The sequence below is a fragment of the Armigeres subalbatus genome, chromosome 3 (assembly GCF_024139115.2).
Source record: "Armigeres subalbatus isolate Guangzhou_Male chromosome 3, GZ_Asu_2, whole genome shotgun sequence".
In the NCBI taxonomy this organism is placed as follows: Eukaryota; Metazoa; Arthropoda; class Insecta; order Diptera; family Culicidae; genus Armigeres; species Armigeres subalbatus.
Window position 1 is genome coordinate 256,514,192 of NC_085141.1, and position 72,089 is coordinate 256,586,280.

General features: G+C 40.2%; 1 protein-coding gene and 1 pseudogene across 1 annotated transcript; one reads left to right on the forward strand and one right to left on the reverse strand.

Moving 5' to 3' along the window:
* Positions 1–8,801: 8,801 nt before the first annotated feature.
* Positions 8,802–9,456, forward strand: LOC134222423 (uncharacterized; annotated as a pseudogene).
* Positions 9,457–28,024: 18,568 nt separating this feature from the next.
* Positions 28,025–52,412, reverse strand: LOC134223735 (V-type proton ATPase 116 kDa subunit a 1-like). Its single transcript, XM_062702928.1, has 7 exons — positions 52,156–52,412; positions 51,796–52,089; positions 51,521–51,727; positions 30,038–30,120; positions 28,478–29,922; positions 28,246–28,417; positions 28,025–28,186 (listed from the first exon to the last, which is right to left on the reverse strand). The coding sequence occupies exons 1-7, from the start codon at positions 52,270–52,272 to the stop codon at positions 28,090–28,092; spliced, it is 2,415 nt and encodes an 804-aa protein (XP_062558912.1). The 5' UTR covers positions 52,273–52,412; the 3' UTR covers positions 28,025–28,089.
* Positions 52,413–72,089: the final 19,677 nt, after the last annotated feature.

The following is a 72,089-nucleotide window of genomic DNA, read 5'->3' on the forward strand; positions in this document are numbered from 1 at the left end:
GAGTTTGAACCATCCCATTTAATTAAAAGGGCTAATATGTTTTGGTGTTCATAAAATTTTTTATTTGTTCATAGAAATTCTAAATTATTTAAGGAAATTTTACATTTATTTATTGCTTCTACTATGAAAGCAATCATTGGCAATTACTTATTTTGAGCGGAAAATTTTAAAAAATTTCAGTAGGAGTTTTTATTTTAGTTTTAGCATCCCATCCCAATATAGCAGTTTGTGCAACAAGTTGCAAAAAGATGATTTTTTCAGCACGAGTTGTATCTAACGAGGCGTGCCGAGTTTGATAAATACTACGAGTGTTGAAAAATTCGAGTTTTGCAACGAGTTGCACACGCTATTTTTTGCAATGACGAAAAATGGACTTATATTAAATAGATCTGTACCAAAATTGTACAATTTACCTTACTCCACATAATCATAAATTATATTGCTGCAGAGAACAATCAGATTCCATGTTCAGAAAAATATATAAAGCTCTTTTAGTGGAATGTATTCAACCGTCTAAGACGAATTAAGTACTCTCCATTTAATTCCACCAATTAATTTTCGTTATCTTTGCAGATACGTATTTCGACCACAACTGTGTGGTCGTCTTCAGTGTCTCGTACTTCACTCGAGTCGAGCTAGGTAGGCAACTGTAGACGACCACACAGTTGTGGTCGAAATACGTATCTGCAAAGATATCGAAAATTAATTGGTGGAATTAAATGGAGAGTACTTAATTCGTCTTAGACGGTTGAGATTCCATGTTACCGTGCCGTATTGCATAGTTCGATAAGCCGTGGAGCGATAGATGTACTCGCTATGGACATTTTAGATGTTATGTCCATCAAACTATTTCATTTATTACGCGATGCAGAGAATACACTATTTGAACACTTACCCAAGCTAATTCAGTAAAATGTAGTCATGTAACTACTGTTCTGATGTTGGTTTTTCATTATAGCACCCAAATGAGTGCTATAATGAATATTATGCAACCCATTTGAGTTGCATAATGTTCATTAAGGTCACTCCTGACGGAATCCAAGTTCCAAAGTGCTCGCGTTTTCGGGGGCACACCACTCGATTCAGAGGCGCCGCACAACTGTCATTTTTGTTGATTTAGCTTTGCTGTGTCGCAGCATGCGTGAAATAATAAAAATGACAGTTGTGCGTTGCTTCCGTATCGAGTGGTGTGGCCCCGAAAACGCGAGCACTTTTAAACTTGGATTCCGTCAGGAGTGACCTTAAGAACTTCCTTCCGCAAAGAGAAAAGAACCGCACAGCACGAAAGCACGATGCGGTCTGGGTTTAAATGTTAATTCTACTTAACCGCCCAATATGGTCGTTTGGCCGTTTACCATCTGAGCTACTGTTGAAACAGTATATGAGACTATCCATTTATAATCAACGATTGTTCGACAATTCCCCGAAAACCAATTCCCCGAATGTAACAATTCCCTGAATGCAATTTCCCTGAATGTAACAATTTCCCGAATGTAACATTTCCCCGAATGGAACAATTCCCCGAAAATAAAATACCTCTTGCAAACACATCTTTGCAATCGACTGTATGCGTCCGAAAAAAAAGCAGCGTTCAAAGATACATTCAAGAGTGTCCTATTGGAGATTATCAGCTGAATAGCCTTTGGTAGTATTTGTAGTTTTTATTTATTTATCATCAGACTAAGGCCGGAGTGGCCTGTGCTGCACATAAAAGACTTCTCCATTCAGCTCGGTTCATGGCTGCACTTCGCCAACCACGCAGTCTGCGGAGGGTCCGCAAGTCGTCCTCCACCTGATCGATCCACCTTGCCCGCTGTGCACCTCGCCTTCTTGTTCCCGTCGGATCGTTGTCGAGAACCATTTTCACCGGATTACTGTCCGACATTCTGGCTACGTGCCCGACCCACCGCAGTCTTCCGATTTTCGCGGTGTGAACGATGGATGGTTCTCCCAACAGCTGATGCAACTCGTGGTTCATTCGCCTCCTCCACGTACCGTCCGCCATCTGCAACCCACCATAGATGGTACGCAACACTTTCCTTTCGAAAACTCCCAGTGCGCGTTGGTCCTCCACGAGCATCGTCCAGGTCTCGTGTCCGTAGAGAACTACCGGTCTTATAAGCGTTTTGTAGATAGTCAGTTTGGTACGGCGGCGAACTCTATTCGATCGGAGCGTCTTGCGGAGTCAAAGTACGTACGATTTCCAGCCACTATGCGTCTCCGAATTTCTCTGCTGGTATCGTTATCGGCGGTCACCAGTGAGCCCAAGTACACGAATTCTTCAACCACCTCGATTTCGTCACCACCGATACAAACTCGTGGTGGGTGGCTCACATTGACCTCTCTTGAGCCTCTTCCTATCATGTACTTCGTCTTCGACGTGTTGATGACTAGTCCAATCCGTTTAGCTTCGCTTTTAAGTCTGATGTAGGCTTCCTCCATCCTCTCAAAGTTACGTGCCATGATATCAATGTCGTCGGCGAAACCAAATAACTGGACGGACTTCGTGAAAATCGTACCACTCGTGTCAATCCCTGCCCTTCGTATTACTCCCTCCAAAGCGATGTTGAATAGCAAACACGAAAGACCATCACCTTGCCGTAACCCTCTACGGGTTTTGAAGGGACTCGAGAATGCCCCTGAAACTCGAACTACGCACATCACCTGATCCATCGTCGCCTTGATCAACCGTATCAGTTTATGCGGAAATCCGTTTTCGTGCATTAGCTGCCATAGCTGGTCCCGATCGATTGTATCATATGCGGCTTTGAAGTCGATAAATAGATGATGTGTGGGCACGTTGTATTCGCGGCATTTCTGCAACACCTGACGTATGGCGAACACCTGGTCTGTGGTAGAGCGTTCACCCATAAATCCCGCCTGGTACTGCCCCACGAACTCTCTTGCAATTGGTGTTAGTCGACGGCATAGAATTTGGGAGAGTACCTTGTAGGCGGCGTTCAGCAATGTGATTGCGCGGTAGTTGCTACAATCCAGCTTATCGCCCTTTTTGTAGATGGGACACACGACACCTTCCATCCACTCCTGCGGCAGAACCTCATCCTCCCAAACCTTGGTAATCACCCAGTGCAGCGCTCTAGCCAGTGCTTCACCACCGTGTTTAAACAGCTCTCCTGGTAGTTGGTCAACTCCAGGGGCTTTGTTGTTTTTCAGCCGGCCGATCTCCTCCTGGATTTCTTGGAGATTCGGAGCCGGAAGTCGCATGTCCTGCGCGCGTGCTCCTAGGTTCGTTACCATACCGCCACCGTTGTCTGCCATATCGCCATTTAGGTGCTCTTCGTAGTATTTGTAGTTCTTGATCCCCCAAGATGTGTTGTTGAATTATAAAGATATCAGAGTAAGCATTGCCTTCACGCTACGCCAAACCAGACATGACGTCAAATACCCAGATGAGCAGCTGAAATACCTCAAACCTAAATCCCAACCCCGTCCATCACCAAATTACGCAATCTAACCTTGAGTCGCCACGAGTATCTTGATCTTTGTCCCTTTCCCTTACTAACTGTTGATAATAAGATGATATCGATTGTAAATATCATTAAGAGTCTCGGCTCCGTTAAGTGTTATACACGCCTGAGCCTGTCAAATAAATACAATAGATAAAAAAATCAGAAGGGTTATGTACAAGACACAACCGCCTAACGTAAACTACGTAAGGCAGTTTTGTTCATTGAGGATTGTAGTGCCATCATGCATGAATATTTTTAGAAAATTCATTTGATTACTTAGGTATGTCACTGATTTCGAACAGAACTAGCGTATCTTAAGATATGAAACTTGTTGGATACGACAATTGTTTAAAAATTTACTATGAAAACCCAAATTTATACCTCAGTGGTAATGATGCCTTTCTTGGATCCGAATTGCCTACATTTGGGTTTTGAAGCATTTGATGAAATATTTCAATAGAAAAAGCCCTAGGGGAGCATCCTCTTTTCCGTTTGCAACATTTATTATTCAGAAACATTCCAATCATAGGCATATCTTGTTTTTCGTGCATCACTAGAAATCATAAAATGTCGTCAAATCCCATCAGAATCATGGCCCAGCGATTCGCTCATGATTCGAATCGCAATTTGCATCATTGCATGATATTTACGTGTTCTTCATTGTTGAATGCATTGAACTAACTGTTTTTCGTCTAAAACAATGGCTAATAATTGCATTTATAAACAAAAATTTCACTTAAATTTTGAGAATTTTCAAAACATGCTTTAACAAATACGAGCAGTTTTTTTTAATTTTTTTTAACATTTTAAAATTTATTTTTTACTAGCAACCCGACGAACTTTGTTTCGTCTAAAATTGGTTTATTCTCTGATTAGTTCTCAAATTATGCAGAAATTTTTAGTTCATTTGTATGGGAGCCCCTCTTTCCAGAAGGGGGAGGCGTTGCAAACCATCATAGAAACATATCTTCCCTTCCAAAACCTCCACACGCCAGATTTGGTTCCATTTGCTTTATCTTGAGTTTTGATGATATTGGTGTTTCATTTGTATAGGAGCCAGGTTTCAAAGAGGAGAGGGGTCTTGAACCATCTTAAGAACCTTCTCCGGCCCCAAAAACCTCTGCATTCAAATTTTCACGCCGATCTGTTCAGTAGTTTCGGAGTCTATAAGGTTCAGACAGACAGAAATTCATTTTTATGTATATAGAAGAAGAAGAAGAAGAAGATATGTACCACTAAACAACTGTATTGGGATGGGATGCTAACACTAAAAATACAAAATAAGAAATTGCCAATAAAGAAATCATAGTATAAGCATAAATAATTAAATAAATAAAAAAAATCCTTAAATAGTTTTAAATTTCTATGAACAAAAAAAGAATTCTACAAACACCAACAAAATATTAGCCCTTTTAAACGTAAATATTGTATCCCGCATAATCATGAACTTCAATAGACCGCATCTGTTATGATTAAGTGTTATTGTATAGCGATGGTTCCGCTAATAGTAGTTGATTAGATTGTACGACAATTCGGCTCCTTGTGCACATTGTATCCGTTGTACTTCCTACACAAGACATTCATGCAACTGGCAGGTACCGGGAAGCTTTCGATAACTGTGGAAATGCCTGAATTAATCAGAGAATTAAACAATTTTAGGCGAAACGAAGTTTGTCGGGTCTGCTAGTATTAAATATTTGTCAAGTTCATCCAGACATCTATCAAACTGATTAGAAATCGACATGAAAATCAGGTTGACTTGACCAATATTTGTGATTATGACAAACAGTGTACTGAATACATACTCAAAAAAAAACAGTCTTAGACATTTCTTGTAGGTTATAAATGTCGAGTCGAGATGCTTATTGAGTAGAAATCTGCAGGGCGGAAATATGCCAGTAGTGGGATATGATTAAAACTTGTGTGTTATCAATAATAAAGCTATTCAGTAAATAAATAGTCCCATTGTCCTGGTTAGAATAACTCTTGGAACTCTAGGTTATTACCGTCAACGGATTGCAATCATGTCATACAAACCACCTAATTGCAGCTATTTTGCCTTCAGCCATGGTCATCAATCTATGCTCACCACAGCTCAAACGATTGGAAGTTCCATGTCAGCTCATATGACAACCTACCATTTTCGCTCAAACACACAGAACTATCCACTGGTCCGAACCTTTCCGAACGTCGAATTCACTGAAGAAGAATCAAAACAAAATCCAGAGACCAGTCCAGGCAAATAGTGAAAGCGGAGAAGGTGAAACTGTGAACGGAATTGAAATACCGCCCGGGTCCCTGGAGGCGACTTTCTTCCGCTTGAATCAAACACGACTCGTGCTAGGTCTCCTCAAATTCAATGGCCGTGCACGAAAGTCTTTTGTTTGTGCTCGCCGAAAAATATTCGCAGAGAAAAAAAGTCCAATCGAAGCACCAACAACGCAGTGCTGTGCCATAGCCAGGTCCGGCTTCGCGTATATTGTCTCTGCATTTTTTCACCATTATGCAACAACAAAATTTCAACATTTTTTGTTCGAAATTCACTTTTTAATAGAGCAACGTTAACGTGTGTAACACTTAAGGAGTCATGTTTTTTTTATATGTACAACCGATATCATCTAATTATTTACAGTAAGTAAAAGCGGGACCTAGTTCAGCGTACTCCTGGTGATTTGAGGTTAGTTTAACAATGCGATGGACGGGGCTTAGGATGTGGGCTCAGCTAATTTCAGCTGCTCATCCCGGCATTATGACGTGGCGTCTTCTTGCTGCATATATGGTTTGATGCATGTTCGGGATATCCAGCACTACGGAGCTCCATGGTACAGAGACAAAGTGGAAAAAAATTGGAAAAATAAAAAAACAGGTTTACATGTCAGTAAAATACAAGAAACTATGGATCCAATAGTTGCAGCTGTTACTGGAGGAGTCATTTTCCGAGCAGTACAAAACTACGTGATCGATGTAGTCGTAACCGTCTTTACCTCTGAACCACGCTCTCGCCGAAACTTTAAGAACTACGAAAAACAGCCACTGTTCAATTTTGTTGTGTATCCAATTCCTTTGCCAACTTTGAAGAGTACTCTGACTCGTTATTCGAGCTTTGCCCACCATAAACTTCACCTTTCTGTGCGTCCACTTTTGCTAGCAAGTCCTCATTGCTATAGATTGCCTTTTCATTTCTATAAATTGAGCAGCGAGATGAAACCCCAAACAAAGGTAATCTTGAATGATATATAGATCAAAACACGCATCTGCTCTCTTATGTTCGTGAGAAAGTAGGCAAGATGCGTGCTCAACAGATTTCATATACTGTAGTGCCTGAATGAACTAAGACTATCTTAGAAGATAAAATAATGGTCTACGAGGTGATCGGAAAATCCTCAAAGCGTTAAATTCTGCCATCTTAGCAGTACTCTGGTGAGTATTCCTTAAATACATAGCAAGTTTCAAGGACAGATCGTATTCAATGGAGCTGTCTTTGCTGAAGTGAGCTCAAGGTGGATCACAGCATGGAAGACAATTATCTGAAGATAGGGGAACTGTTCCGTTTTCCATCTCACTGATCTTATATTCATCCCATCGCGAAACAGATAAACACACAAAAATAAACAAATCAAATTCCTTTTCATTGCTTCGTTTTTGATGGGATGAAGTGCTGAACAGTTCCCCTATATATGTAGTCGAGATAACCTTTCAAAAATCTTTGAATCAGATGTCATGAAAAGTAAATACTCAACATGATATTACAAAGGTTGGATTGGAAAGTTCTTCCCCGATGATCGTACTGGAGACTAAATTCGGTCCTGGACCCACCCAAACGTCCGGCACACTCGTTCGGCCTTTATTTGCAATGTAAGCATTGTATATGTCGCACTGTTTCCTCTTTTCCGTCCTTCTGTTAGCCCACGTAGTACCCAAAGATTTCTGAATAGCTGAAGGGTTTTTTCGCACTCCTATCGATTAGATTCGCCCTTCCTGCTCTCTGCTGGTCTTGCTAGGGTTGCGTTGGGCCGATTGAGTTTTTGTCCGTCCGGGCGGCTGCTGCGCTGGGCAGACATTCGATTGCGTTTTTCCCCCCGTCTTCAAATCTCGTTTTCCACTTTGGCAAAACGAGAAACACATCGCATTGTCCTTTCCGCTTGACAGTGGCAGTTGATTGGAGGAAAGGGTCCGATTATTTTCACCTCACTCATCATAACAACAAAGAACGGGCCTTGACCGGGGGGGACATTCCGAGCCAGCTTTTTGTTCCGCATTTTCGGTCTATGGGGTTAATAAGATTACGGTCGTTCTTGAATGCTTCGGAATGGATTGGGAGAAAGGAAAAAAAGTTCGGTGGTAGTCGTAAAAGTTTAGCTGCACCTGAAAGCATTTGGTACCTCGAAAGAGGAAATCAAACAAAAAATGGTAGGAATATGAGGGGCATCTTGTAAGAAATATCAACATTATTGGACCGCGAAATATTGTAAATTTAAGTCATATCTTATGAAATACAGTAGATGGTTGACAGCTTGAATCTCTTTCAAAATTTCAAAAAACGTTCCATAAATTTCCAATATCTATATTTTTGCTTGTATGATTTCCTAGAAGTGAGCCAGCCCAGGGCTGCAAACATCTCTATTAAAGATATAAAAAATTGTATGATTTTATTGGTATGTATTTTTATTCAAAGTTGTAGGTAGATCATAGGGCCTTCTTTCATGGATCATAAAACACAGCAATGACATCGTTTGGCAGTTGCCAGCACGATTGAAAAAAATCAAAGCAGTTTGATTTTGATTTGAGTTGTGGGCGGAGTTGAGGTCGGCAAAACATGCCACAGCGTTTGTAGCGAAGTTCAATAAACCCCCAAATTTTAATGATTGGTGAACAAGTTAGCGCTACGGTCGTTCTAAAGTGCCTGCATTATAAAAGTGACGAAATACTCCTACCTTTAAGAACCTTGTGCTCGATGGGAACAACTGATTTGACAGCAAGCCAGCCGGATGACACACAGCTATGCTTCTGGCTTCAGCATAAAATTCACGTTATTATTTTACTGTGGGCGTTATTTTCTAATACAATATTGTTACCAAATATTCAAATTTGTTTTGCACCGTACTAACCATATTGTGTTGAATGACGGTCTTATTACAATTAAATTGAAAATCGAACACATTTTTCACGGCACGGAATGCGTGGTACATAACGATAATAGTAATAAATTCATTCAAACCGCTTAACAACAATTACTCCATCACCGAAAATTGGTCCTGAAATGATGTTTTTGTTTACTAATTTTGAATTGTCAGTGGGGCTCATCGCGCGCTAACCCCAGAGATGTTCAGTTGACAGCCACTTCTCGCGCGCGACAGACGTCTTTCCGCACAATTCATATATCTAGTCTATTGCATTGATTTATTCGTGTCGTTCTTGTTCCGAAAAATTGCATTCGGCACGAGATGTCACACAGAAGGAACACTCTCGTCGTGGATTTCAGTGTCCTGCCAAAGCGACCGCCGTTGGACCAGGTCAAGGAGTTTCTCGAGGAAGATATAAAGATTGACATGGCAGGTGTTAAAACTATCCAGTTACACAACCTCAAAACTGCGTGTATATTGAGATGCAAGATTCCGGCGTAGCCCCACGACTACAAAAACAACACCATCTCAAACACTCGGTTGAACATCTCGGTATACATTACTATATACCAGTTTACGTTGATGGTCCCGCTACCACCATCAGGATCCACGATCTCCCGCCGCGAATGGTCAATAAAATCATATCCGATCATATTGAGCAATATGGCAAAGTCATCTCTATCCACAACGAAGTATGGGAAAATTTCTTCCCAGGAGTGCCGAATGGTGTGAGAGTAGTACGTATTAGGCTGGAGAAAGCAATACCATCACACATCGTAGTGGACAATCATACGACACTTGTGACCTACCGCAAAGAAGCTAACAAAATTGAACGATGTCGACACACAGACCAACAGTGCTAAAAACATTACTCCAGTGGCAGTCTCAACTGGAGCCAGCGAGGCCTATAATAACGACAACGATGACGGTAACAATGGCCAACAAAGTATAGATAACTTGATAAGAGAAATCGAAAACGAAATCGCAGAGAAGAGACGGCTGTCAACGAGTACGAGTGAAACAAGCAGCAGCGTAGGGCATGACGTAAAACGTTCGTGTAATGAGAGATGCCAATCACATAAGGAAGTGCAAAACGGAGAAGAAAATTGTTGCGAACATTACTTTGATTCTGATTGGAAAGTCTACAATACCAGATCAAGAAAAAAAAGATTTTGTATTTATTATATTATAGATGTAAATTTCGGACATGAATGCACTTTAGAGTGTAAAATGTCAAAAATAAACAAACAAACAAACCCAGAGATGTTAGCCACCATTTTTTCCCTTTGGATAGATAGGCGATTTGGAGGCAGCAGGGACCATGTCCAAGGACTTGACCCCTCCCCAGCTGTCTGCGAGTCAGGGGGTTCTGCCTAGGAGGTGGTGGGGTTAACAGGGGGCTCTGTTAATTCCCTCCCAAAAACCACAAGCATCCGCAAGCAGACCCTATCAAGCGACCGTGTGCCGCTTAAAGCACACAAGCCCCTAACCCCGAATCCCAAGGTGTCAGGCGACCCGTGCCGAGGGGATGAATGACCTGGGGGTGAAATAATTAGCCAGGTAGTTAACGGAGCCTGTGGAGGTTCCACAGAGTGAGGGCTGCTTCGGCGGCAAGTGGGTGGCAGCGGGTGGTACCCGCACACCCCAAAGTGGTGCAAGTGCAAGGGAGATGACTTTTCTCGGGATCTCCTCAGCAAATTATTGGAGAATTCTTTGCCGTTTTTTTATTTCCTCGGCCGATTCTCTTAAAATTCCTTGGCAAATTAATTACTTTGGCGAATTCTTTGAAATTTTCTTCACCAATTCATTGGCAAATTCTTCGAAATTCCCTCGACCGACTTTTTGGAAATTCCTTGGCTTATACTTAATAATTTCTTTGGCAAATCCTTCGAAATTTCAGCCAATTCTTTGTGAATCAGCAAATTATTCGACAATTCTTCGGCAAATTATTTTTAATTTCCTCAGCAGATTCGAAATTACTTCGATAAATTCTTCAGGATTTCCTCGGCATTTTTCAGATTTTCGTCGGCCAATTCTTTAGAATTTCTTTGGCATTTTTTTGGGATTTCCTCGGCAAATTTTTCGGTGCAAAAAATGCGAAAATTCCTCGGCCTATTCTTCAATAATTCTGCGGCAATTTATCAATACAAATTCTTCGAAGCTTCATCGGCAAATTCTTCGGAAAGTCCTTGGCGCATTCGTCGACAATTCCTCCGGCAATTCATCGCAATTTTCGGTAAATTTTCCAGAATTTTTTTTCAAAATTTCCCTAGCATTTTTTTTTAAATTCCCGCGGCAAATTTTTCGAAGATTTCCCGGCTGTTTTTTTTTTATTTTCGTCGGAAAATTTCTTGAAGATTGCCTAGGCCATTCTTTGTAAATTCTTCGACGAATTCTTTGAAATTTTCTTGGCCAATTCTTCGGCAAGTTCTTTAAAATTTCCTCTGCAAATTCTTGAAAAATTCCCTGACAAGTTCTTCCAAACTTTTTCGACAAGTTCTTCAGAATTTCTTCGTCGATTTCCGATTACGCAATTTTTCTATTTAATTTAATTTTCCGATTTTTCGAAATTCCCTCGGCAAATTCTTCCAAACTTTTTTGACAAGTTCTTCGTAATTTCCTCAGAATTACTTGGGCGATTTCCTCGGCAAATTCTTCGGGATTTACTCAGCAAATTCTTAGAAATTTCATCGGCAAATTCTATGAAATTTTTCTCGGAAAGTTATTTGAAATTTCCTCGGCAGTTTTTCAAATTGTTCTGAATTTTCTTGGCAAATTCTTATGAATTTATTCGGCAAAATCTTCGGAATTTCCTCGCCAATTCTTTATAAAATATTCGATATTTCCTCGGCATTTTCTTAAAAAAACTCCGGCAAATTCTTCCAAACTTTTTCGACAAATTCTTCGGAATTTCCTCGACTAATTCTTCGGGATTATTTCAGCAAACCATTCAACTTTTTTTGGCAATTTCTTCGGTATTTCCTCGTTAACTCTCATTCTTTGGAATCCCAATTTTTGGGATTCGACAAATTATTTTAATTTTCTCGGCCGCTTCTTCGAAACTTCATCGGCAATTTCTTCAGAATTCCGTTGGCCAATTCTTTAGAACTTTTTTGGCATTTTTTTGTGATTTTCCCGGAAAATTTTTTTCAAATTCATACAACAATTGCTTCGAAAATTAGGAAAAAAAAGCACTCATTCTATAGAGTCGATCTTGCTCCGATGTCCGGCATCGAAGCTGTCGCATGTCAGGCGACTATTCGAGGAAAAGACCTCAGTATCGCCTCGATATATCTTCCTCCAAACACCGCGATATCTCGTAGAGATTTCTCGCACATCTACTCGGTTATGCCCCAGCCACGGTTGCTCCTGGGAGATTTTAACTCCCACGGAACAGGCTAGGGGGAACTGTACGACGATAATCATTCAACAATGGTATACAACCTCTGCGATGACTTCAATATGTCAATTTTGAATACAGAAGAAGTTACACGAGTAGCTCCTCCAGCAAGAGATAGCCGTCTAGATCTTTCCATTTGTTCGAACTCATAATCGTTGGACTGTACTTGGAAGGTGGTCCAAGATCCCCATTGGAAATCAAAACTTCGATCGGCAAATGATCACTACCATGGGCCATGGCAAGGCAAAGTTCCCGCTCCAACTGATGGGTAAGACAATCACTCATAGCATGTCTTCTAAATACCTCAGGGTCTTGTTCGACTCGAAATGCACTTTCGGGAAGCACATTGTGTATCTGACACAAACTGTATGCGATCAATAACGGGAACATGGTGGGGAGTGCACCCAGAAGATCTTACTACGCTGTACCGAACAACCATTCTGTCGGTTCTCCTGACTGAATCCAAGTTTCAAAGTGCTCGCGTTTTCGGGGGCACACCACTCGGTACGGAGGCGGCAGACAACTGTCATTTTTGTTGATTCAGCTCTTTGCTGCGTCGCAGCATGCGTGAAAAAATAAAAATGACAAAAGTGCGTTGCTTCCAAGGTTGCTTCCGTATCGAGTGGTGTGCCCCCGAAAACGCGAGCACTTCAAAACTTGGATTCTGTCAGGAGTGACCTTAAATGCACATCTTTTCAGAGTGGGGCTCTGTGTTTGTGGAGCAGATTATCAGGATATCGATCATGTTGTGTGGGCATGCGAGGAGCATCGTGGCCCCAGATCTGCACTAACTAAACATCTCCGGGTCCGAGGAAAACAACCGAAGCCTATTAGGGAAGTGTTAGCGGGCTTAAACCTCGAATACATGTCCACCTTGTCCACCAATTTTTGAAAGTTGCTGATGTAAAATTGTAATAATTGTCCGCCCATCCCCTAGTTTGTCGTACCTCTTCACGAATGTCTTCCTCTTGTTGTCAATTTCAATGTCCGTGGTTAATCCCTTCCGTATGTCTTCCTCTCGTTGTTATCTCCCAAGAAAATTGTTTTTCCCGTTACAGATATTAAAAATCGCCAAGAATGTTAACATTGTGAACATCAGCATCGTAAATACTTAATCACCCTAAATTCCCTTCCTTTCCTACTGTATTATTGTATTCCCTAACCTCGACCAAACCGCGAGTCTTTCAGTTTCGTAAAACTAACATTATTCTTATACAATCATGAAAAATTGTATTAAAACATGATTTCGGTTCCGTAACGCTACACGGCAAATGAGCCTTCCAAATAAACGATAGTTTAAAAAAAAATAGTTGAAAAGCAGGCCAAATTCCAGTTGGAATGTAGAGCCATAGAAGAAGAAGAAGAAGAAGATTTGCATTACCTGGGTCAACTACCTGCATCTAAATACTACGCTGAGGTACATTATGCCTCATCAATCAACCTAATAAAACATGTTGTGCTTATAATATGTCGCATATAGAATGCACCTTTCACATCTAAGTGTCTCTCTGGTCCGTATGGACAGCTTGAGGTGAGTCCCAAGAATTATGCCAACAATGTTCGAGTGCGGCAGGCGTTTGAAAGTTATTTCGTAGCTCTAAATTATGAATGCTTCAATTCCCAGTTTCCACTCCAGCTAACCTTATTGTACTGTCTCCGGTGAAATGCGAAGCCTTGGCTTTAATCGTCACATTGACAGCCCCATGTTATCCTTACCAGCCTCAGCGAAAGGACTCGTCGTATTCAAGCGTGTGGCCACCATTCTATCAAACTGGACGGAACAAAAGAATCCACCTCTTGCCAGTGGCTGCAATGCTGAAACTGAAAAACTGTGTATGTACTGCCTTTTTGCTGTGTGGATAGCCACCACAACAAGCACAGTGCTTTGCTCATTCGCTATTTATGGTGAAGCCAGGCAAAAGGGTCTATTTTGGAGTATACTTGCTGTGACAGAAATAAGTCATCATGCCATTCACTTTGATCTGGACAGACTTAAATGTGATAGGTACGTGGAAGACGATTCGCAGAAGGTTGGTTGCATACGGACCTGCAGGACCATATCAAGATTGCAGGCTGCAACAATGTCTTTCAGTGTGGGAAAACATCACATAATGCAATGTCTTTAACTCGTGCGATACGGAAATGTTCCAGTTGTTGACTTGAAAGGTGCATGGCAATAGTAAGAAACGTATGTTGCAAGATTTTATGTATAACGTTTATATGTAGAACGACTGATTGATGACCATCAGTAAAAATAGATTAGAGGCAAATCACATGCAATATCTACCCCGAAACCTACATTGGCATGCTTCGCAGCACATTGAACCATGGGGCAATAAATCAGCATCTTAGACACCCGACTTGGCTATGTGTCATATGCTGCTCTAATCAGACGCCTACTGAACGAGGGCGCACTCGACAATAACACCGCTATGGCGGAGCTTGATTTTAACTGCTGGCTTAGCCACACATGACTTCCCACAGAGCCTGTCGGCTCGATTCTAATCAAATTTAATCTCTCAGTCTGTCACATCCTGGACAATTTTAACTTTTACCATGCCATGCTTCAGACTTTGGGATATGTATGTATTATGTTCTGCCTTTAACTTTCCGAGACTCGCATCGTTGTAAAAAGTACAACACCTTCAAAAAAAGCACGCTTGTCGTTCACTGTGTGACTAATCCAGGACCAAGCGAGTTCCGGAAGGTTAATATTCGCAACGTAGCTTCTGAGTAAGTAGGGGAATGATCAATTGAGACTGTAATTATTCAATTCAATTCTGTAATATAATGGAAAGTGCTTCATCTACCAGACTAAAAGTAGTCCACATGCACTTTTAATGCATTTTTGAAGTCAGGGTCATTACGAATTCCAGTTGACATCTGTGATGTGAACATAATTTCTAAACAGGCGATATCCCTCGTTGCAAATTTAATTTGAAACTAATTTTCCTCTCTCATCCCCTCAACACGCACTGCAGTTCCGCGGCACGGGCAGCCCTAATAAACAACTTGTTATTGATGGAATTTATTCTGACAGTTTGATTAGTATGTTTACGACCGGGCAACTGACGCGTGATTGCTTGTTTACCAGCGAGAGCCATTTATTCGCTTCATTAATAATTTGGATCAGTGATTTCAATCATGTTCGACGAGTATTTTCCATTTTGCTTACAGGTTCAAATTGTAGCAATTGAAGAACGTAATATTGTACTTCAGCTAAATCAAATGTATCGTTTCGAAATTCACTTCACAACACAAGAAGGTTGCTGGACATGACAAAAAGTTTGGAAAAGCGGGCATCGAACGGCTACCTTCTACCAAAGCTGTGGCACTACCAACGAGCTTCACAGTTTTGGACAAGATGCACCCAACGTGTGATTGGGTGGCAGCCAATCAACGCAAGGATGTGCAAGCTGAGGATAAAAGGCCGTTTCTTCAACTAAAGCATCATCAATGTGCACTGCCCACACGAAGGGAGACCCGACGACGAGAAAGAAGCGTTCTATGCACAGCTGGAGCAGACGTCAAAATCGTCATCGGCGACATGAATGCTCAGGTATGCAGTAAGGAAATGCATAGACCGGTCATAGGACCGCATAGTCTTCGTACTGTATCGAACAAGAACGGCAAACGATCCACAAAGTTTGCAGCCTCTCTTGGAATGGTAGTCCGAAGCACTTTCTTCCCCCGCAAGAATATCTACAAGGCCACATGGTAATCACCTAATCTTGAAACGGAAAACCTAATCGACCCCGTTCTAATCGACGGTAAATTCTTCTCCGACAACACGAACGTACGCACTTGCCACAGTGCGAATACTGAATCCGACCAGTACATCGTTGCAGTATGTCTACGATCAAAACTCTCGACGGTGTACAACACGCGTCAGAGTCGTTCGCCGTGGCCTAACATTATTCGGCGGCTACAAGACGGTAGACTAGCCCAAGACTACTCGCAGCAGCTGGAAGTGGCACTCCCAACGGAAAAGCAGCTAGGCGCAGTTTATTTTGAAGATGGTTGGAGGGAAATTCAATCCGCCATTGTAAACACCGCAACCGCTGCCCTAAGCACGGTGCCCCGGATCAAAGAAACGACTGGTATGACGGTGAATGTGAGCAGTTAGTGGAAGAGAAGAATGCAGCATGGGCGAGATTGCTTCAACACTGCACGAGGGCGAATGAGGTACGATACAAACGGGTGCGGAACAGACACACTCGATATTCTGAGGAAAAAGCGCCAGCAGGAAGATCGAGACCGTGAAGAGACGAAACAACTGTACCGCGTAAATAACGATCGAAAGTTCTATGAGAGGTTAAACCATTCACGTAAGGGCCCCGTGCCACAGTCCGATATCTGTAAGGACATAAACGGGAACCTTCGTACGAACGAGCCTGGGGTGATCCAAAGGAGGCGGCAGCACTACGAAGATCACCTGAATGGCGATGTGGCAGACAACGGGCGGTATGGTAATGAACCTGGGAGCACATGCGCAGGTCATACGTCTTCCGACTCTGAATCCCCAGGAAATCCAGAAGGAGATCGGTCGGCTGAAAAACAACAAAGCCCCTGCAGTTGACCAACTATTAATACGGTGAGGCACTGACTGGCTAAAGCGCTGCACTGGGTAATTACCAAAGTTTGGGAGGATGAGGTTCTGTCGCATGAGTAGATGGAAGATGTCGTGTACCTACAAAAAGAGCGATAATATGTGATTTGGCCAAATAGGTCATTTGACGTCTTACTTCTCACTTATCAACCATCATTTCTAAATTATCACTGCAAAAAGTGAGGAATGTGAAGTTAGAAATGATGAGGTAGAAGAGAGGCGTCTCCTTCTTACTTCGCTCTTCTCACTTTTCACAGTGAGAAGTGATAAATAAGAGATAAGGATTGAGAAGTGGAAAGTAAGTGATGCGAAGTGTGAAGTGAGACGTCTCACTAGTCACTTCGCGCTTCTCACTTTTCACAGTGAGAACTTCATTTAACTTCATTGGCATTACATCCCCCACTGAGACATTGCCGCCTCGCAGCTTAGTGTTCATTAAGCACTTCCACAGTTATTACCAGCGAGGTTTCTAAGCCAAGTTACCATTTCTGCATTCGTATATCATGAGGCTAACACGATGATACTTTTATGCCCAGGGAAGTCGAGACAATTTCCAATCCGAAAGTTGCCTAGACCGGCACCGGAAATCGAACCCAGCCACCCTTAGCATGCTCTTGCTTTGTATCCGCGCATCTTACCCGACAGTGAGAAGTGTCTTACTTCTTATTCTCAATCTCATTTCGTACTTCTCCCTTTTCGCAGTGATTCACTTTCCACTATGAAATTTGAGAAGCGCAAAAGCGAGTTCTCACACTTGCTCCTTTTTCACTTCTCACTTTTCCCGGTAGCCCTTTTTGCCAAATGACCAATAAGGCCAAACAGCGTTTTCGAAAACCACCTATTCGACAAAAAGACTATTTCGGCCAAATGGTCTATTCGGTAAAATGAAATTTTCGACCAAATACCCCTTTCTGCTGAACGACCCTTTCAGCCAAATGATCTATTCGGCTATATGACCCTTTTGACCAAATAACTTTCAGTATTTATTCCGTAGTTTCCTAAGTTCTCGGTTAAATTTTTTACCGAATAGAATCAGTAAAAAGTATTGCGGGGCTGGTCCCAAACAGCCCCAAACACAATGCAGCGGAACGGCGACGAAAACGGCAAAAAAATGCCGTCTCCGTCGCCTTTCCGCTGACATTGTGTTTGAGACTTAAGGAGCTTGTGGGCTACACGGCCATGCAATTGGCTGCGTCAGTCGTCTGGCCGCATTTGCGTGCTGTGGATTGTGGGTTCGATTCTCGCCCAGGTAAGGAGAAAACTTTTCGTGAAACTTTAAATTCTTCACTGTGTGTTGTATAAATATAGGGGAACGTGGGGGAGACTTGATCCCCGGGAAGACTTGATCACCCCACGAGCAGCACACATATAGCACGGGTCCGCGACGTTAGGCATAAGTACGTTAAGCATAAGGACGTTAGGCATAAGTACGTAAGGCATAATGGACACTAGGCATAACGGACGATAGGCATAATGTACTTTAGGCATATTGGACGTTTAGCATAGTTCTGCCTTCTTTATGTCATAGGCTGTTCTTTGGGTCATTTTATGCCTAACGTCCTATATGTACATTATGCCTATTGTCCGTTATGCCTAACGTCCATTATGCCTAACGTACTTATGCCTAACGGAGTATACCCATATAGCACAAAATTTGCTGTGACCCATCCAGCTTTTTATTATAGCTACGGGTCAACTATGGTAATGCAGTTTGACACATGCTGTGTACGGATTTTATAGTATTTGCCATCCTAGTAACCTTTGTATATTTGCTGAACAAATAAAACGTCAAAATGATTAGCTTTATTTTGAAACCGAATTATTACCAATTCTAACTATTTTTCTTTTAGATGGATTTCAATCGAAGCCAGGTTATCCAGGGCATGGCGAAATTGAGTTCAAGTTATACAGTTTTAAATGTGGATTTACCGTGGGAGAGAGAAGCGGTTATAGTACTAAAATGCAAGCAAGTGTTCATAGTACTAGGATCGAATTCCCGATGGAGAAGGCTACTTTCACAGCCATTCGACAGATATCAAATACACTTTGTGTTCCGATAATTTGGTTCCGCACAACCTGCTCGCTCCAAAAGTATCAATTTTTGACGACTGAGTTTTTGCACGCACTAAATACATGCACCTTTTGAGTGATTCCTGCCCCTTTCTGTTGTTTTCCTTACGAGCTCTAATCTCTGATGCATAACGTCAATCTACCTCCTATGAATGATCACCGCTTAAGGGTGCATAAGTGAAGAAATTAGTTCCAAGTAGATTGGACTTGGCTAGTATCAAAATTAACTCTGAGCTTGAACGTTACTTAGTGTAGTTACGGTGACTATTCAATATATATAGTATATAAGCTCTGGATAAAGTAGAAAGAAGAAGCTGGTTGAAAATGGGTACGCCACAGACCATAGCTATTCAATATTAATAATCCTTTATCTGTTCAGTACATATTTACTAAGCTTAGAATGGAATGAACTGGAACTTCACGAAGGAATATCTATCCGGATGAAAATATTGCTAGAATGCGCCGTCATCTACGACGCAGTCGGTAGCTTTGTCCACTATGTGTTTGCATTCGTAATAGAATGGGCTTTTTGATCCGTAAGTTACCCTCGCTCCGCTCTGCTACCAACCTCAACAAAACCGTATGTATGAACCCCCCGAAAGTGACTTCTTCCAAAGGCAATAGAACAAATTCGTGAAACAATTTACACAGCAATTAATCCTCATCTTGAGATGTCAGCGAGATCTCAAATCTTTGATCCTACGAGTTATATACCCAGACAAGCAATATTCCAGAAATGGTCTATCTGAAACAAAAAACAATTAGATACATGCCTAAAAAAAATATAAATTCAGGACGGCTTTTTAGGATCTGGGAAATTGGGATGGGATTCTAAATCAACAAGAAGACAATTTTTCCTCGTAAACAGTTCAGAAGGAAACCTAGGCAACAATAGTTATGCTATAAGTATTGTACACAGCTAGTGTCAAAACCAAATTACCATAGTTGATTTATGGCTAGCGTAAAAAGCTGGATATGTAACCACATTTAGTTACATTTGAGTTGCTGCAACCAAATCGGTCTAAGTTGTGCTGCTGCTGTTTTATCGAGAACTAAAGTAGTTTTGTTCTAGCGTAGTTTTAGTATAGATCCTCTAGACAAATTACTTTTATGTGGTAAGTTATTTTTTGGATTGACAACCTTATTTATTCTGCAGGGCGGTTTATATGATTTGACCTTCGCAATGACATTTTTATTGGGCACGCAACATTTCATAACAATTACCAAATGCTTTCATTTTTTTTCAGAGCACTAAGCCTTAAGTTTGCTTAATTATCTGTACTGATGAAAATGTTAACACTCCATCAAAGCTTTAGGATATTTGGATTTGAAGATGTTGCCTCAATGGGGACTATTGATCCCTCATTAGTCATCAATACAAAAATTTGGCGAAAAAATTCGTAAAAAATTTAAATCTGTACACAGGCTCTCATTTTTTATAGATTTGACAGATTTGATGAAGGGTTGGAAAGAAAAATTATTTATTGCGTAGATATCATAGAATCGTTTTAAAATTGCATGTGCTGCATCGATTTCAATAACAAAAATCGTTCATATATTTATACGCCCAGAAATTCGAAAATTCCGCGTAGGGTAAATGATCCAATAGTGGAGGAACTAAGCACGTTCCAACACTATTCATTTTGCCAGAATTATTCCAATACTTATTCCGCTTACCTTGGATATATATTCGATAGTTTTCCCCATCTATTTTCATGGAAAAATGCTCCCGTCTTCCGTTGCCTAAAATGACAACTCCAATTATTGGTACATTGTTCCAATAGTTGCAGTATTTATTAATTCGTGTTCCTGTAGTTGCGAATCCCATTGTTTTCTTACGGGACTCGCAACTATAGGAACACTACCACAACTATTGGAGCAAAGGCGAAAATTTAGAAAGGTACTTTGAAGATATTTACCAGTTTATCAAGATAATCAATGCGGTTTTCACTTGGTTTGTATTCTGACATAACACTTTATTATTGGACGTAGTGGGTTGCTGCGTTTGATTATTAGATTTTCCGTATACTGTACTACTGCAACTATAGGAACACCCACGACTCTCGGATCATTTGCCCTATTTGGAAGGAAAAATATTTAAAAAAAAATCTGTGGGCACCTTCCTAATTTTATCAATGCACCCAGGTAACCAATAAGCATTAAAGTAAGCATTATAGCAGCATTACACTTGCATTGCATATGCTCCATGCTGTATATACACTTTAAAGCCTGTAGTGGTCATACGTCGAACGTTTTCCAATATGGAACCATATAGCGGGGAGCTATTTGTCCAATGAACTTACAGTTGAGAACAGAAATCGGTACGTGCACAATGTTTTTTCCATTCCGACCAGTGACAGGAGTACTTGTCGTTAACCTAACCCTATCACTAATTACATAGTTTATCTACATTTTATTATTCCATTGCACTATGTTCGATGGATGCTTTAAAGCGGCACTACTGTAGCTGTTTCATTGCACCTGGGTATGACGTTTGTGATGATTGCATTCTGAGATGAGTTAGATTAAGTTTCAATGTTCCTGAAGGGGCGTAATGTTTATGTTGGGCAAAATTATTCCCACTACCATCTCTCCCTCATGGGCCAGCTGGTAGGGGCTACGACAACCACAGCGTCGGATGGCAAGAGCGCGGGTTCGAATCCCGCTCAGAAAGAGTAAAAAAATGTGTTCCATTTTGAAAATACAATTACGATATAATATGAAAAAAAACTATGTACAAATAGAATTAGAAAAAAATGCCTTTAAAAAAACCTTTTTTTCTTGTTTTTAAAATTAAGCTTTGATTCAGCATTTCGGATGCTGAATAAATGCCAAATTTCTGCTTTATCGATAAAGTAGGATTAAGCACTTAAGAAGCCATATATTGGGCTAAAACCTACATAAAAATAGCATTGAAGGCGACTATAGAGCTTATTGGCATTTAATGTTTTGCAGTAAAGGCGCACATAATGCCACTTAAATGCTTTATATTATGCTTATTGGTTACCTGGGCAAGTTCCTGGAGAGGGATCAATTTCCCCCGAATATTTTAAAAGTCGATTTTTAACAGCACTCCAAAAGATCGATTGTGTATCAATAACAACAATAATTTAGGGACTGTCATATATCAGTTAAAGTTAAATTCTATATTTCTTAGAGAGTCTGTGTGGCAATCGCGTATGTTTATTTATTTTTGGCTGTGATTCATCGGAAATCAGAAAAGGGGATAAAGTCTCCTCACCCAAGTAACAATATTGATTTTATGAGATATTTGAAGTAGAGTGGAAGCAAGTGGAAGCACTGATTGTTAAAACCAAGTGCTTTTAATACCTTAATAGACTTGCCACAAATCATGCTTAAATTCGATTTGGCTCATTCTGCAAGATGCTATAGAGAAATAGAATAAGAATATCTTAAAACTGCCTAGTTTTTTGCAAGATGGTTTTATCATAATTTTCTACACTTTTATAAGACTATCATGAACAGTTTTGAAGAACAAAACTATTCATTATATTCTTATTTGAGAATATTTGGAGTCTAATTACATGTATGATTCGCTTTGAGATCAGAGAGGAATTATTCAAAATAAACATTTCAGCATCTAAACATACTTGCCTTCACAGTATAAACCATTATGTTAATAACTTTAGAATAATTTTTCATCTAAGAAATGCAAGAAAACGACTTGCGCTTTCGAATTTACCGTCGACTTTAAAGTAAAACTGCAAAGCACTCTGAAAATATTGCGGATTTGTGAATGAAAATTATTATAGCCATCGAAGCATTCGTAAAATATAACAAGAAAATTGATCATGAAAGGTAAATTATATAGCATTTTATTTATGTGCATAAAATCGATTTCGTTCAGTTTTAAACAGAATACAATTTTATGAGACAATTTTCACTTCATCAGTTCCCGCTCAAGTGAAATCACCAAACCGCCATCGTCTTGGATACCAGCTTTCCACGCTAGCCATAATGGCGGATGCTATAAAATTTTTGACATTAACTGCTTCCCGACACTGAACTAAAATTTTCATCTTAGCAAACACTGTATGGTTTCCGTAACCAACAACAACTAATGTGTTGTTTGTTTATCATCAACAAGAAAATTGATAATGAAATTCATTTAAGAACTTCTTTGGAAAATACTTCGTTATTTCATATTATATGCACTAATGTTTGTTTTATTTCAGATATTTAGATAGGTACCCTTATAACTATTTATGGTGCCAACTCATTCATGGAGTGGAAATCAGGATGTAACAGCAAACAATTCGAATGGACATACATGGATACATGGACATACTTTTTCAATGGCACAGCTTGAAGTTAGCTATTAAATAAGAAACGGCCGATCGCTATACACTCATCGCTTATCTATACACATGAGGCACAAGATGAGAATATCATACTCATACTTTGAGCAGATGAATTCAGACAATGTGAATGACTGAAATTGAAATGATTCTCAGGTGTCAATATCCCTTGAATATTAGGGGTCGTACACTTATTACGTAAGCAATTTTTCTGGGTTTTGCCCATTGGCTCAGCCGAATGTTTTGGACATGGAAAACCCTTGGTGTGTTTATTTTGCGAATTCAACCAAACATGTATATTTAAAAAATGACAAACATTTGCGATTGTTAGGTTTCAAATTTCAAATATATTATTCCTCTAAGCTTTCCAAAGTAACCGTCTAAGACGAGCTTAGTTCTTTCCATTTAATTCCACTAAGTTTTGTTATCTTTGCAGATACGTATTTCGCCCTCAAGTCGAGTCAAGTACAAGACACTGAATACGAAAGTACTAAACTCGTCGTAGACGGTTGAATACATCCCACTAAAACGAGCTTAACATATTTTTTCTTTCCAAAGTAGGTCGGTTATGATCCCTTTCCATAAGACTTACGCAAACCAGAAGGTTTCTGGAAACTATGTCTGATCTATCGGGAGGTGAATAGTGGAATAACAGACTTGATATTAGCAAGATTTCTGTTAATTGATTAGAAGTTTCAATTGAACATCAGAAATTTTCATTAGTCAGTATATCCACACAATATCTGAAATAATATAAAATATATGAGTAGTTAAAATCAGGGTTCTTATATCAGGGTTCACTCACTTCGACAGTAGATGGGAGAGACTAGCGCGGGGGTGAAAAATTCATTTTCAGTGTAAAACATAAACAAACTCGGTGGCTGCCCCATATAAAAATCCAAGATGGCTGAATCATGAAATTGGCATACTGCTACACCAGTTTGTATTCACCTTGGTTAAAATTTCTTGAAAGTAGGAAAAATTATAAACATAATATCGTATAGATTTTCGTGTTGACAAAAAATAACAAGCTTATGGCTGTCATTGGTGACGAAATGCATGAATGCTTGCTTAGATGAAAATTTCAGTTCAGTGTCGGGAAGCAGTTAATGTCAATTTCTTTTATAGCATCCGCCATTATGGCGAGCGTGGAAAGCTGGATACTTTGCATAAAACAATCTAATTCATATTACATCCACTTCTAGTGGCATTGGCCTTGTGGTTGTCTTGAATAAGATTATGTTACAAATTTTGACAGCTGTTTATTTTTATTTTTATTTTCGTTTCTGGTAGAAATAGCAAAAGCACGGAGCTTATCTTCAATTATGAAATTAATAGATTGGAATCAGTGGGTGAGAGTTAAAATACATCACCATTTCACCTGCTGAAAAAGTTGTGTCTTTGGAATTTCGATTCCGAGCGACAATTATTATCTGATGAATGGTGCATGAAAGTGAAAGTTTTTGAAGAGTTTTTCGGGATCAGAATCGGGATGATTTTTTGTTTAATTCAGGCGTCGCGAATGTGACGATGTTTAGAAGTATTTTTTTATTTCTGCAGCAGTTTTTATTTATTTCCCGTTTCATTTGCTTTTGGCACCGCATTTCGTTTTATTTATTATTAGATTTGGTTAGGTTTTATTCAAGAGTGTTTATATTTAACTAAGAAAAAAGAGATTCATAATGGTTTTAAATGGAATGTTGTGGGAGAGTTGCCTTTATTTCAGTGCATCAAAAGTACTCCATTATTGCAGATTTAATATTCATACTCCTAAGGTACCTGGAGAAAATATAAAACTATTCAATAAAGCATAAGTTCAACCTTAATTTAACGCTCAAATGTAGGAGCTTTAAAAACAATTTTAAGAATAATAATGTTTTCAAACATTATATTCTTATTGAAAACTCTTTTAAGTAAAGTTAGTATTTTGAAATCATTTTTCAAATCACTATAATTTTTTAATAAATTCGAGTAGTCTTAGATTTAATACTTGGGGCAGTCTCCCCTACTGTCCTTTGTCCAATGCTAAGTACTTTAAGTACTCACTACTCAGTCTGTACGACCTCTGGTTGAATACGGTAATCCTGTCTTTATTAAGTTTGTTTTGAATGTACAGGTCAGACTAAATTTACTGGAGCCTTGACTATCCGAAGGCATAATTATCCATGAGAACAGTTACACTATCATAAATTAAAAAAGGCCTGTCCAAGTATTGAAAATGAAACATTTGAAAAATAAAACAATTCTTCAAATTTTGAGGCGTTCAACATTTGGCGATTTCCTTTCTTCTTCTTATTGGCATTACATCCCCACACTGGGACAGAGCCGCCTCGCAGCTTAGTGTTCATTAAGCATTCCCACAGTTATTAACTGCGAGGTTTCTAAGCCAAGTTACCATTTTTGCATTCGTATATCATAAGGCTAGCACGATGATACTTTTATGCCCAGGGAAGTCGAGACAATTTCCAATCCGAAAATTGCCTAGACCGGCACCGGGAATCGAACCCAGCCACCCTCAGCATGGTCTTGCTTTGTAGCCGCGCGTCTTACCGCACGGCTAAGGAGGGCCCCTACATGATTTTTTTTTTTATTTAATTGGTTTTATTCCGAATGTTCCATGATAATAGCTTTTGATGTATTCTCATAGAAACAAAATATCACCACTATTGCGTTACTTTAAAAACATTCGTATTAGAAGTTTAATTGTAAATCATAATCAGTTGAATCATAAATTTGTTAAGAAAATTATTTTGAGCTTTTTAGTGAAATGTCTTCACTTGTCGTAAGACGAGTTTGTACAATCCCATTTAATTCCACCACTTAATTGTACCTTGACAGATACGTATTTCGACCTCAACAGTAAGGTCGTCTTCAGTGTCTCGTACTTGACTCGACTTTGTTGAATGTGTTAACTGTGTTAAATAAAAAAATGTATAAAAACACATCGACCTTTTAATTTAGGGAAAATTGGTTGGGGACAAAAGGTCTAAATTCAAAAGATCGAAGGAACAAAAGCTCGAAGGACAAAAGGTCGAGAGTACAAATGGTCGAAAAGGATATAAGGTCGAAAGAACAAAACGTTGAAAAGGACTTCCTCCTTCTCCTTTCATAATTTTTTATTCTTCCTTGTTCTTTTTTCCTTCTTCATTCTTCCTACTTCCTTTTTCCATCATTATCTTTTATACTTTCTTTCTTAATCTTTCTTGTTTCTAGCTTTACTCATTTTTCTTCCTCTTTCTTTCGTCTTTCAACTTCCTTCTCCTTTCTTCTTTCATCTTTCTTTAGAAGGCCGAAAAGTACATAGGGTCGAAAAGGACAAAAGGTCGAAAGAACAAAACGTTGAAAGGAGAAAAAGATAAAAAGTGACAAAATATTGAAAGGGACAAATCGTAGAAAAGGGCTTGCTTCTTCATTCTTATTTCTTTATTTTTCCTTCTTCCTGTTTCTTTCTTCCTTCTTCTTTCTGCTTGGTTTCTTCTTTCCTTTTCTTACTACTACTTCTTTCTTCCTTTTCCTTCTTTCCTTCTTCTTTCTTCCTTCTGCCAACTTGCTTGTTACTTCTGCCTTCTTCTTTCTTACTTCTTCTTTCTCTAATATTTTACTTGTTCTATAATTTCTGTCTTCCTCCTTCTTAATACATCATTCTTCTCTCTTCGTTCTTCCTTTTTCTTCTTCTTTCTTCCTTATTCTTTTTTCCTTCTTCTTTTTGTCCCTTTGTTCCTTTCGACCTTCATCCCTTTTGACCTTTTGTCCTTTCAACCTTTTGTCTGTCGATCTTTTGTCTTAGATTCACAGAGAATTGCTCCAAATTAGAAAGTCTGGAGCTTTAGGTCGAGAAAAAGATCATTCACTAAATGAATAGATCAAATATAATAAACAATGAAGTATTATAATGGAAATCATATTATTGATAGAATGAGTCAAAAATGTTTTTTTTCTAAGGCAAAACATGTTTCATTCTCTACAATAAAATAATCATTCTAACATATGCCGAACCATATCTGACGTCAATATGAGGTTATTTATATTCGCCTACCCACCACCTCACCACGGTTAATGGTGCACTAAACGGGCAACACTTATGCGTGGAATTTTAGCCTTAATCGCAACCTCTTCACACCACGCACGCTAATCGAACCAAACCAAAACCCATTTCCACACGGTTTTGTATCCCGAGCAAAATTCGAAACTTCTAAAAGTAGAACAGCTTATCTAATTTCAAATTAATCTTCCAACTATTTTGAACAAATTGAAAAAAAAATCGGCACAAACCAGATAAAGCTAAATATGCTAAATAAACTGAAATTACGATTGGTTTTGATTTGTGCTTCCATTATGACGTTAGTCAACGCTCGGGATACTGCCCACATAACGGCGAACTGCGATTGGATCCGTGATGTGCGGGAGTGCGTGCTCTCTAGTTTATCTTCCACAGCCGGGCAACTACAACCAAGGAAGTGGGGTAAATATCTGACAGGATTTATGGCCTAATTCCTGTGGGAGCGACCATTCGCCAGCGAAAGTTTTGTAATTAGCTTTATTAGCTGCTTGAACGTGGCGGAGCTGGACGTTGTTTTCCGCTGTATTGCAATCACCCGGAAATTGTTGCTTGGAGTACACGGATCAGCCGTTGTTGCAGAACCTGATAAACATGCGGTTTGATGGTCCGCAATATCGTTTCGCCTTACTCGCATGTGAAGTATACGTTTCGAACAGTTATAGGATCATGACATGAACGAAAATAAGCTTTGAATGGATGGCCTGGAGACATTTAGTGGTTTTCAACAATCGACCTAGCTAGATGGTTAGAGGTGAGATTATTGCAAAAATTGTCCATTTAGAATTAAAGATAAATCATAAATTATTTTTTTATTTATTAATCATAGTCACCCAAAAATATGATTTAATAAATAATCATCAATCATATAATTTAACATTCAATCATCGATCATTACTATTCAAAATATTTTTGCGGCTGTCAAATTTCACACAACTTTCAAAGTGCTTTCGAAGAAATAAAAACCAGATAGCCCTTGCTGCTAAATTCATATCTATTCATTGAGGCAATTTTAATTTGCTCAACAACTTACAATAACTGTTATTTCTCTTCATTTTCTGCCGCCAGCATAGCCTTGAAGCAGAACGGCTGGAATGGATAACCCAAGCCTTCGTAGAACTTGCTCATGAACTCCACCCTGGAAGAATAGTGAAATTGTTAAATCATGTTTGCAAATGAACGGTTATTAATTTTTACCAGTGAAGACGAAGGGTATGCAGGAAAGCGGACAATCCTTCCATACCTACAAGGATACCAATGGTCAGGACCGCCCATGGCCAGAAGACTACCCAGATCATGATAGCTCCGACGTAGCTATCATTCCTCAATCCAATGGTGAACACCATTGAGTACAACACTTCGGAAAGCTCTGGAATACAAAAAAAGTCATCAGAAAACATTTTTTTTAACGAATTTTCTTGAAACTTACGAGCATGAGCCAGTGAAAGGGCCCATAGTCGCAAATATGAAGCGGTGTGGGATATTGTACTGAGAATGTACTCAATACAGTGAATAGATTGATGGATGAAAATTTCACTCATCGGTTCATCGTCGTGATCTCCATGACCTCCAGATGCAACGTGATCTCCTGCTCCTTTATTCTTCCTAGTAAACTTGATGTACAATGGTTTGGCCAACAGAAGCCAAGGAATGCAAATAAGTGCAATGAAAATGAACACCATTTGGATGGTATTCTGTCCTTCGAACATGAATTCTTTACATCCGTCCAGGGGCTCCTGACTCTTGAACAACATCATGTTGATAAACATGATCAGAACCGATGGAGCACAACCCGGCTTTAGATGATCCTCTTCCGTAACAGCAGTGTACTGGACCCATTTGAAGAACATCATGAAGCACATGTACAAGAACAGCAGTAGCAAAAACAGCAGCTGTGGGATGAAGTCCAGCAAAATGTTGACCTTCTTATTGAAGTGCACGTTATTGACAACACTCATGCAGACACCAAAGATCATGTGCACAACACCAAAAATAATAGAAAGCTTCATCTTGAATGAGTTCAGGAAGATGATTTTGTTGGAAGCCAACATCCATGCAGGATCCAACCCGTACCAATAAACGGTTTCCGAATAGTCCTCTCCGGGGTTCAACTGAAGGTCGGTGTTCGTCATGATGGTCGAGGTATTGTAATTAATCGACCACGAGGATCCGAAAATGTTCATGGTCTTGGAGAAGACATCATTGTACACAAATCCAGTATACATGGAAAAGATTCCCATGAGCAAGATGATATAACGACCTCCGAAGAAAAGTTGCCAAATTTCGTCCTTGTTTTTGTCCAGAGTCTTCTCCCACAAAACCATCCACAATCCAAGCAGCAACAGAATTAGTCCGTGTCCCAAATCGCCGAACATAATAGCGAACAAGAACGGGAAAGTGATGGTGGTATACAAGGCTGGATTGGCCTCGCGGTAGGAAGCCACTCCGTACGACTCGATCAAGTTCTGGAAGCCCTGGGTAAACTTGTTGGTACGATTGTAAGTCGGTGGCGCCTCTTGCGTTGAAATCACGTTCAAGAACGAGGGAACCGAACTTCCGACTGCCGATGAACCGGCAATCAAAGCGTTCTTCACGTCCTGCAGATTGTAAGTTGGAACCCAAGCCTCGCCAAACAGACACTTCTTGGAGACATCCACATTGAACATGTTCAGCGTATGATAGATGGCTTTGACCTTCTTGACGATGATTTCCCACTTGGGGACTTCCTTGGCGACGCTAATCAGCACGCGTTGGCGTTGGTCCTTGGTTTGATTGATGACCATGTTGAGGTCCTCGATACGAGTGCGCACGCCCTGCAGCATCTCGGAACGCTCGTTGTAGTCGTTCGGGCACGGGTACAGCGAGGCATGATACCTGGATGGGGATGATGAAATGGTAAATGATAGTGACGTTATTATCATAAAGGTCGTAAGAAGGAGGGCATGAAAACATCCCTGGTAACCGCCGTTACTGTTGGTGAATGACTTACCCACTGCAGATTTTCTTAACGCGGCTTTTCAGCTGTTCTCCTTGGAAGAAAGCCACAAAAACAATCTTGTAGATTTGATCACCCTAAAAATGGAGAGAAAATATGGAGTTAAAAAATGTTTTTATTCTCGTCGGAGTTGTTTATAAGCCATAGTGACAAACATGTGATATATTTTCAAATGCTTTTTGATTATAGGGTATAGAATAGATAGGTATAATGTGCCCCTCCTGGCCATAACGCCCCTGTTTGATTTCTAGAAAACTACAACTAACTAAGGTTAAAATCAGTTGTTACCGTTAAATATATGTTCATAACGGAAGTAAAAATAAAATTCTGAAAGCTAAGATTGTGATGAATTTTCAATGTTTGGTTGCTCTGTATTATGGAGCGACGCTGCTATACTTTCCGCAAAATTTACTTTGAAGTACTCAGTTGGGTAGCAAACTAACATGCCTTAGTCAGTGGTAAATTTGCTTCTTTCTTCAAAAATGTTGGGATTCTGGGGATTTTGGTATCGATTGACGAACTCTTTCGGGACGTATGGGTCATATATGCCCAGCGTTTTAGATTGGCTGTGTAAAATCACAGAAGAGAGCTAGGTCCTCGCTTTCTTCAGCAAAGTTGTTCAGGGGCTGTCCATAAACCACGTAGACTCTTGAGGGGGAGGGAGGGGTTTCGAAAAAGTCTACGATAGTCTACGAAGGGGGACGGAGGGTATACCAATAGTCTACGTAGACCTTTTTTATTTATTTTTTTCGAAAACGATATACAGCAGCTTTGAGCGGAGTTCACTATTTTGATTTTTTTAGGATTTTCCGTTTTTTTTCATGACTTGACCGAAATAATCTCTTGCGTTTCTCCATAAAAATGTTATTAATTTCACTGAAGTAAAAGTCTGAACTACGGCTTAAAACTATCAATAGAACCAGCAAGTTCTTCTTTTTTGAGCAGAAAAAAACTCCTAAGTATTCTATAAAAATTTTCGAAATTTTTTCAACATCCTCACTTGGATTTTACTGCAGATTCTACTAGAATTTCTTTTAATTTTCGGAACTTCTTTGCAAACTATGGAAATTATGTCGTACTTGAAGTACTTCCACGGATTTTTTTCGAATTTACGCAGGAAGCATTTTGTAATATCCCAGAAAAAGTCTTTAGAATGCCCAAAAGATATTTTTGGAGCTTGTAAAGGGAATTCTCCGAAATTTCCGCTAGAAACCCTTCAGAATATTCACTGGAGATTTTCTGGTAAGTCCTCGATTTTTGCCTTTCTCGTATACAAAGTATACGTAAAGGCTATAGGATCACTCCAAAACCGAACTTTTGATAGAAGGCTCGGAGACCCATAGTGTTATATACCAATCGACTCAGCTTGACGAATTGATGTGATGTCTGTATGTGTGTATGTATGTGTGTTTATGTGTACACAAAATGTAAGACAATTTTTTTGAACTCAGCATTATTCGATTTGCTCGCAACAAGTTGCAGTCGACGCGGATTGCGGTCTAGTTGTTTCCTATTGAAAATTGGCCCGATCGGTCATTGCGTTCCAAAGTTATTGAAAAAACATTGTTTTTCTACCAAGGGTCCCCCCTTGGGAAAAATTTCAAAAACGAAAAAAAAAAATTTTCAAAGATTGCAGCAATGCATTTAAATGACCGCAAATGCATATGAATTGATGGAAAAAGTAAAATCTATCCCCCTAAAGTGCTATTTCGACCTCTCTTATGTGTTTTTCTTATTTTTTTAATGCGCGAGAAAGGCACCACCAACGCTAGGTGGATTGATCTGGGTTTTTTTTTCTTAATTTCGGAATTTTGCGGAATTTTCGCGAGGAATTCTTCGGACATATAAGCAAAATTATTCGAAATGCCCATGGAAAATTCTTCGTAAATTTCTTCGGCAGTTTTAATGCAAATTCTTTGGAATTATCAATATTTTCGAAATTTCTAAATAAATGTTTGACAATTTGAAAACAATTTGAGTTTCCACAAAAAAAAAATTTGCAATTTTAGAAAAAAAGCCTTTCTAGTTTTCATGAAAATTTATTCGAATTTTTTACGAGAAGTTCACAAAAATTTCAGCTGAAAATTCTCCAGAATTTCCACCGAAAGTTATTCAGAAAATTCTTTGGAATGCCCATAACATACATTTAAATTTCCTAAAAAAATTGCTCCAAATTTGCAAGCGAAATTTAAAAATATCGTAGGAAACCATTCTAAATTTCCACGGGAAATATTTCGGAATGTCCGTTTAAACTTAAAATTACCTCGGGAAATAATTCTTAATTTTCACGGAAAATTACTCGGGGTTTTTTAACAAGGAAACTTTTGGAATTTAGGCTGTGAACCATTTGAGCGATTCGTTTAACTTTTCGTTAAAATTTGACAGTTCGATGGTTATTTTCCCATCGTGGTTAAAATTCTACCCCGAAGCCGACCCATTTGAGTTTTGAGAGACGGATAGTTTATTTGGAACAAAATAGATTTGGCGCCAATTTTCTCATGAAGAAAGTTTAACTAACCATGCTCCGGAGCAGGTTTATTTTTAACCACAGAGAAATAACCATCGAACTGTTAAACTTTAACTAAAAGTTAAACGAATCGATGGAATGGTTCACAGCTTTAGAAGAAAAATCTTGGGATTTCAACAGATGATTATTCAGCGGGATATTGCATGGAATTTTCAAGGAAAGCATCGGAATTATCACCGAGAGTTCTTTGGAGTATTTTAAGGTTATCAATTGGGGAGTTTTATGAAATTTCCACGCACAACTTTTTGGATTGTAGAATTGACATTGTCGGAATTTCAACTCGAAATTTTTCCAAATTCTGAAAATTCTTCGGTTTTCCTAATTTTGAACCGGCGTTGAGAATGATAGGTCAGATGCGTGACAGATTTTATCAGTGGCGCGCCGATGCAAAAGTGTCGGCGATGATGGCGCACACCTCTAGGAGGAATTGAATTCAACAGTAATTAAATTAATTGGCTTTGAGATTTGATTTCAGAAGTTATGGACAGAGGATTAAATTTGATTTCGTTTCAATTTGATTTTCGTTTTGTTGGATTTTGTTCAGTGTGATTTTATTGAGATCGGAGTGTGCCGTGGTCGCGAGTGAACGTGTTTTTGACGTAAACTACGTCTAAGGGGAAGACTCAGATACAGGGTGTAAATCCGAAATTTCCAAATTCGAGACCGTCACGAAATTAGGATAGATTTCAAACGCTAATAGCGTCTTTATCTTTCGATGGATTTTCGACATTTGCTTATCAATCGATTCAGAAACTCTCCAGCAATTTGCCAATTCTATTGATACTATTGATTATCAACGTTAAACTATTGAAAATGTTGTTTCTTTGCAAACCTGGTGAAAAATTCAATTCCGTTTATAAATCCCCAACACGGACATCAGATTGCAGTAAGGTACGGGCCTTTTGATCCACTGCTTCGTTTTCCCTGTGTATAAAAAGCCCCGTGTTTCGCGTGCGCGCGTCATTTTCATTCTGGATGTCACAGCGAGCGGACCAGGGCGTCCAGAAGCGGTCCCAGTGACAACGGCTGTCTCAGCGGTGTGGTGGTGCGGATGAAATTTTTTCGGTCGGTGGTGGTGGCGGTCGTGGAAGCAGCAGCACATCATTTTCATCCGTGTCCCATCTTCGGCGGATCTGGCAATCGACGGCGTTCGTTGAGTCGAATCATCGGATGGCGGTCGTGCAGCCCAGTGGCTACTGATAAGGCACATAAGTGGCAATTAATCGGTTCTTTTCAGGGCCATCATTATATTTGGGTGGAAGGTTAAGTTGAAATAATTTTCCTAAAGTGCAACCGTTAGGAACTGGAAAATTCTTCGTTGAAATTTTCTAGCGTAATTCGGAGTTGTATGATTTTAGTGATTGAGAATGTTAATATTAGATGAACTTTCTTCTTAGAACAAAGCATAATTGTTTGGCATCGGTGGCGGAATCATAGCATTAGTGCCGGTCCGAGCATAGGCTGTCATCGGAAGATTGCTACAGCAATTTATTCACTAATGTGGCGTTTGGATGTTGTCGGCACAACATGAAATTTTCCCGCGAGACTAATTTTGTATTTTTCCTGTTGATTGAAAAAGAAATCGGTTCCGAGATGAACTTTATTCAAAGCGCAACGCTAACGTCGGTAGTTGAATCCCAAGCAAGTATCGGAAGGAGACCATGCAAACAATTGATTCGCATTATGACTGAAAAAAAATGTACGGCGTCAGTATTGATATTTGCTACAGATTTTTTGACGTAAACTTCGTCTAAGGGGAAGACTCAGATACAGGGTTTAAAACGGAAATTTCCAAATTCGAGACTGTCACAAAAATTAGGATAGATTTCAAACGCTAGTAGCGTCTTTATCTTTCGATGGATTTTCGACATTTGCTTATCAATCGATTCGGAAACCCTTCAGCAATTTGCCAATTCTATTGATACTATTGATTATCATTGAATGCTTAACTTTTTTCTACAACAAATATGATTTTGAAAAAGTATCACCGGCGCGTGCTTACTCGCAATCTACATGCTGATACATTTACAGTTACATCAAACAACTGAAAACCGAAATACGCCACTCCAAAACTACGAGGTGACAATGTTAGAAAGAGACAAAAGATAGGAAAAATAACACGGTGTGTAGTGCCTCCCCGACTCACCTTAAGGGAAGATCCTTTAATTACGTAACTTAAAAATTGGGCATTTTTAACCCCCCCTCCCCCCTATGTCACACTTTTGGTATGAAGCATCTAAAAATTATGTATGGGTCGTCACACTTCGCCCAACCAACCCCCCCCCCTCTAAGCGTTACGTAATTTGTGGACGCTCCCAAGACGTTAGTACTGTTAGTAGTACGTTAGTACTTCATATCAAATATCATATCATATCAAAGAATATTGTGATCAAATTTCATAAAATTTGGTCAACAAAAACCCCCCTGACAATAATAGAACAAAACCTGCCAAAGCCGTCATTCCTCCTACATCATACAAGAAAATTTGAACTGAGCGCTGCTAATGTTAATGACGACGACCGCGCGACCCACACCATCGCCGGGAATAAAATTTCCGGTAGGAGCTCCGCCGATGCCGAAGGTGGTACCACGCGCACGCGGAAGAGCTGCTTTCTTGTAATCAATAAAGTTGAACCTGTAGCCACGCCCCTTTGGGGGGTGTGTGACGGTTACACAATATTTGCAGTCATACCGGATAACAAAGAGGCGGGACTAATGAGCCATCTTTATTGATTATAAGAAAACTGCTCTCCCGCGCGCGCGTGGCCCATTCCTTTGTTTCCATGTTCTTTGTTCGCGCATTTTGAGGTTAACTACGTCTAAGGGGAAGCCTCGGATACAGGGTGCAAAACGAAAATTTCCAAATTGGGGACCGTCACGAAATCATGTAAGATTTTAAACGGTAATGGCGACTTTATCTTCCGACGGATTTTCGAGATTTTGTTATTAATAGATTCGGAAACTTTCCACCAATTTGCTAATTGTATTAAAACTATTCATTATCAACGGCAAACTATTGAAAATGTTATTTCTTTCCAAACCGGGTGAAAAATCAAAAAATCAATCCCGTTCATAAATCCCCAACACGGACATCAGATTGCAGTAAGGTACGGGCCTTTTCATCCACTGCTTCGTTTTTTCTGTGTATAAAAAGCCCCGTGTTTCGCGTGCGCGCGTCATTTTCATTCTGGATTTCATGGAAAGCGGACCAAAGCGTTCAGAAGCGGTCCTAGCGACAACGGCTGTGGTGGTGCGGATGAAATTTTTTCGCTCGATAGTGGTGGTGGTCGTGGCAACAGCAGTACATCTTTACATCCGTGTTACAAGCAGCATTTTTGGATCTGGCAATTAACGGCGTGCATAGAGCCCAATCATCAGATGGCTGTCGCGCAGTCCAGTAGTTGTTGTTGGTGAGGCACATAATTGGGAATAAATCGGATCTTTTCAGAACCACCATTATGTTTGGGAGGAAGGTTAAGTTGAAATAATTTGTCTATAGTGCAACCGCTAGGAATTTGAAAACTTTTCAGTGAAATATTCTAGCGTGATTCTGAGCTCAATTATATGATGTTTGTCTGGAACTAAATACTCTTCTTGCTGTGGATTTAATTTTGAACAATGATTCAGTGATTGATAAGTGATTGAGAAAGTTGATATAAGACGAACTTTTTTCATAGAACAAAGCATAATTGTTTGGTATCGGTAGCGGAATCATAGCATTACTGCCGGTCCGAGCGCGCGTCGGAAGGAGAAGCTGCAAATATGTATTCGCATGGATGGAAATAAAACCTTAAACAAGTAGCAGGCTACCTACTAGAATTATAATCTTGATGGGAAATTTCGCTTGACTGTTACTGCTATCCACGCGAATAATTATCGGCAGCGTCTTTTTATAACGCGCGCTTGTGATTCTGCTACCGATGGAAAACAATCTGCCATCACCAAGACGCCATAAAGTTGCCAGGCGTCCGTAGCAGAATCACGAGCGCGCGTCGAAGGGAGATGCTACAAATATGTATTCGCATGGATGGCTTCAGTGGCAGTCAAGTTTAATTCTTTCAAGATTCTTATTTGGTTTTGTTATTCCAGCCTATGGCGTGGGTCGTATGGTCGTGATTCGAAATATGCATTATTGGGAATTAATCGATTCTTCTCATGGACACCATTTTAAACATAGGAAGATTGAGGCGAGACGAATTAGTTCAAAGTACGACGTCGTAGCAGAATTACGTTGCCGTTCGTAGCAGAATAACGAGCGCGTATTGTAGAGCTGCTGCAAATGTGTATTCTTGCACTGGCACTAGATTCTTCATTTCACCAAACTGTTTTACGTAGTTTACGTCGGGCGGTCGTGTCTTGTACACAACCCTTATGATTTTTTTTCTGCGTTGCAGCTTCCGTCATTTATTCTGTTTCACTTCAAAATGACAGAAAATTTGAATTTTGAACCCGAGGACTATCCAAAAAGCCTTTGAATCAGCATGGTGTGCGAAAGGACTAACTGGTTTACTTTATTATGTGTGCCGCGCTCGCGAAGATTAAAGATTAGACTTCATGAGGAATAATGGTTGGTCGAGGGAGGAAGTCGAATTTGGTGAGATCAACCCAAATACATTTAGGATAGCTGTATAGCTTGATAGGTCTTTATTATTGTCTTCTTTAAATAGAGGTTTCTATATGCTTATTAATTCAGAAGTAAGGGAAGCTCCATTAAGCTCTTTTATTTAAAAATTTGTTCATTGCATCGTCACTTTTCCCATCACCTCTAATCTTTCCTCGTCCCGTAGTGTGATGTATGGATGTTTCCTAAGTGTATGCATCAATGTATATGGTGCTAAAAGCAAATGTTGATGTCGGGAAATACAGGGAGAGTCGTCTGAAAATTATACTTTCTTATTGTTTTGACTTTTGAAGTCTCACATTTTATTTAAAGTTACAACGATCATATTGACTTGTATTCCAGACAGTAAGCATTTATCTACTTTAGCTTTTGATTTTCAAAACTATTGGGAATAAAAGATTTAGATAATGATATCACTAATAAATAATTAAATTTTCATTAAATCATATTGAATAAATATCTTTGCATGTTCGGTAGAAAAGTGTTTATTATTATAGGTATATGAGATTATTTTGATTTTTATCAACTTCCATTCGTAATAATGGTTTTGTTAAGCTTTTTGCGTAATATTTTAATCTTCTTCAAACATGAAAAATATTACCATAATTACAGTTTTCAATGGTTTTTCATTATGGTGTACCAGAACACCATCGAGAAGATAATCATAATATCATTCATATCATATTATCAAGATTTTGAGGCCAAACATTTTACATTTGAGTAATTTTTCCTGAGACCGGGCCACTATTTGCACGAGGTTCTCAAATATGCCTAATATTACGTTCATTCGAAAGCTTTTGGAGAGTATATGAAAAATCAGAGTTAAAATTCTTCAGACAGGTAGACCTCTTGTTAGTTTTACAAGGAATCATTTTTATAGACCCCTCGTTTTTTTGACCCAAAACTGTCATAACTCAAACGTCATCCAATTTAGGATGCCAGCATATCATTGGAAAGAATGAGTATGGCCTTCATTTGCAATCAAGTCGGATTAATTGTTGAAATTGAAATCTAGGATATATTGTTGAAATTTATTTTTTCAACAGGTTTGCAACCACCGATTTTAAATATTATTACATCATTGGAAAGCTTAGCCTCTGTTGTGCTTTGTGTCCAAAAATCTCAGGTGCAATTTTTTATTTGTTTTGGATATCTGTTTTGGATAAAAATCTGTGTACTCTGCTCAAGATAATGATTGCTCCCGAGACGCGCTAAAACAGTATATTTACCGTTTCAATTATATTCATACAATTTGTTGCATTCATCGTATTATTTTAATTACCCGTGCCTATTTTATTCTTTGAATACTTTTATAATTGTGTTATAATTTAGCCCGTTCAAGGTTATCGCATTAACTACATTTTAGCTATAAAGTGCCTTATTTCATAGCCAATATTGCAATCATTGAATTCTCATTTTATGATTCTGAGGTTCTTCCAGAATGTACTACATATTTTCATACTCATATGATAAATTTATTTATCCAAATTATAAAAAAAATAATAAACAAAAAAATACATGGGGGGGGGGAATTTTTAAATTATTTTTGCTCTTTTTCGTTTTATAGAGCGAGCAAAGGCGCTTCTGAAATTGAACCGTGTTTTTGCGATTCTCAAGAAACCCAGTGAATCCGATATCCAGATAGATTGCCCGGTGAGTCTGTTCCACGATGGAATGCTTCTCTATTTTATTTCAAAGTGCACACCTATATATATACATTTACTAGCTAAACATGCCTTTGCTTTTGAGGCAAGCTCGTTCTACTCAAACCCACTAAATTACTGAAAGGTGAACGAAGGTGGAAAGAAATTTAAAAGGGTAATGGTACCAATAGTGGAGGTATTAGTAGATCCACAAAAGAAAATATTTTTTAAAAATTGATAATTATGGGTTAAATTTTCCCTTTCCCTTAAGCTTTAATATCTTATTAAATAGATAAACTAATAAATTTGCTAACAAAAATGAGATAGATGTCATTTAACATCAATATTTACCAAATATTGCTTGCACCACTATAGGTGCACTGTTCCTTTAGTGACGGTAAAAATTAATGTTGGTTCCCATAGTGGTGCTATCCATTGGTTTCTTATGAGATTCGCCACTATTGGTACAGTTGCACCACTATAGGTGCAAGGGAGTCACATTTGTTAAGAAAAACCATTGTTTTCAATAGTTTTTCAAGCGAAATCTCAAGATAAGTTGAATTTAACAGGATATTTAAAGCACGATGCATCAACTGAAACCATCGTAAAGTGTATAAATATGATAAATCTCATAAAAACCTCACTACCTCCACTATTGGTGCTACCTCCACTAAGGGTACGGTTACCCTATAAATTGTCTTTTAAATCAAATTTAGAACGTTCAGCTTTTTATGGCAACAGTCGTTTGTCCAAATGTCACTGAATATCTAAGTGTTATTTTTAATCACCATATATTGATTTGTCTTTTAATAATACAAATCGTTAAACCGAAATGATTGAATGATTCCAGTGGTGACATGGAAGTTTATTGTGGATACTGAACATCTCATGCGGTGCAAAGAACCCGCAATCCATTTGAGTCTGTTGCGCAGCTGTCCGCAGTAGCCCTTGACATAGTGGTCAATCACTATCCCTAGTTGCAGATTAGTGCGTAGAATTGATTGAATTTGCTCATGCAAAGTTTTTTATGAGTATGCCCCGGTTTGTGCACGGCCGCTGTAACATTATATGAACCCTTTAAGTTGTAGTTAATGTACGTGTTACAAGAATGTTCATAATATTTCATGATTTTCAATTTTTGACGGGTTTAATCTAGATAACGAATGCAGGTAAGACAAATATGAAGCTATTTTAAGTATCTAATATGGTATATTTTGATGGTCTAAGGATTTCTGTTTTTCATCGCTTTATTCATTCATTTTTTTCCAGAAGGTAAGTAATGGCGGAAAAAGGTAAAAGAAAAAAGATCAGAGTGCGTTTTTGCCTTTCATGTATTATTAGATATGCAGATTGTTCGCGAGAATCAGCAGCTTTTAATCTGCTTGTGCGGTCGATATTTGAATAGATTTAAGGCTCCCCCAGACCTAAGCGATTTTATCGCCGCGACGGCGACAACTAGTCGCCGCGATTCTATCGTTCGGTCGCTACCGGCAATGTTCTATTTACGCCACGGTGTGTCTATGGGGAAATATTATTTTTCAAAAATCAGTATCTCTGAAACACCCACCACGTGAAAGTATATGCTCTCCTCTTTCATATAGTGGGTAAACTAAAATGTTCTATCGGGGGATCTAGAACAATTTTTATTTTTTTCACTATTTTTGGTGCAAACTCCATAGAAATCTCAAATGATAGCCGATTTAACCCCCCCAAAAATGTATGGAAAAATGACCCCCGATAGAACATTTTAAAAATGCACCTACGTGAAAGAGGAAAACCTATACTTTCGTGTAGTGAGTGTTTTAGAGATACTGATTTTTTGAAAATAAGCCTCTTCGGACAAACACACCGTGACGCTTCCATACCAATGGCGACAGAATCGCTGTCGCCAAGCGATAGAATCGCGTCGCAACTGTCGCATCGCGTGTGTTTGGGGGAACCTTTAATTAATCGCAATGTTCTTGTTCGCAATGTAATTAATCGCAATGTTAATTAATCGCAATGTTCTGTTCTTGAAACATGCCTCAGAGACGTTTATTTAGGAGTATCAAATTTTCTGTCAGAATTGAGTGAAAATAAGTAGATCATGTTTGTTTGTTGCTTGAAAGACAAATGTTCAGCATTCAGAGGTCACGTACAGTCGAGATTTATTCAGTAGGCAGAACGATCGGCCGGTCGTCACATAATTTGTTTTGCTTTGTGCGGTTAGCAGAACGATCGCCCGATCATCGAAATGTTGTTCTGCTTTGTGAGGGTGAGTAAATTTATTAGAAAGTGAAGATTCAGTTCGCGTCAGTAAGCAGAACGATCGGCCGGTCATCGAAAATGTTATTCTGCTTTGTGCGGTTAGCAGAGAGATCGGCTGGTCATCGACAATTTTGTTCTGCTTAGTGCGGTCGGTAATTAAAATAATTAGTGTTCGTTCGATTATGTTTTGAATTGATCAAACTACACGCTATACACGGCATACCGTTTACCAAAACGAACCCTGCCACACTCCCTACCCCATATATCCAACTCGTCGGCTTCCATCAAAGCGAGTATCACGTCAACATTCTCCTACCCATTCCTTAACTGACCTGCATTCGGACACGGCCGGCGCTGGTATTGCTTAATATTTGGGTCACCAGTTCTTACACATTGAGGATATGTTAGTCCCAAACATCATCTGTTGGTTCTCTGTGTAATTACAGCCGACCTGGCAATAACGGAGTAGCAACCGTGGGCGGTCAATCATGCTCATGCTCATTTTGTTCAGTTTGATTTTATTATGTTTGAAATACGAACTTTGTTGTAATGTTTACATGGAAATAGAATTGAATAGCTGAATTGCTTAAAACATGGTTGATTTCCATATTTTTCCAATCACATATGAGGTTTTGTAAAATTTGGAAAAGCCTACGTAGACTTCAAGGGGTGGGGGGAGGGGTTTCGGAAAAGTCCACGGATGTCTACTAGGGGGAGGGGGTGGGGTTTGGAAGAGTGAAATTTCGGTCTACGTGGTTTGTGGACAGCCCCTAAAGGGCCTGTAGTTGCTTGTAAAAGTAATAAGCGCAATACTATGGGCTCAACGAACCTGCTGAGGTGCTCAGCGATGCACGGATACACTGTTTTTGACTTGGTTGATCGGATAGATCATATATCATAAACCATAAGACGTTTTAGAGAACCAAAAAGGCCCGTAGCAGCTAGTAAAAGTAATTAGTGCAATCCTGTCAACTCAATGAACCTACTGGGAAGTTCAACGATGCGCGGATACATTGTTCAGGACTTGGTTGATCGGAAAAATCACGTGTTCTGGACTCCAGGACGTTTTGGAGAACCAAAAAGAGCCTGTAGCTATTTTTAAGAGCAATGGGTGAAATCCTGTTGGCGCCACGGACCTGCTGGGGCATTTTGTTTCTAGGCATATTTTCTTATGCGCATGCCTTTTTAGTTCTTTCTATGCTAGTTTTGGCAGAATCCAGTAAAGAAATTCAATTTTGGACGTAACATCTGCGTAAAAAAGTCGTCTCGAAAGGGTTAAGACACAGACAAACAGACATAACACATTGAACCATCTCTCATCAAATTCATCGTCGTCAAAACGCTAACGACATCTGTTGTTTTCATTAAGTTGGACTAATCACGTACCATATGGCGGTAGTGCGTGGACGTCAAACTCGAGCGAATTCGATGCGCGCGCCACCAAATTCATCAGTAAATCAGTGAACGATGAAAATTTCACCAGTGTTATGTCTGTGGTTAAGATTTGGCCAATTATTGAAAGGTGATAAACTATTGAAAAATTTCGGCAATCAGTTTTTATAATCGGTAAAGCAGCAAATCCCGTACTTCCATCGCAAGCACAGACATCAAAATCGTGCAACGTTCAATCATGACACCAAGGAGAGCAGACACAAGGGCCGCTGTCGTTTGTGATTGGAAAGCCGCATTATTGATAACAAATTGGTTCATTTTAGAACCATTATTGTACACAACAGCAGGGTAAGTTGAGATAATGGTTTCTCAATACGCAAATCATAACCCCTTGGCAACGGCAGAAAGTTTCCAGTTTCCAGAGCTCGTCGGAGGGAGAAAATGCGAAAAAAAATCGCATGGATGGCGTCAATCGTGTTTCAGCGGTAAATCTTCGAGTGGCTGACATTGGCGTCAGTAGTAGTGAAGTAGATTTTTTTTCAAAATTTTGTGCCAGACTAGAGTTCGTTTATGAAGCTGTTCATGATGCACATCGCTTTCAACGTTGTTCGGTTCTTCGTTCTGGTCATTCTGCCAGTCGGTCGCAAAAACCGGTTCTCGGCTTGCCAGCATCCGATATCCGATATCCTTCGGTGGCCGGTACCGTCGGTGTAGGCTCGTTGGCTCCGCCTTTTAGGGTCCAGGAATTTTCTTTAAATCTCAAATCATAACCGCTTGGCGTCGGAGGGTTACGCTGCAAAAATGTATTCGCATGAAAGGAATCTATCGCGTTTCTGCGACAAATCATCGAGTGGTTGACGTTGGCGTCAGTAGTAATAAAGCGAAATTTTCTTTAGTTTCTCTGTTTTCAGCTTTTTGTTCCTTTTGATTGGACAGGCGCATCATTGAAAACAAATCGGTTCCATCGTTTCGATTCCAACCATCATTTTGCACGTCCATCGCGTTTCAGCGACAAATCATCGAGTGGCTGGTGTTGGCGTCAGTAACAGTCAGGTGAAATTTACTTTCAAGATTAAGATTTTGGTTTTGTTGTTGTTAGTGATTGGAAAAAAAATCAGAATGGTTGTTTACAAGACACAACCGCAAGGTAAACGTTGGACAATATCTCGGTTTTACCTTTTCTTCTAAAAAGTTGTGGTTCTGGAAAAAACCGAATTATTTTCCAATATGCGCCTTTCCAGCAATAAAACCAAATCAGAATCTTATTATCAAATTTCACATTACTGATACTGATGTCATCTATGCGAATAAATGTTTGTATCTCCCTCCGACGCGCGCTTTTGATTCTGCTACGAACGACGACGTTTATACTTAACCTTCCCTTGTATAGAATGTTGGTCCTGTGAAGAATCGAATAATTTCCAATAATGCGCCTTCCGAATTACTAACAAACAGCAACCACTCAATAGTCCGACACGCGCTTGTGATTCTGCTGCCGAAGTCAAATTTCTGCTGTCGCTAGAGATGTCGCAAATTAATCAATTACTTCGATTCATTTTGAATCGATTATGTCTCAACGATCAATAATCGACTAGAATCGAGAGTAACCGATTATTTATTAATCGATTAATCGGGATTTTACGATATCTTCAAGATGTTGCGATAATCGATTATTTTGAATCGATTGTGTCCCAACGATCTGATTTCTTGTTTCTCGCTTTTCACTTCTCGTTTCGAATTCGGCTTCTCATGATGACCGTTCGGCGTAATAACCATTTGACATAATGATATTTGGCCTAATGGCCTAATACCCTTTGAAAATATCTTACCCAAAGAAAGTTGGTAAAAAATCAAAATCTAAAATTTTAAACCGTTACGAAATAATGTAAGATTTTGAACGTAAATAACACTTTTATCACAATGAAACAAACGTCTCACTCAATACTTGTTCCATCTTTCACCTTTCAAACGGTGGATTCCTTTTTTCCGTCGGTTTTGCTTGTGTTTGACGTTTGACGTCACCTGGTTGCCGCTTGTCCACCCACAGCGTATTTAGCATTGGGCGATAATGTTTCAATGATGATGTTTTAATTGCATTTTGTTCTCTGTGCTTTTATCTTTCGAAGGATTGGGGAAATTTATGATTGTTTGTCATAAAGTCGATCATATCAACCCTTGCATTGCACCGAGCAAATATTTGAATTGAAAGGAGTTGTAGCCTCTCTGGCTTCTGCTAGGCATCTTTCAAAAGAAAGGGTCGTTACTTCCCTTTCCTTAAACCGAACAAATGCTTATATTGAAAGAAGGAACCATATCTCTTGCCGTCTGCTGGGTAAATGCTTCTTTTGCCTCTAACTCAGCAAATGCTTGCACTGAAAGAAGGAACTATATTATCTTCTGCCTTTTGCTAGACCTTCTCTCATCCTTTTAAAGGGATCTTATCTTCCCTCGACTTAAACCGAGGAAATTCCCTAATTAGAAGAAGGAACCATATCGAGATGAAAAAATCATGATTTTTGAAAAGGATCGTCCTTCTGACCCAGAGGTAAAAGATGTTAAGTAGAAGAGACAGATAATAAAAATTTCATGAAGTCTACCAATGTTCCTTCGACCTGTGATTTGATTCTTATAATGTTCAAGCGATAATCAGGCCGTTACAAATATTTAATTAACTTTTTGTCCTACTGGTCACCGAAAGGTCAAGGCGGGGGGAGGGGGGTATGTACAATAAAAAATAAATATTAAAATGAAAACAAATCAAAAAAACTCCTCGGACTTTCCCCCTAAAAATATTATTTTTTGGCAAAAAAAATCCGAGGGGGGGGGGGGGTTGACAAAATAGATTTTAAATATTTGTAATATTTTATTAAATATTTTGTATCGGCCTATATTATAATTAATATTCAACATATTTTGCATAAGTTCTGAAATCAGTGATTACACAATTATTATGCCAAATGACCAACCACCGAAAATTATTCATCAATCGACTCGGGAACTCTTCCAGTTCACCAAATTCATTGGAACTTTTGATTATTTACGATAAACTAATAAAAATGTTCATTCTAGTCATATCAAGTAAAAAATTGTGAACCAATCAATCGTGTTCATGCATTCCTAACATGGACATCAGAAACCGAAAGAAATTCAAAATCATTGAGTTTGAGACATCTCTTTTTTGTCGTTTACTTCGCTAGTTAGATTTTTGTTCGCATGTTCCCGGCATAGGAAACACGACGGTGTCTAACGCGGTCGCCAACAAGCGGCGAAGCGCACTGCCGTTGAAAGTGCGGGAAAGCAGCTTCTTTCAAGCAACATGTTTTCGTTGGTGCCAGTCGATGAGACCGGAACCACTCCGGACAAAAAGTGAAGAAAACCGCAAATTCAACTGCCGCTGGTGCAATCAAAGCGGAAGGAAAAGTGCATTCGTTTGTGAAGGCCGATTCGCCGAATTTGTCAGCTCATAGCAAAGGGCCTGAAATGCACTTTTCGGCTCTGCAGCAAGGACGTCAAAGTAATGCCGGCCAATATGGACCATCACAAATCAATCGTGAAAATCATCGAGGTCCACAAGTATTAAACTCATGACCTCTCCTCCAATTCAGGTCACTGCAACGCCTCTCCTCCTACCACTTCTAAGAGGCCGCGATGGCGTTATGATGCCGCCAACTGGGAGTTCTTTGATAGGAGCATTCGACACGCGTTGGACCACACTATCCATCCCTCAGACCAGTTCTCGGCCAGGACGCAAAGCTTTTCGTTGGTGATCGGGCGAAACACGTCAAGCAAGAAGGAAAGCCCTCCGATCGCTCAGAAGGTTTACTCCTGGGCACCCGAGAAAGGTGAGTGCAATGGAAAACTACAAATAAAAACACTATGAGTGCCGAAGGGTCATCCAAGACGCCAAAAATAAGCTGTGGGAGGACTTCATTGACTCCATCGGTTCGGCCCAATCCAGGGGTTCTAATGTTGCAGAACTTCCGCTAAGTTCCCCAATAAACCAGCTCTTTTCGTTCGCCGAGCTTTCTTTCCCTCTTGCCAGAAGCAAAGGGAAATCTTCTGGCGGGGATAAAATTGGGTATCCGATGCTGAAAAACCTGTCCCCTACCGCCAAAATAGTATTCCTTGATCTGGTAAATCAAGCCTGGACTAATGAATTTTTTCCCGACGAGTGGCGCCTCAGCCACGTTATTCCGATATCTAAAAATAGAATTTCCTCCCGTGACGCCGCTGATTACCGGACCATCTCGCTGACATCCTGTGTATCAAAGGTCGTCGAGAGGTTGGTCAACCGTCAATCTTGAGTCTGACGGATGACTTGGTTTTCGCCAACAGGCCCTTTGTCCGGGGTATGGGGTAAGTTCGTACTTTGCCGGATTAAGAGACGTACTCCAAAGCGCCTTTGACCAAGGGAAACATGTCGATCTAATTTGCCCTGGATATTTCGAAGGGGTTTAATCGCACTTGGACCCCACTAGTGCTAAAGCAGCTGGTGGACTGGTGACATCCTACTTTTGGTGCACAACTTCCTCAGCCGCCGGTTTATCGACAAGTCGGCCTCCAGAACCTTTCCAGAGGAGACTGAGGTCTCGAAGAGGTCTGTTCTGGCAGAAACCATGTTTCTGGTTACTATGAATGGGGTCTTCAATGGCCTTCCCAAGAACATCTACATCTTCGTCTACGCGGACGACATCCTGCTTGTGGTAGTCGGAGACACTCCGGCGTGAACGCGGATCCAAACCCAAGCAGTGGTTAGTGCAGTTCATCGGTGGGCCTTGTCGGTCGGCTTCATCATGTCAAAAAAAGCATCCGCGGCCATGTGCGCAATGGACGGCATCGTCTATCCGGCCCTAGTCTCAAAACTAATGGGCAGCCGATCCCAAATCGGAAACTCTTCAAGGTCCTCGGAATATCCATCGATCGAAGACTGACCTTCGTCCATGGAGCGAGAAGCTGGCACTTCTCCACAGCCAACATAAACAGCTCCATTGCGAGGCGCATTAAAAAAGGAGACAACACGGAAGCTGTTCGAAGATCGGTCGCCGAGTTGCTAAACACCGAGTTTAGGGACCATGAGCATCGCTACGATAGGATGTGCCAAGTAGTCAGTTGCTGATTGGTTGAAAATGACAATAGATTACTTCGATTGGTGGCGACGCGTTTCTCGTAGGGCAGTATGTTGTTAGTTTGGCCGTGTTGCAGGTTTGCAAAGTTGATATTAAGCAAAATACGAAAATGTTTGAGTTCCAGTTTTTTGGTAATAAATAAATTTACATTGAACTGCAAACGCCATATAAATTATTCTCAAGGGTTGTAAAGGTTTAAGCATTATCATTCACTTTTCCGTCATTTTCGATCTCAAAGTCATATTTTCATTAGCGAAAACTTCTCTCTGTCAGTCTTTCGCTTCTCTCACATAAATAATGGATGGAACGGAAAGAAAAACATCAAGTTTTGATACATGATATTTGGAAGATTTTGTACCAAATTACTTTGGCTGCACTGGCGACCACCTCGTCAGAGCAACCAACTAAAAAACAACAAGGCAGTCTCAAATGAGTTGTCACATCCTATCCTAGGAGCATCGATACACTGACGATTCCCTTTCGAGAGAAGGGGTCGGCTTAGCCGTTACTGGGAGCAACCTAACGGTCTCGGACAGCCTTCAGACAAAGCTAAGCGGCAGCTGATGTTCCGATCAGTTTATTGCGGAAATCCTCCGCTTCGAATTTTTTTTTGCGGAAGTCCTTTGCTCTGAAAAGTTTACCCTTTTTCGGTCGGTGTTATGGATCGATGTTATGCGCTAAGGTTGGGTTTCCTGTCTGGCTGCAGCGATTGAGCTCCAGAGAACAGCGCGAAGTATTGGATTCTTGGACATCCGAACAGCTACAGTTGGCCACCTGGCCAAAGTTTATCGATGGAGACTCCCACCGCGGAAGACCAAAAAACTCATGACCTCTCCGACACTCATTGAGCTAGAGGGTTGTGGACTCAAACCGGTCGCTGTTCACAAAATCACTGACTGCGATAAGACGAGGAAAGACCGAGACAAGCTTTACCTGGTTCACGGCACGGTTCCACCACAGTCAGGGACCTAAAACACGTCGGAGTAATTAAACGCAGTGCACAAACTGCTGCAACTATGGACATTAGACCTCTTCATGTTTTTAAAAAGTATCAAAAATTCAACCGGTCAGCCCAGAATCACAATTCTCATGCTTAAATAAGTCTCCTGTCAAATTTTCAGCTAATTCGGATAAAATTTCGAGGTGGCTCAAGTCGATTTAGTGTTTTTGGGCTATTTTCAATTTTGGAAAAAATCTAACAAGAGATATAAACGTCGAAAACTATCGCAACAACCTCTATACGAAAGCTTTGGGTGTGCTCTACAAGTCTTGTGAACATTGCGATTCGTTCCGGTCACGTTTTGTCCATGTTAAAGTGATTTTCAAGCTTTTAAGTGCATAAAAATTTTGTTTCCCCCAAAAGTCGTTGTTCTACAAAATTCTTGAATTTATGACAAATGATTGCTAGTTTACTATATTATTATTCCTCTTTTTTCCCTGGAAATTTGAGTAACATAATTGTCACTGTGCGATTTATCGTTAAATTCTTAAAAATCAGAAGCTAAACATTTGTCATAAATTTGCACGCTTAGATTTCGTTAAACAAGTTGTTCAAACAAAGGAGCTTCGATTTCACTTGTTACTACGATGCACTCAATGTTCAAAGCATGCAGACAAATGGTGAAATTAACAAAATTTGGAAGTCGTTTGTTGTAAGCATCAAATATCACATGATTTGATTTATGTTTTGTTCGAACAACTTGTTTGAAGAAATCATAACGTGCAAATTTTTGACAAATGTGCAGTTCCTGATTTTTAAGAATTTAACGATAAATCGCACAGTGACAATTATATTACTCAAATTTCCAGGAAAAAAAGAGGAATAATAATATAATAAACTAGCAATCATTTGTCATAAATTCAAGAATTTTGTAGAACAACGACTTTAGGGGGAAACAGTATTTTTATGCACTTAAAAGCTTGAAAATCACTTTAACATGGACAAAACGTGAACGGAACGAATCGCAATGTTCACAAGACTTGTAGAGCACACCCAAAGCTTCCGTATAGAGGTTGTTGCGATAGTTTTCGACGTTTATATCTCTTGTTAGATTTTTTCCAAAATTGAAAATAGCCCAAAAACACTAAATCGACTTGAGCCACCTCGAAATTTTATCCGAATTAGCTGAAAATTTGACAGGAGACTTAGTTTAGTATATGAATTGTGATTCTGGGCTGACCGGTTGAATTTTTGATACTTTTTGAAAACATGAAGAGGTCTAATGGACATGCTTCCCTAAATTACCACATAATACCGCGCTGATGCAACGCGACTCCCACCCATCCAATAAGCGCGACAAGATAAAGGTTGCTGACCCTAAGTACGCTAACTGTGGCGACAAACATCGGTTCACTACCAAGGGTTGCACAAAGCAAGAAAATCCTGAGGATGGTTTCCACCAGGACTCTCCCGAATGAGAGCCGTTCACCAACTATCAACTAGCCGACCATCCCAGTCCTCCGTTGAGCAATTCCAATCCTTCCTCCATTAGAAGCGCACAAGCAACAGGCAGCGAACCTCCATTAGAAGCGGTTCAAGTTCCATCACTACCGACTCTATCGACCAGCAAATGACCCCCACTCTCCTGGATGAAACCTTCCTCTTGAGCAAAACTGCCTCCCCGCATGAATCTGTTCCGCATCTACATCCTAGTGCAACTAGTTCCGATCTTCTCGCAGCTTGCAGGGTGCAGGTTGCAAAACCCATTTCGACCAGGTGTCATCGAGGCCATTGGTGTAGAAGTTACCATTTCTGCCAGAGCAATTACGCTCATCACGGTCCACTGCCCTTCTCAAGCCAAAGCCGGTGATGATTCGTCTGCCGCCCTTCGGAGAAACATCGTCAACAATACGCAATATGTCGGTGAACAATATGCCCAACATCAAGCCTGAGGTAAGATCGCGGCAATCGAAACGGTACCATCTGGATCAACGATCTGGAGGAAGTCCACTACACGATACTGAGCCGGGAAGGCCACACTCGGCTGGGTCGGTCCGGCGTCCATGCAAAAATCGACCTGTACATAACAAACATGACCGACCACATCTTGCGGCCAGTAGTCTACCAGGAGCTCAACTCAGATTACTATCCGGTGGTGGCGGAAGTGGGCCTCTCGGTAAATTGGCAGCAGGTGCAGCAAAACTATTGAGTCAACTGAATATAAATGAACATGAAGAATGAGACCTATCCACCAATCAGTTACATCTTTCACGTTACTTAATATGCATTTCACCTCTTCTTACGCACGAGATAAAACCGCTAGATGAATTAGTCAGAGTTTCCCATGAAAGTCTAAAAGTTTGACATAATTTTTATATGAGTCATTTTCAAAATTTGTATACATTGGGGACGCTTTTACGCGGTTTGTTTTTGGTTGTCTCTGGTCTTTTGAAATAGCAAAACACGAAAAAATCCCATAACTCTATATCAATATGTAACAAATGTACACATAAATAGGAATGCAAACATTTTCTGTGTTCCTCTCACGAACAAAGTATCACAGGTCAAATTTACGTTTGGAGATTGATTGTTATAACATATTCAATTGAAACTATTGATATGCCAACGTAATGCATTATGATAATGATTTTCCGTTGCATCACGTGTTATTTTCTTTTGAACATGTGATATTGAACTCAGCTGATACCACTTGTTTTGAGAATAACACGTGATGGACTTAAAATACTTTCTTCTACCAAATCTAGATTGTGTAAATTCATCATGAAATAGAACTTATGTTAATATTGTATATTCCCATACCAACCATTATCTATATCAGCTTCAACATCACATGGGCTTATCAGCATCTTGTCATTCTCTCGACCTTGCCGTTACATAAAGCCATTGCAAGATATCTCGCAAGTGGTTTTGTATTGCCTCCCCCCACTATCTCAATGTTATCTCCCAAGACAAGTACTTACCGAGCGCGGATCGGTGAATGGCTTATCAATGGGTGTTTGACGCAGAAAAACGTTACCACGTGATACGCGCCAAAGCATCCGCTCGAAGCCGATGATGCGCTCACGTGGGATAACGCCCGCAACGAATCCTAGCGGCTTGTTCTCGCTGCCGGGGTCACCACCGGTGGCCTCCAGATTTTGCGCTGCCGACTTGTCGGAGAAAAAGCCCTGGTGGATGAAAGAAATGTTTCTTTATAGTCGATCAGACATGAAAATAAAGATTTTTGCGATCATACTTGAGTCTTTTCCAGAACGCTCTTCAGCTCGGTAAGTTCCATGAAGTTTTGCAACAAAGCATGAGTGTTCTCGGACAACTCCATGATCTCGTTTTCGGTCTTCTCGAGAGCCGCTTCCAGGTCGATGAGCTCACGAGAATTGGGCGTACGGGGAATGTTGTCCGAAAAATCCGGCGTTGAGACCTCATCCTTGTTCAACTCGCGGCGGATGTAAACGATCTTGCGCTCCATTTCCTCGCATCGTCGAATCTCGCTGGTGTACTTGCGTTGGAAAACGTTTATATCCGCGTTTAGCTGTAATAAAAATGATTTTCACTAGTCTTCATCAGCACAGCACGTCATGTGACCAGTATTACGAACATCACGGAACTGAGCGATTCCAAGTTCGCCGAGCTCTGCCAACGACGAGTACGCCGCCTCCGGTTGGATGAGCAGCTGGACCAGGTCCATCTGTTCACTGCGGAACATAGCCCCCATGGTTTCCGCGAGTTTGTTACACTTTCACCGAATTTCAACTGGTCCACCTGTCAAGAAGTTCACTACCAGGGAAGATAATTCCGGATGGTCACCTATCAGAGCGAGTTACCGGAGCAAACTGAGTGTAGGTTCCTCAAGAGGCAGCCATCAACAGCTGAACGATGTTGTTTTATCTCTTCGTTTATTTTTTCTTTTTCATTTCAAATGGCACTTGGGAATGATAAATGAGGCTTATCAAGTTGACATTCACTAGTTGAATGAGATATTCTTGTACCGCAGGTATGTCCACAAACAATACACGTCCAAACGGTGAAACGATTCATTCTAAGACATATGTTTCATGTAATTATCCATGTGTTCATGTGTCCATCAATATGGATTTATAATACTAGATTCGATTATACATGAGCTGGGTACTGTCGAATTTATTTTGTTCTTCAGGAATTCTGATATTTAGAAATAGCTTTATTTACATATATGGAACTGAGTGTTTGACTATTTCTGTATTCGGGTGAGCATCAGAAAGATGCTTTTAATGCCATTTTCAGTGGATAATTTATGAGTTTCTTTCGTTATGCTAAGATGATTGTGTGTAGTGTTTCTGGTAGTTGATACACGTATTGTACTTATTGCTTTTCTTTAATTAATTTTGAGTTGGAACTAATCAGTGCCGAAACGTAGGGACAAACACAAAATCATTGTTCTGACAGACTAATGGAACACACCAAGACATGTGATATTCTTTTTGCAAAATATTATCAAATTATTCGCTTCGAAAACATGATATTTTATAAAAATGATTGTTCGTAAGTCCGATTTGCCGATTAAGATGTGATTAATTAATGGAATCAAGTGACGGTCTTTCTATCGTCCATAATCGTCTAAGCACTGATTGTAGAACGATCCCACACATCAAATGCTTCAGTCAGTAAGTGGTTGGCATGAAAATATGCAAAAAAGGTCACCGCGGTGGCGATTGCCACCTAGATTCAGATAGTAACTGTGGGCATAGGCTGCTCGAAATGCTTCCACTGTTGTACTCGTCCTCGTAAGACCTTTGGCCACTTTTCCTCAAAACTTTTTTTGTCTTTTATCGATATCTAAGAACACCGGACACAGTAATTTTCGATGAATCGTTAAAAAAGCAACTGATGAGTTGGATTCTTTACTAGAATCTACGAAGATGTCCAAATCTAGGGAGTTCAAGCATTAGGTATTGCATCCTGGAAAATAACAACGATCAACATTTATTGTATTTGGCTTTGCAAGCAATGCAGTGAATATCTAAATGAATCCTTTGGTCCCAATCGACGTTGGGCCTCCAGACGTCCTGGACAAGAAACTTTCCACGAAGGCTGCCAGGATACTGGGAGGGGCATAAATGTCCAAAGTGAGTTTTACAGGGTTTGAAGAAATCGTACTCAATAGATAACGAACAACGATAAATGAAAGGCAAAAACTTCTTCGAATCATAACAAGCCATGAAAACAAAACTACCGCAATTGTACATATACAAGTTGGAAGCAAACTGATTCGGATAGGCGACCCTCACCGAGGAGGTTTTATGTTGGGGACCATATTTTTTTCGCGCAGCTGTGTTGAAAAACATCATCAGAACCGGTGCCCCCCGCAATTGGGGCTTATAAAAAGAAATTTATCATGGGTTGTAGCCCATAAATCAGTTCATTATCGTAACAGCTACCGAAAAACGTCTCTCACGGTATGCTACCTATCGAGAGTGTATGCAGAGATGATAAGTGAGAGATTTGCTCATTCTCCTTTGGATTCAAACACTGGAGTTTCAAAATTGTTTTTTGGTCGGAATTATGTTTTCTGCTATAAGCTACTGCAAATCATCTTCAAAGCTCATTGAAATCGAATAAAAATGCTTCCACACTATTCCGAAGAGACTACCTTCGTACAGCATTCCTTGTTGACATCGAAACACTTAATGGGCCTAGAATTAAATCCACCGGTTTGATAGAGTATATTTCCCAAGCAGCACAACTTAGATCGAATTGGTTGCAGCAACTTATATACGACCTAATTTGGTTGTATGTGAGTTATAAAAACTTGTTTACAACATGTGTGTTGCTCGTGTTCTTCTGTTTGGCAGCCAGTTACTTATTTCAAATCTAACTTTCGAATGAACTTCCGCTATCACAAATTTAGCAACCTCTTCTTCTGTATCGACACCATCTAGATAGTCATAGTGCCAATGTTTGATTGCGGAGACCGCCTTCGAATAAGCCGTCGAGATGTCTCACCTCTCACTTGTCACTATTAATTTCTCACTTCTCACCTCTATGAAAAGTGAGTAGTGCAAAGTGACAAGCGAGACGTCTACAAACTTTTCACAGTGACAAGTGAAAAGTGAGAAATGATTAGTAGGAAGTGAAACGTATCACTTCGCACTTCTCACTGATCAATTCTTCTTTTCTCACTTCTAACTGTGAAAAGTGGGGAGAGTGAAGTAAGAAGCGAGACGCCTCTCTTCTCACTCATCATTTATAACTTCTTATTTTTTACTTATGAGAAGTGAGAAATGATGATTGAGAAGTGAGACGTCAAATAACATATTTGGCCGAATAACTTTTTCTTCCAAAATGACCTATTCGGCCAATTGACCATTTTCGGCCATATGACCTTTTCAGCCGTATGACCTTTACTGCCGTATGACCTTTTCGACCGTATCACCTTTTCGGCCGTATGAACTTTTAGGCCGTATGACCTTTTCGACCGTATGACCTTTTCGACCGTATCACCTTTTCGGTCGTATGACCTTTTCGGCCGTATGACCTATTCGACCGTATGACCTTTTCAGCCGTATGAACTTTTCGGCCGCATGACCTTTTCGACCGTATGACCTTTTCAGCCGTATGAACTTTTCGGCCGCATGACCTTTTCGGCCGTATGACCTTTTCGGTCGTGTGATCTTTTCGAACATATGACCTTTTCGGCAGTAGGACCTTTTTGGCAGTATGACCTTTTCGGCCGTAAGACCTTTTCGACCGTATGACCTTTTCGGCCGTATGACCTTTTCGACGGTATGACCTTTTCGGCCATATGACTTTTTCGCCAGTATGATCTCTTCGGCCGTATGACCTTTTCGGTCGTGTGATCTTTTCGACCATATGACCTTTTCGGCAGTATGACCTTTTTGGCAGTATGATCTTTTCGACCATATGACCTTTTCGACCGTATGACCTTTTCGACCATATGAACTTTTCGGCCGCATGACCTTTTCGGCCGTATAACCTTTTCGGTCATGTGATCTTTTCGACCATATGACCTTTTCAGCCGTATGACCTTTACTCGACCGTATCACCTTTTCGCCCGTATGACCTTTTCGGCCGTATGACCTTTTCGACCGTATGACCTTTTAAGCCGTATGAACTTTTCGGCCGCATGACCTTTTCGTCCGTATGACCTTTTCGGTCGTGTGATCTTTTCGACCATAAGGCCGTAAGACCTTTTCGACCGTATGACCTTTTCGGCCGTATGACCTTTTCGACGGTATGACCTTTTCGGCCATATGACTTTTTCGCCAGTATGATCTCTTCGGCCGTATGACCTTTTCGGTCGTGTGATCTTTTCGACCATATGACCTTTTCGGCCGTATGACCTTTTCGGCCGTATGACCTTTTCGGCCGTATGACCTTTTCGGCCGTATGACCTTTTCGGCCGTATGACCTTTTCGGTCATGTGATCTTTTCGACCATATGACCTTTTCAGCCGTATGACCTTTACTCGACCGTATCACCTTTTCGCCCGTATGACCTTTTCGGCCGTATGACCTTTTCGACCGTATGACCTTTTAAGCCGTATGAACTTTTCGGCCGCATGACCTTTTCGGCCGTATGACCTTTTCGGTCGTGTGATCTTTTCGACCATATGACCTTTTCGGCCGTATGACCTTTTTGGCAGTATGATCTGTTCGACCGTATGACCTTTTCGGCCGTATGACCTTTTCGACGGTATGACCTTTTCGGCCATATGACTTTTTCGCCAGTATGATCTCTTCGGTCGTATGACCTTTTCGGTCGTGTGATCTTTTCGAACATATGACCTTTTCGGCAGTAGGACCTTTTTGGCAGTATGACCTTTTCGGCCGTAAGACCTTTTCGACCGTATGACCTTTTCGGCCGTATGACCTTTTCGACGGTATGACCTTTTCGGTCGTGTGATCTTTTCGGCAGTATGACCTTTTTGGCAGTATGATCTTTTCGACCATATGACCTTTTCGACCGTATGACCTTTTCGGCCGTATGAACTTTTCGGCCGCATGACCTTTTCGGCCGTATAACCTTTTCGGCCGTATGACCTTTTCGGTCATGTGATCTTTTCGACCATATGACCTTTTCAGCCGTATGACCTTTACTTCCGTATGACCTTTTCGACCGTATCACCTTTTCGCCCGTATGACCTTTTCGGCCGTATGACCTTTTCGACCGTATGACCTTTTAAGCCGTATGAACTTTTCGGCCGCATGACCTTTTCGGCAGTATGACCTTTTCAGCCGTATTACCTTTTCGGCCGTATGACCTTTACAGCCGTATGACGGGCGTATGACCTTTTCGTCCGTATGACCTTTTCGACCGTATGACCTTTTCGGCCGTATGACCTTTTCGGCCATATGACCTTTTCGGCGGTATGACCTTTTCAGCCGTATGACCTTTTCGACCGTATGACCTTTTCGACGGTATGACCTTTTCGGCCATATGACTTTTTCGCCAGTATGATCTCTTCGACCGTATGACCTTTTCGGTCGTGTGATCTTTTCGACCATATGACCTTTTCGGCAGTATGACCTTTTTGGCAGTATGACCTTTTCGGCCGTATGACATTTTCGGCCATATGACCTTTTCGGCCGTATGACCTTTTCGACCGTATGACCTTTTCGGCCGTATGACCTTTTCGGCCGTATGACCTTTTCGACCATATGACCTTTTCAGCCGTATGACCTTTTCGGCCGTATGACCTTTTCGACCGTATGACCTTTTCGGCCGTATGACCTTTTCGACCGTATGACCTTTTCGGCCATATGACCTTTTCAGCAGTATGACCTTTTCGGCCGTATGAACTTTTCGCCCGTATGACCTTTTCGGCTGTATAACCATTTCGCCCGTATGATTTTTCCGGCCGTATAATCGATCCGGCTGTATGACCTTTTCGGCCAAATGACCTTTTCGACAAAATGACCTGTTCAGGGTTTCGGCCTAATCGTTTGTTCGGCGAGTTTCGAGTTTGTTTCGAGTGGCGAGTCCGCAATTGCCATCAAGCAAGTAAGTACAGTGCGGAGTTCGTTAATAAACATGTTACGTATCAGTCGCGGACTCCGGTGCTTAGTTTAATTTTGTGCTGTCGGATAGTAAATCGGCAGAGAATCCCCCTCAGAACTTTCGCGGGATCCGAGAATTTAGGTCTGTGTTGATTACGCGATTGATCGTATTTCGAGTAGCAAGCAAAACGGTCGCGTGATCCGAGATATTTGTTTTGATCTGTACAGTTCAGAAAATAAACCAATTATTACGCGTTTTTGTTTGCATTTCATATAATCCCCTTCCTTAGATCGCATCACTCACCAAAGGGAATCCAGATAAAATATCCTACACAACTAACACAATACCACATCCCAGAGGATATGCAGAGGTGTTCTTCGTCTCTAGTAGCAACGAGAGTCGAACTAACAGTCCTTCCTTTCCTATATGACCGTAAGGAGGTTTCGGCCAAATGACCCTTATCCCCTCCGATCTTTGCTGCAGCCTGCTACCCACACCTTAACCGGTTTGTGGGGTTTTGTGGCTTTTTGCGCACAGCCTTTCTTCACATAGCCTAACATTTGATGACGGCCGTTCTTGCACAGTTCAGATTCTTTCGATGGTCGCTGCTTTAAACACTTTAACCGGTTTTTCTGCCAATGTTCCAACGCGTCGTGTTTCCATAGCAGTCCTCAAAGTAATATACCGTTACTGGTTCGTTAATTTCGAGGACAATTCGTTCAAAATTCGGAACAATTTGAAGATCTTACAACACCTCATATGCCTGGATTTGAGACGCAAATGAAAGACAAATATTCGAAGGACATAATTTGATTGATTCCGAGACTGGGAACATTATGGAAGTCGTGGTTGATGCCGTAGACCATTTGATTCAAATTCCAGGTCAATTCGGAGGTCCGAGAACATCATTGTTTATTATCATACATTATTCTGTATAGTTTATATTTAATTTAACCAGTTCACAGAAGACAACATGGTTTTGAATATTTTCTGTAGTGTCATACACCCTGTAGTATAAGATAATTTTAATTACAACTGTTGATATCATTCAGTAATTGCCATTAGCTGCGAATAAATATGTTATTAAATTTATTACAGGATATGTCCCATTTTTGTGGTTTGCTATAATTTTCTGTTATTTTAACTACTAATGGGACACATTTTATAACAGAATCTGTTATTAAAAGCATGTAACTAAATAACATGGCATGTTATAAATCTGTTACTTTAATCTAGACGGGAAGGTGCCCAATTATCACCGTATGGTCAAAATTTGTTCCCATGTTCCAAGTGATGTTTTTCATGTGTTATTTCAATGTTTCCATCATCACTAGATGGATATATATAATTTTCAGTAATAATATATAAATATGTATATAAACAAAATCGCATTCTTTCAAAGCTCATTATTTTTACTCCCACAGCTCTAGTGAAAAATGTAACACCCCTAGACGCAATATTTTATAATGCCCAGAATCTACAAGAGATGGCAAAAAGATTGGCGAAAATCTGAGAAAATCGGTTAGTTACAACGTTTTTCTGTACGAATTTATTTACGTTAGATTTTTTAACCTATGTATCCTAGTGTTAAGTGAGCTTGAATCACTCCTGAGGAAGCAAGAGCTGACCTTACTTTTCACCTCCGTACCAACCATCAAGTCAGTCATTAAATTGTACGGCTAGTATATAGCTCATCCTGGGTAGAAGCCGTGATATTGATACCAAAACATGATATGAACTTGTTTGAAATAAGAATAAAATATCAAGCGAAAATAACAAAAATTTGCATCGAAATATCATAAAAATATCAGGTTTTACCAGTAACAAAAACAAATTAATAGCTCAAGATATTGATAAGTTCTTGTTAATGGTAAAACCTGATATTTTTATGATATTTCGGTGCAAATTTTGTTTTTTGGCTTGTTATTTTTACTCTTATATCAAACAAGTTCATATCATGTTGTGTTATCAACTGTTACTGTTAATGAGCTATTATCGTGATTGCATGCTTCTTTTGGTCGTAAGCACCTGTCTTAATCCCAATTAAAGTTTGAACTAAAAAAAAACCCAAAAAATTTCAACACAAACGGCCAGTTAACCGGTAGAAGAGGGAAAACAATGAAAATGTGCGTCAATGAACTGAATTAGTCATACAAACGTTTGAACGTCTCGTGAATAGCTGACGTACGAAACGTTATCAACTATTTTTTTTACGAAATTAAAACTTATTGTTCATAGTGACACTGATGTTTACGATGCGATAAGCTCCAACCAGTATAGACGATTATCATTGCTGGCTGCACAAGTACCTTATCGAACCAATTGAAATCGAAAGTAGGCTCATTTAATTCCAAAAAGCCACTCACATGCATTAGACCTAATGCGCCACAAGAGCACTCATCAGCCTATCAGAGAGATTACACTAACAAGATAAGCGTCTTGTACGGTGTTTATGGTACAGTATGGTGCCTTATCTAACACAATTACTGTTCTACGATCGCATGAACAAGGGATAAGTCTCACCTGTCAGTAGTGTGACCGCTTTAATTTATTTTAATCTTCGTTTCTACTCATAAAGATTGCACAATGATCTCACACACGGTCCGTTCCGAAAATTAAATCCTATGATGTACGGCAAGCGCGTGTAGGTTGAAACATCATTTAAGCGAAATCCGAGATTCATTTTAATTATTATCGTTTGCACGGTAGCACGCATCGCACGCATCTGGATCATATCTAAAAGGGGAAAAGGGTTATTTTTGACTGGGGCAAAACCAAATCTGTTGCCTCCTATCAAGCGACTGTTTCACCACAGATAGAGAGTCATTACATACCTATAACAAATATCGAGATTTAATTATTGCAATCATTACCCTCGCCGAAAATAAGTCCTCAATGAATGTTTCACCTCGATACCCCATAGTTATTTGTTGGAGAGTTGGTGAGATAGACGAGCGGCAGCACGCTTGGTCGAACGGAATCCCGGTTGATGCGTCGTCGGAAAGTAGTGCAGTGGGCATCGAGGTCTAATTAAGAAGAGATCACAGAAGAGCACAAACCTATCACGGATGCTGAGCCGATGCCTTTCTCATCAGTGCAATGCGTGCCGTTGCGTTTTATATAATAATTAATTCATTTGTATTTTAGTTATGTGTGAATGTACGATAGCAAATTATTCGCCAGCTGAGTGCAATATTGCGATGTGTTTGATTTTATGCGTTATGAGTTCAGCGGACCGTAATAATGGCGAGGAATAATCAAATGTTTCCGAGGCTCTAAAAGGGTTTTATAATAAAATGATTATCAATATTACACCATCTTGTGAGATTATGAGACGAATTTTACGATGCATTTATGCTTTTTATGAATTAATGCTCGAATCCTCAATTGTGTCGATAAACAGTTGTGCGAGTTTTAGTTCATTTCACATTTGTGGTATAGAAATAGTTTCAATGCGTCCTAGACGAGCTCGGTGGTCTATTGGTTACCGCTTCTGCCTTATAAGAAGGAGGTTGTGGGTTCAATTCCAGGCTCGTCCCTTTCCTACTTTGAATTTCTATCTTAGTTCTTTCTGTATTTCACGCTCTACCAAAACGATTCCTATTGTTATAACCTTCCACACTAACAGTTCCAAAACCTCCCGTAGCACCTATGAGATGTAGACCTGTGCGCCGCCGCGCCACGCCGCCGCCGCCGGTGGTTTTACTCGCGCCGCCGCCGCCGACGATTTTGGGTCGGCGCGCCGCCGATCATAATTTTGCCACGCCGGTGACTAATAGCAATATAAAAATTAATTAAATTAAGTCGAGTCGAGCCAAGCACGAGACACTGAAAACGGCTAAATAATTGAGGTCGAAATACGTATCTGTGAAGAAATACAGCGTGGTAGAGTTAATTGGAATAGTACTAAACTAGTCTTATGGAAGTTCATAAATGTTGTTAAGGTGGATCTCGTCAAAATTCAATTTCAAATCTACCTTAAGCGATGGCGTCTCTAAGTCGGTTTAGTGACATACATTGCCTTGGGTTGATTAGTTTGAGAGTTTGAATGAGGCTCTATCTAGTATAATAATACATAAATTATTAAACTGATCTTTGGAATGCTTTAAGCCAAGGCTTTATTTAGTCGGGCACCTAAACTTGTAGATGACTCGCAAAATGGGTTTGTTGTGGGGCCTGGATACATGCCCAAAGCGTCCCCATTCTTAAATTGCATTGGTGCAGGAAAATTATTGCACTTAAGAAATTTCAAGTCAAGTTGACAATATTTTTTTTTTTTATTTAAATCAAAAATATTTCTTTGTTTTAAGATTTGTGCAATTAGGACAGTTGGCTCATAAGGCAAACTGATTTAGCAAAATAATCAAATCCCAACTGTGAATGCTTCACCGATTTTTTTGTTCCGACTCCCGAGTAAGTAATTTATATTTTGAAATCAATTTCTGAATATAACTAAAAAACCACTTGCTGAGCATCAGCAAAGCAAATATTGCTGGCCAAACATTACGAGCATCAGTTAAAAACGCTTCTTATTTTATTATTCACAGCTATTGTGACCCTAGGGTGCATAGTATGCATAGCTGCATAGTATTAAGTTACATTATTTAGTTAAAACGTCAGGTATTTTCAAACATTACGAAAATTTAATTTAATTGTCTTGAAATTATTTAATACTGTATTGTAAAAGCCTTATTGTGAAATTCCTGGAACTTCTGACATTCATTTATGAATTTGTTCGAAAAATACTCCAGAAATTAGTTCGGAAATAAATCAAGAAATATATTTGATAATTCCTCCAGATATTGCTCCGAAAAGTTTCTTTTAAAAAACTTTAGAAGATTATTTTAGGAATTCTTCCTAAAATTTGTTTGGGTATTCCTTCGGAGATTCCTTACAAAATTTCTCGAAAATTCCTTAAGAATTTTCATTACAGATTTCTTTAGAAAATCCTTTACGAATTTCTTTTGGAAATTGCTAAAGGGTTGCTTCAAGATTTTGTTCTACGAATTCCTACAATCTCCTTCGGAGACCACTGGCGGAGCCAGCTATTGTTTTTTAGTGGGGCACCACTAAGCGCAAGACCAATAGCCTTCGAGAACAATGGTGTGATTGCATCGCGTGGTGCCCCACCTCTGTCTTCGCCAGTGTCGGAGACTCCTTGAGGAATTCCTTTGGATGTGAAAATTCCTCAAGGAATTCCTTAAAAAATTCCATTCGTTCTTTTGAGAATTTCTTCGGAAATTCTTCATTTTGAAATTGTTTCGGCATTTATTTCATGAATCACTGGAAAAAGTTATTCTAGATTTCCATAAGGAATGCATTCAAAATTTGCCTAAGGAATTTCTTCAGAACTTCTTCCAGTAATTCCTTCAAAACATTCTTCGGGAATTTTTCCGGAACTTCCTGCAGGAATTTCTTCGAAAATGCCTTCATTTTTCCTAAAGTATTTGTCTGTTGTTTATTTTTGGATTTTTTTTCGAAAATTTAATGAGTAACTACATCGGAAACAGCTTCATTTTTAATAAATTACAAAGGATCTCCTGGAAGATCTACCGAAAAAAAAAATCTGGAGAAATATCCGAAGGAAATCTCGGAGGTTTTACGAATAATATTTTAAAGAAGTCCGTGGAGGAATATCCGAATGAATTCCGAGCGGTATTTTTTATTATTTAAGAAATAAAATTCTGGAGGAGTTCCCAAACAAAATTTTGGAGGCATTTTTAAAGAATTTGTGTTGGGTTTATTGCAGGAATTTTCAAATAAACTTTTGAAGGGAGAACCTGAATGGATTTTCGAAAATAATTCCTAAAGGAACTCCTAAAAGATTTTTTGAAGGTAAAATACTTTCCTAAGGAATTTCCAGAGGAATCGATAAAGGTATTTTTGAAGGATTTTATGATGGAATTTCCGAAGGAATTCTCAAAGGAAATTACGAAGAAAAACCTAATAGAATTTCAGAGAAAATTGCAACTGTTTTGCCTTTCTCGTATACTAAGTATACGTAAAGGCTATATGATCGCTCCAAAAACAAACTTTTTATAGAAGCCCCGGAGACCCATAGTGTTATATACCGATCGACTCAGCTCGACGAATTGAAGTGATGTCTGTGTGTATGTGTGTGTGTGTGTGTGTGTGTGTGTGTGTGTGTGTGTGTGTGTGTGTGTGTGTGTGTGTGTGCGCACCCACCCAAAAAAAAAATGTCACTCATTTTTTAGGCACTTATCTTTAACCGATTTACTCGCAACAAGTTGCATTCGACGAAAGATACTCTACCATTGTTTCCTATTGAAAATTGGTCAGATCGGACTATGGGCTCAAGAGTAATGGCCAAAATACTATTTTTATAATGCACGAGAAAGGCATCATCACCGCTAGGTGGATTAATCAGGGTTTTTTTTTATGTAATTCCTAGGTTTCTTCAAGAATTCCTTTGGAATTTTTCCCAGTAATTTATTTGCAATTTCCTCCAGAGATTCCTTTGAAGATTCGTCCAGGAATTCCTTAGGAAATTGCCTCTACAAAAACTCCTCCGTAAACGATTTCCAGAAAGTTCTCCGGAAATTCTTCCGGATATTCCTTAAAATTTACCTCAGGGATTACGTCAGAATTTCCTCCACGTATTCCTTTGTTTAAGAAACCCTTAGGAAATTCGTTAAGGTTCGTTCTTTTGGAAATTCCTTTGAAAAATTATTAGGAAATTTCTTTAGGAATTGTTTTATAAAATCCTTTAGCAATTCTTTCGTAATTCCCTTAGAAATTCTTTCGGATATACCTTCCTAAAATCATACGCAAATTTCTTTTGAAATATCGACGGAAAATATTGTAGAGTTTCTCTAAAAATTCCTTCAGAAATTAATTTACAGATTCCTTCGGAGTCATTGAAAGTTTGTTTAGGAATTTCTTCGGAAATTAATACGGAGGAATTCCTTCGGAATTTTTTTTAGAAAAACGTTGGAAATTTTATAGAAATTCCTCTAGGGATTCCTTAGCAAGTTCTTTGACAACTTTTCCTGAAATTCTCATATGAATACTTTCTGAACTACCTTAAACAATTCCTTGGGAATTTCTACGGGTAATCCTTTGAAAATTCTTTGTTAACTTTAGGCAGAAGTTCTTGGGCATTTTCCTCAATAATTCCGTCACAACATTCTCCATTGCTTGTGATTTTTTTTCGGGAATCTCTTCAGAAATTAATTCAAAGAAATATCTTCGGAAATTGCTTTTGGGAACCATTCGGAAATTCTTCTAGGAATTCCCTAGAACGAAATATACTAAAACGATTCTTTCTGATTTTTCTGCGGGAAATCCTTTCTTGTAAACTATTTTTGAAGTCGGTTCTACCGGGAAAATTATAAAATACATTGGGAAAATTTTTGGAAAAAAATATTAACAAATTATTCCTATGACACCGAAGTTTAGTTCTCAAAACTGCTCAAGGGTTACGAAAAGTGAAGCAGGATTCGTTGGTAAATTTTAATTCATCAAAATCAGAGAATGATGACATAGTTTTAATTTAAATAACATCTTGAGATCAGGTATTTATTAGTGTCGCTGGTAATTTACTATGGAATGTGCTGTTTGATGATCGAAAAACCTAGCATATTTCATTTTTAATCCAGTGAAGTCGATTTTTATACGGGCGATTTGTACGGTGTGAATCAAAACCACGTGAATTCAAAAATCCGCATTGAAATTGATTTTTTTGCCATTGATTTTTTTCCTCCACGCCGGTTCACGCCGCCGCCGCCGCCGCCGATAAAAGCCAACGGCGCGCCGCCGTGACGCCGCCGCCGCCGAGGCAAAAGTGACCACTACGCCGCCGCCGCCGATTATATGACCGGCGCACAGGTCTAATGAGATGACGTAGTCTCTCCATCTTTCTTAAGTAGGTGTCCAACTAACAATCCTTTCACTTCCTCAACATTCGTAAGGATGTGGCCAGGACAGATTTTGGACTATTAGAGTGTGAATTGCCTTCATTTTAACTTACTCACCCGCACAATTCATTTCATTTATTTAGTTAACATCTAAACAGATAACACTGAATCAACAATTTGACGCCACAATGCACGGTTCGAGGCCGCATCTCTCCATCCTCGGATACGCCCCACACTCGCCAAGTCGTTCTGCACCTGGTCTGCCCATCGCGCTCGCTGCGCTCCACGCCGTCTCGTACCTGCCGGATCGGAAGCGAACACCATCTTTGCAGGGTTGCTGTCCGGCATTCTTGCAACATGTCCTGCCCATCGTACCCTTCCGGCTTTAGCTACCTTCTGGATACTGGGTTCGCCGTAGAGTTGGGCGAGCTCATGGTTCATTCTTCGCCGCCACACACCGTCTTCTTGCACACCGCCAAAGATGGTCCTAAGCACCCGAATACTCCGAGTGCTTGCAAGTCCTCCTCGAGCATTGTCCATGTTTCATGTCCGTAGAGGACAACCGGTCTTATTAACGTCTTGTACATGACACATTTGGTGCGGTGGCGAATCTTTTTCGACCGCAGTTTCTTCTGGAGCCCGTAGTAGGCCCGACTTCCACAGATGATGCGCCTTCGTATTTCACGACTAACGTTGTTGTCAGCCGTTAGCAAGGATCCGAGGTAGACGAATTCCTCGACCACCTCGAAGGTATCCCCGTCTATCGTAACACTGCTTCCCAGGCGGGCCCTGTCGCGCTCGGTTCCGCCCACAAGCATGTACTTTGTCTTTGACGCATTCACCACCAGTCCAACTTTTGTTGCTTCACGTTTCAGGCGGGTGTACAGTTCTGCCACCTTTGCAAATGTTCGGCCGACAATGTCCATGTCATCCGCGAAGCAAATAAATTGACTGGATCTGTTGAAAATCGTACCCCGGCTGTTACACCCGGCTCTCCGCATAACACCTTCTAGCGCAATGTTGAACAACAGGCACGAAAGTCCATCACCTTGTCTTAGTCCCCGGCGCGATTCGAACGAACTGGAGTGTTCGCCCGAAATCTTCACACAGTTTTGCACACCATCCACCGTTGCTTTGATCAGTCTGGTAAGCTTCCCAGGGAAGCTGTTCTCGTCCATAATTTTCCATAGCTCTACGCGGTCTATACTGTCGTATGCCGCCTTGAAATCAACGAACAGATGGTGCGTTGGGACCTGGTATTCACGGCATTTTTGAAGGATTTGCCGTACAGTAAAGATCTGGTCCGTTGTCGAGCGGCCGTCAACGAAGCCGGCTTGATAACTTCCCACGAACTCGTTCACTAATGGTGACAGACGACGGAAGATGATCTGGGATATCACTTTGTAGGCGGCATTGAGGATGGTGATCGCTCGAAAGTTCTCACACTCCAGTTTGTCGCCTTTCTTGTAGATGGGGCATATAACCCCTTCCTTCCACTCCTCCGGTAGCTGTTCGGTTTCCCAGATTCTGACTATCAGTTTATGCAGGCAAGTGGCCAGCTTTTCCGGGCCCATCTTGATGAGCTCAGCTCCGATACCATCCTTACCAGCGGCTTTGTTGGTCTTTAGCTGTTGAATGGCATCCTTAACTTCCGTCAATGTGGGGGCTGGTTGGCTTCCATCGTCCGCTGAACTGACGTAGTCATCTCCTCCGCTGCCTTGACTTTCACTGCCTGTACTCTCAGCGCCATTCAGATGTTCCTCGTAGTGCTGCTTCCACCTTTCGATCACTACACGTTCGTCCGTCAAGATGCTCCCATCCTTATCCCGGCACATTTCGGCTCGCGGCACGAAGCCTTTGCGGGATGCGTTGAGCTTCTGGTAGAACTTGCGTGTTTCTTGAGAACGGCACAGCTGTTCCATCTCCTCGCACTCCGCTTCTTCCAGGCGGCGTTTCTTTTCCTGAAAAAGGCGGGTCTGCTGTCTCCGCTTCCGTCTATAACGTTCCACGTTCTGCCGGGTACCTTGCTGCAGCGCGACCGCCCGTGCTGCGTCCTTCTCCTCCAGAATCTGTCTGCACTCTTCGTCGAACCAATCGTTCCGTCGACTTCGACCCATATACCCGACGTTGTTCTCCGCTGCGTCGTTAATGGCTGCTTTGACTGTATTCCAGCAGTCCTCAAGAGGGGCTCCATCGAGCTCACCCCCTTCCGGCAACGCTGCCTCGAGATGCTGCGCGTATGCAGTGGCGACATCAGGTTGCTTCAGTCGCTCTAGGTCGTACCGCGGCGGTCGTCGGTACCGAACATTGTTGATGACGGATAGTTTTGGGCGCAGTTTAACCATCACCAGATAGTGGTCAGAGTCGATGTTAGCGCCACGATATGTCCTGACGTCGATAATGTCGGAGAAGTGCCGTCCATCAATCAGAACGTGGTCGATTTGTGATTCTGTCTGCAGTGGTGATCTCCAGGTGTACCGATACGGGAGGCTGTGTTGGAAGTAGGTGCTGCGAATGGCCATATTCTTGGAGGCGGCGAAATCAATTAGTCGTAGGCCGTTTTCGTTCGTCAGCCGGTGAGCGCTGAACTTTCCAATAGTCGGTCTAAACTCCTCCTCTTGGCCAACCTGAGCGTTCAAATCTCCTATGATGATTTTGACGTCGTGGCTTGGGCAGCTGTCGTACTCACGTTCCAGCTGCGCGTAGAATGCGTCCTTATCATCATCAGTGCTTCCGGAGTGTGGGCTATGGACGTTGATTATGCTGAAGTTGAAGAACCGGCCTTTGATCCTCAACCTGCACATTCTTTCATTGATCGGCCACCACCCGATCACGCGCCTTTGCATATCGCCCATCACTATGAAAGCTGTTCCCAGCTCGTGTGTGTTGCCGCAGCTCTGGTAGATGGTATGATTACCTCTAAACGTTCGCACCATTGATCCCTTCCAACAAACCTCCTGCAGCGCTACGATGCCGAATCCACGGTCCTTGAGTACATCGGCGAGTATGCGTGTGCTCCCGATGAAGTTGAGAGATTTGCAGTTCCACGAACCGAGTTTCCAATCTCACCCGCACAAAGCAAAACTAAATTTCGACGACCGGCCGATCGCTCTGCCAACTGGAGAATCTGAAACACAAGAAATCACGCAATGAACTGATTAACTTTATTACCGGCCGCGCAATGCAGAACACAATATTTCGGCCGATCTTAGAATCCTTTCTGCCAACTGAACCGAAAAAAGGTGATGCAAAAGAATTATCTCCTGTCCAGTCTGAAAGAGCAGAAACATAGTCTTATAGCAGAAACTCATAGTCAGCTACGGCGATAAAACCTGCAGAATTAAATGTCTTTACAAGTATGTTTTACAAAAATATTTATTTATAGGAATAAAATCTCGCGCTTAGTTTCATAGGGGAGTAACTGTATAGATCGATTTCTCTTCGTCGATGTTTTCTATTTATTATTGTGCCGAATTGCACTAGTTTGTCGATGATTTAATGGTTTGGTGTGATACAGGATGATTGTATCTTGCACCAGAATGAATAATCACGGTTGTAGCTTTTGAAACAATTGAGTTATTAACAAAATATAAAATCGATAAAGAGAAATCGACCAATACAGTTACGCCCCTATGAAACTAAGCGCAAGAATTAGTAGTTCTTACGATTTTCTGATCTCAGTGTTTGGCATGTTTACACAAAATCGACATTGTTGTTTCAAAAGGGCGAAAGTCGCAAACGTAAACATTGACTTCTTCTGCTGATTTCCGGAAGATTAGAGACTTCTGGCAGTATTTTCCACTTCCGTTCGATAGAAGGCGCGGAGCGCCACCAGTTCCAAGTGGTTGTAAGCTGGGAGCGGTCCTAGTTGTTGAGGAATTTGCAGGAAAAGGCATTGTTTACGTTTGCGACATTGGCCCTTATGAAACAACCGTGTCGAAATACGCACTTCCAAAAATGTCATTTGGTTCAAGTTTTCCTTAATATGTACAAGTTATCACACGAAAACCATCATTAAGACATAAACATACCAGATGGTCGAAATAATTCAGTATTTTAGTGACTTAAACGAAAAAACAACAAACACCTCTTTTTTGTGACCAAAAAATCTCGGAATTTTCCCAGTCAATCAACTATCGTCAGTAGGGTGGCTCAAATTAGTATGGGAAAAACTTTGTTCAATTTTTTTTATGGGCCGCCGTCTTATTCGGTTCTATTTGATGCCCTGATGCTCTGGACAAAATTTCAGCCAAATCGGTCAACGTTTGGGCGGTGCTAAACTCGTTGAAAGTTTATATGGAAAAATGTATGCAGAAACATCCAAAAACAGTAAATTCCAGCTAGACTACACAACATACGATGAGGAACTATGATACTCATTCAGATCTTGGAGAATTTAATACAGAATGTTATGCAGAAAACCGCGAGAAGATTCGAGTTTGCCCGGCTAAGTTATTAGCATTTCTCTGCAGTGGGGTTTGAGCAAATTTCGTTTATTTTACCTTTGAAAAGAAATAAATTCACCCCTACAACACTCCAGTAAAATGCTAATATCTTTGCGTAATAAACTCTAATCTTCTCGCGGTTTTCAGCATAACATTCTGTATTTTATTTTACAAGAACTGAATGAGTATCGTGGTTCTTGATCGTAAATTGTGCCGTCCAACTGCAAATCACTGTTTTTGGATGTTTCTGCATACATTTTTCCATATAAACTTTCAACGAGTTTAGCACTGCCCAAACGTTGACCGATTTGGCTGAAATTTTGTCCAGAGCATCAGGGCATCAAATAGAATCGAATAAGAGGGCGGCCCATCAAAAAATTTGAAAAAGTGTTTTTTGAGCCACCCTAATCGTCAGCCTACAGTTGATTTGTAAGATTGTGAACTACGAATACGGCTCTAGCAGTTCACATCTAATTTTGTCTATTGAAGATTACCCTCTATAACGTCAGTTGTGTCAAGTGGGAAGTTGATCTGTATGCCAAAGGGTCTCCCGGGGATTTTCCAGCTTAAGCACCAGCACAAGATTATGCCGTTTCCAAAGGTCTGGGAAGCTGGGCAGCTCCTGAACACACTAAGATCAGTGAGATCATAACGACGATCATATGCACGCAGCAAAATGGTGTACTAACTGTATTCACCTGGCATATGGACCAGTTGGATTCGCAGCTTTTGTTACAATCGCAAATGATAAAATCAGTTGTTGAACAGGGTAATTGTGTTGTGTTTGTTTTGCACGACTTTACCGCCCTTTGGTATATATACCATTATATATAATTCTCAGTTGGGAAAACCCAATGCACATACATTAATAGGGCGATGCTAATGGTAAAATGTTACTAGATATAAGCAAGCTGGATTGTCGCTTGCTGAATATTTTACGGAGAGTAGACGCTTAGTATTATTGCTGTCTAAGTATATGCGGTATTTGGAAAAAAAAATGTTTTAGGTGGTTCGAAACGAAATTCAGCGGAATTTGTGAATGGCGAAATCTGATTTCGTTTCGTGAAATTATGAAAAAAAAAATTCTAGGAAAAACTAACTTTTAACGCAATAACCAAATTTTATAAAATTTGGCTACAATATTCTTTGATATGCAAAGAATGTTTATGCCAAATTTGAGCCTAGTCAGTCATAAAAAAAAACCCCTGCCAATAATAGAACAAAACCTGCCAAAGCCGTCATTCCCCCTACTTAATTTTTTGCTAATTGGAAAGTTCATTTCAATGAATCTTGTATGTACTCGAATCGAACGTTGAAGCGTATAACGTTATTACATCATTAAAAAATACTCTAATTACGTAAGGATTTTTTAGGGGTTTTCGACAACATTACAACATTATGTAAGATTTTTTGCGGCGAGCTTGTACTAGAACTACATCAAAATAGAGTAGGGGGAATGACGGCTTTGGCAGGTTTTGTTCTATTATTGGCAGGGGTTTTTTTTATGACTGACTAGGCTCAAATTTGGCATAAACATTCTTTGCATATCAAAGAATATTGTGACAAAATTTCATAAAATTTGGTCGACAAAAACCCCCCTGCCAATAATAGAACAAAACCTGCCAAAGCCGTCATTCCCCCTACTCTATTTATATATAATATATAAGTTTAGCTATGTTTGATCATCTATATCAGACCTTTTGTAATTATAATAATTACTTGCTCCATCAAACATACTTGTTCGATAAACAATTTCACGCAGAATGAGTTGATTTTCAGAAAATTTAAAGTTATATTGTTCCCATGTTCCCAGTATCTGAAACTCATGTTCCATGGCATAGCTATCATATTCCTAACAATCCATCCTAGCGTAAGAGTAAGCATTTTATTGTAGCATCAACACCTGGTAATAGAACTGGAATCAATCATTAATTTGTCTATCCAGAGAGTAAAAGGACATAGCTAGTCATTTCTGGTTTTCGGCATTATGCAATATATCCAGTAGAAAATCTAAAAATATAATGAAACATTAATATTAGTAAATTTGTTTTTTTTTTAATTTAAATGATATTAGAAAACTTGTTTCTGTAAACCGGCAAAGAAAATAGTTGACATTTGTTTGTTGACGACAAACGATCAAGGCATACGTGATGAGTTCCAATGTTTTCTACCTCTTAAATGTCAAATTGAATGGAACTCACGCCGCCATTACT

What these genes read in the sequence shown, in the direction of transcription:
- LOC134223735 (XM_062702928.1), bottom strand. Translation starts at nt 52,272, where the DNA reads ATGGGGGCTATGTTCCGCAGTGAACAGATGGACCTGGTCCAGCTGCTC. An exon ending in GAATCGCTCAGTTCCGTGAT is followed by an intron (nt 52,090 to 52,155) that starts GTTCGTAATACT and finishes TTTTTATTACAG; the next exon opens with CTAAACGCGGATATAAACGT. An exon ending in CCTTTCACTGGCTCATGCTC is followed by an intron (nt 28,418 to 28,477) that starts GTAAGTTTCAAG and finishes TTTGTATTCCAG; the next exon opens with AGCTTTCCGAAGTGTTGTAC.